The sequence below is a fragment of the Homo sapiens genome, chromosome 16 (genome assembly GCF_000001405.40).
Source record: "Homo sapiens chromosome 16, GRCh38.p14 Primary Assembly".
NCBI lineage: Eukaryota > Metazoa > Chordata > Mammalia > Primates > Hominidae > Homo > Homo sapiens.
The window spans coordinates 58,975,214-59,047,302 of NC_000016.10; the positions used below are offsets into that span (position 1 = coordinate 58,975,214).

General features: G+C 38.8%; 3 annotated features.

Annotated features, from left to right (window-relative positions):
- Window positions 17,257–17,757: an enhancer, noted in NCBI's record as "H3K4me1 hESC enhancer chr16:59026374-59026874 (GRCh37/hg19 assembly coordinates)". NCBI's record gives its function as "activates a minimal SCP1, AML or CMV promoter by ChIP-STARR-seq in primed H9 embryonic stem cells {active_cell/tissue: H9 hESC(primed)}" and the evidence as "EXISTENCE:reporter gene assay evidence [ECO:0000049][PMID:30033119]".
- Window positions 17,758–18,258: an enhancer, noted in NCBI's record as "H3K4me1 hESC enhancer chr16:59026875-59027375 (GRCh37/hg19 assembly coordinates)". NCBI's record gives its function as "activates a minimal SCP1, AML or CMV promoter by ChIP-STARR-seq in primed H9 embryonic stem cells {active_cell/tissue: H9 hESC(primed)}" and the evidence as "EXISTENCE:reporter gene assay evidence [ECO:0000049][PMID:30033119]".
- Window positions 37,239–37,439: a silencer, noted in NCBI's record as "peak2609 fragment used in MPRA reporter construct". NCBI's record gives its function as "represses an SCP1 promoter by STARR-seq MPRAs in K562 erythroleukemia cells {active_cell/tissue: K562}" and the evidence as "EXISTENCE:reporter gene assay evidence [ECO:0000049][PMID:32103011]".

The window sequence follows — 72,089 nt, forward strand, 5'->3', positions numbered from 1 at the left end:
AGTTGGGAGCAGTCACTCTGCTCAGATTCTTCTACAATCTCCCTATACCAGGACTTACTGACTGAGTGAAAGATGCGGCGATGGAGCACAGACATGCCCACCTTAGAGGAAATATATATTTTTCCTCAAAGGAAAAGAAGCATCTTAAATCTAGGGAGCATTAATGCACTTATTTTTTAAATCTAGGAGGAATCTTTATAATCATCTACCCAGATATATATCAGAGCCATCTTGAGGATCTGGTTAAAACACACATAAAATGTCTGATGCAGTAAATCTGGGTTGGGCTTTTCTCTTTAAAAAATGTTCACCACTGTGATATATCCACACAATGGAACATTGTTCAGTGTAAAAAAGAAACAAGTTACCAAGACATGAAGCAGACCTGGAGGAACTTTAAGTGCATTTTGCCAACTGAAAGAAGTCAATCTGAAAAGACTACATACTGTACATTTTCAACTATGTGACATTCAACTATGTGACATTCAACAATGGAGACAATAAAAAGATCAGTGGTTTCCAGGGGTTTGGGTGGAGGCAGGAATGAATAGGTGGAGCACAGAGGATTTTTAGGACAGTGAAAATACTCTGTATGTTACCATAATGATAGATTTGTGCCATTGTACATTTCCCAAAACCCACAGAATGTACAACAGAAAGAGTGAACTCTAATATTAACTATGGACTTAGGTTGATAGAAATACGTCAGTGTTGGTTCATCGGTGGTAACAAATGTACCACATTAGTGCAGCGTGTTGATGGTAGGGGAGTGTCTGCAGGAGCTATGTGGGAACTCTCTGTACTTTCCACTAAACCTGACTGTGAACCTAAAATTGCTTTAAAAGATAAAAATCTATTCATCAGCAAGATGACAGAATAGAATAGGTGTTCTCTAGCTTCACTCTCCACAACATAAATTCCACTAGCAACTATCCACTGGCAAGAATATCATTGCGAATACCCTAGAACTCGAGAGTGAGGCTGAGACAGCCTCTTGAACTATAAATCTGAGAGAAGCCATGTTAAATGGTAAGAGGAATGGCTCTCTTTGACTGCATTGCCCCTGCTTCAAGCTGGCACAGGGCCACACACAGAGAATTCCTCCAGACCCAAGGTTTTTACAGTGGGAGTAGTGAGCTGGAGGTAGACATTCAGCTTTCCACTATTCTGAGACCTTTTTTTTAGTGGAGGCTCAGTCTTGTCTTATCCTACAGGAAACATTGGGAGTACCAGCCAGGCTGGACCACCTATGGTCAGTGAGAAACAAAGAACAAGGGTGGGCTTCACAGTGGTCAGTGCAGATCTTGGCAGTTGCTTTGCATTTTGGCAGCTGAAGGTACCACACCAGACAAACTAGCCAACAAAATCAGGCTGTAGGAAACACGGTCCTTTGGTCTTCTGGCCTTGAATACCTAGCCAGCTTCCCCATACAGCTCAGGTGCTCTTGTTAAGGCTTCCCCAGGTCAAGAGGCAACTGCAGGTTAGAGATTACCCTCAGAGGGAGCACTTCGCCCTGCCCAGCCCTGGTAGCATAGAGGTAATCCAAATAAGTCCTGGTGCTCTCATTAAGTCTTCCCTAGACTGGGAGGCAACTTCAGGTCTGCAGAGGGAACATCTGGCCCTATCCAACCTCAGCTGATGAGTGGCAACTCCATCAAACTTGGTGCTCTACTTAAGCTTATCCTAGGCTGGGATATAAGCCCAAGTCCACACGTATTTGTGGAGCATAGCCTCTGGCCTGCCCTCCCATGTCTCTGAGCAGCAATTTCAGAAACCTCACTCAGTCTCAAAGCCCAGGACATAGCCAACTATGGATTCCAAACAATAGTACTGTCTAGACGGAGAAGACAGCCTGCCTGATTTGAGATGTTCACAGAGTCCAGTTATCAGCTTCACGTAATGGCAGAGTCAAGTCAGTGGTTCCACCAAACCATGGAGCACAACTAGTTTATTCAAGCTCAGAATATAGAAACTGACCCAGTCCAACTAGAGAACCTGACATCAAAGTCTGACTGTTCAGGATTGCTACCAGTGGCTTATTTAGAATGTCAGGGCAGACTAAATACTAAAGGTATGTCACCACTAAAGCACACTTGCAAAGGCCAAGAGGTGGTCATATCCTCAAATGTGCAGGCATTAATGTAAAGATACAGGGATTATGAAAAATCAGGGAAATATGACATTACCAAAAGAAACTAATAAGGCTCCAATGAAAGACCCAGAATAAATGGAGATCTATGAAATTACTGACAAAGAATTCAGAATAACCGTCTTTTTTTTTCCTGTGATAAATAATCTTTTTTTTTATTATTATACTTTAAGTTTTAGGGTACATGGGCACAATGTGCAGGTTAGTTACATATGTATACATGTGCCATGCTGGTGCACTGCACCCACTAACTCGTCATATAGCATTAGGTATATCTCCCAATGCTATCCCTCCCCACTCCCCCCAACCCACAACAGTCCCCAGAGAGTGATGTTCCCCTTCCTGTGTCCATGTGTTCTCATTGTTCAGTTCCCACCTATGAGTGAGAATATAAGGTGTTTGGTTTTTTGTTCTTGTGATAGTTTACTGAGAATGATGATTTCCAATTTCATCCATGTCCCTACAAAGGACATGACCTCATCCTTTTTTATGGCTGCATAGTATTCCATGGTGTATATGTGCCACATTTTCTTAATCCAGTCTATCATTGTTGGACATTTGGGTTGGTTGCAAGTCTTTGCTATTGTGAATAATGCTGCAATAAACATACCTGTGCATGTGTCTTTACAGCAGCATGATTTATAATCCTTTGGGTATATACCCAGTAATGGGATGGCTGGGTCAAATGGTATTTCTAGCTCTAGATCCCTGAGGAATTGCCACACCGACTTCCACAATGGTTGAACTAGTTTACAGTCCCACCAACAGTCTGAAAGTGTTCCTATTTCTCCACATCCTCTCCAGCACCTATTGTTTCCTGACTTTTTAATGATTGCCATTCTAACTGGTGTGAGATGGTATCTCATTGTGGTTTTGATTTGCATTTCTCTGATGGCCAGTGATGGTGAGCATTTTTTCATGTGTTTTTTGGCTGCATAAATGTCTTCTTTTGAGAAGTGTCTGTTCATGTCCTTTGCCCACTTTTTGATGGGGTTGTTTGTTTTTTTCTTGTAAATCTGTTTGAGTTCATTGTAGACTCTGGATATTAGCCCTTTGTCAGATGAGTAGGTTGTGAAAATTTTCTCCCATTTTGTAGGTTGCCTGTTCACTCTGATGGTAGTTTCTTTTGCTGTGCAGAAGCTCTTTAGTTTAATTAGATCCCATTTGTCAATTTTGGCTTTTGTTGCCATTGCTTTTGGTGTTTTAGACATGAAGTCCTTGCCCATGCCTATGTCCTGAATGGTAATGCCTGGGTTTTCTTCTAGGGTTTTTATGGTTTCAGGTCTAACATTTAAGTCTTTAATCCATCTTGAATTGATTTTTGTATAAGGTGTAAGGAAGGGATCCAGTTTCAGCTTTCTACATATGGCTAGCCAGTTTTCCCAGCACCATTTATTAAATAGGGAATCCTTTCTCCATTGCTTGTTTTTCTCAGGTTTGTCAAAGATCAGATAGTTGTAGATATGCAGTGTTATTTCTGAGGGCTCTGTTCTGTTCCATTGATCTATATCTCTGTTTTGGTACCAGTACCATGCTGTTTTGGTTACTGTAGCCTTGTAGTATAGTTTGAAGTCAGGTAGTGTGATGCCTCCAGCTTTGTTCTTTTGGCTTAGGATTGACTTGGCGATGCGGGCTCTTTTTTGGTTCCATATGAACTTTAAAGTAGTTTTTCCAATTCTGTGAAGAAAGTCATTGGTAGCTTGATGGGGATGGCGTTGAATCTGTAAATTACCTTGGGCAGTAAGGCCATTTTCACGATATTGAGTCTTCCTACCCATGAGCATGGAATGTTCTTCCATTTGTTTGTATCCTCTTTTATTTCATTGAGCAGTGGTTTGTAGTTCTCCTTGAAGAGGTCCTTCACATCCCTTGTAAGTTGGATTCCTAGGTATTTTATTTTCTTTGAAGCAACTGTGAATGGGAGTTCACTCATGATTTGGCTCTCTGTCTGTTGTTGGTGTATAAGAATGCTTGTGATTTTTGTACGTTGATTTTGTATCCTCAGACTTTGCTGAAGTTGCTTATGAGCTTAAGGAGATTTTGGGCTGAGACAATGGGGTTTTCTAGATATACAATCATGTCGTCTGCAAACAGGGACAATTTGACTTCCTCTTTTCCAAGTTGAATACCCTTTATTTCCTTCTCCTGCCTAATTACCCTGGCCAGAACTTCCAACACTATGTTGAATAGGAGTGGTGAGAGAGGGCATCCCTGTCTTGTGCCAGTTTTCAAAGGGAATGCTTCCAGTTTTTGCCCATTCAGTATGATATTGGCTGTGGGTTTGTCATAGATAGCTCTTATTATTTTCAGATACGTCCCATCAATACCTAATTTATTGAGAGTTTTTAGCATGAAGGGTTGTTGAATTTTGTCAAAGGCCTTTTCTGCATCTATTGAGATAATCATGTGGTTTTTGTCTTTGGTTCTGTTTATATGCTGGATTACATTGATTGATTTTTGTATATTGAACCAGCGTTGCATCCCAGGGATGAAGCCTACTTGATCATGGTGGATAAGTTTTTGCTGTGCTGCTGGTTTCGGTTTGCCAGTATTTTATTGAGGATTTTTGCCTCAATGTTCATCAAGGATATTGGTCTAAAATTCTCTTTTTTGGTTGTGTCTCTGCCAGGATTTGGTATCAGGATGATGCTGGCCTCATAAAATGAGTTAGGGAGGATTCCCTCTTTTTCTGTTGATTGGAATAGTTTCATAAGGAATAGTACCAGTTCCTCCGTGTACCTCTGGTAGAATTCGGCTGTGAATCCATCTGGTCCTGGACTCTTTTTGGTTGGTAAGCTATTGATTATTGCCACAATTTCAGCTCCTGTTATTGGTCTATTCAGAGATTCAACTTCTTCCTGGTTTAGTCTTGGGAGAGTGTATGTGTCGAGGAATTTATCCATTTCTTCTAGATTTTCTAGTTTATTTGCATAGAGGTGTTTGTAGTATTCTCTGATGGTAGTTTGTATTTCTGTAGGATCGGTGGTGATATCCCCTGTATCATTTTTATTGCGTCTATTTGATTCTTCTCTCTTTTCTTCTTTATTAGTCTTGCTAGCGGTCTATTAATTTTGTTGATTCTTTCAAAAAACCAGCTCCTAGATTCGTTAATTTTTTGAAGGGTGTTTTGTGTCTCTATTTCCTTCAGTTCTGCTCTGATTTTAGTTATTTCTTGCCTTCTGCTAGCTTTTGAATGTGTTTGCTCTTGGTTCTCTAGCTCTTTTAATTGTGATGTTAGGGTGTCAATTTTGGATCTTTCCTGCTTTCTCTTGTGGGCATTTAGTGCTATAAATTTCCCTCTACACACGCTTTGAATGTGTCCCAGAGATTCTGGTATGTTGTGTCTTTGTTCTCGTTGGTTTCAAAGAGCATCTTTATTTCTGCTTTCATTTCGTTATGTACCCAGTAGTCATTCAGGAGCAGGTTGTTCAGTTTCCATGTATTTGAGCGGTTTTGAGTGAGATTCTTAATCCTGAGTTCTAGTTTGATTGCACTGTGGTCTGAGAGATAGTTTGTTATAATTTCTGTTCTTTTACATTTGCTGAAGAGAGCTTTACTTCCAAGTATGTGGTCAATTTTGGAATAGGTGTGGTGTGGTGGTGAAAAAAATGTATATTCTGTTGATTTGGGGTGGAGAGTTCTGTAGATGTCTATTAGGTCGGCTTGGTGCAGAGCTGAGCTCAATTCCTGGATATGCTTGTTAACTTTCTGTCTCGTGGATCTGTCTAATGTTGACAGTGGGGTGTTAAAGTCTCCCATTATTAATGTGTGGGAGTCTAAGTGTCTTTGTAGGTCACTCAGGACTTGCTTTATGAATCTGGGTGCCCCTGTATCGGGTGCATGTATATTTAGGATAGTTAGCTGTTCTTGTAGAATTGATCCCTTTACCATTACGTAATGGCCTTCTTTGTCTCTTTTGATCTTTGTTGGTTTAAAGTCTGTTTTATCAGAGACTAGGATTGCAATCCCTGCCTTTTTTTGTTTTCCATTTGCTTGGTAGGTCTTCTTCCATCCTTTTATTTTGAGCCTATGTGTGTCTCTGCACATGAGATGGGTTTCCTGAATACAGCACACTGATGGGTCTTGACTCTTTATCCAATTTGCCAGTCTGTGTCTTTTAATTGGAGCATTTAGTCCATTTACATTTAAAGTTAATATTGTTATGTGTGAATTTCATCCTGTCATTATGATGTTAGCTGGTTATTTTCCTTGTTAGCTGATGCAGTTTCTTCCTAGTCTCGATGGTCTTTACATTTTGGCATGATTTTGCAGCGGCTGGTACCGGTTGTTCCTTTCCATGTTTAGTGCTTCCTTCAGGAGCTCTTTTAGGGCAGGCCTGGTGGTGACAAAATCTCTCAGCATTTGCTTGTCTGTAAAGGATTTTATTTCTCCTTCACTTATGAAGCTTAGTTTGGCTGGATATGAAATTCTGGGTTGAAAATTCTTTTCCTTAAGAATGTTGAATATTGGCACCCAATCTCTTCTGGCTTGTGGAGTTTATGCCGAGAGATCAGCTGTTATTCTGATGGGCTTCCCCTTGTGGGTAACCCGACCTTTCTCTCTGGCTGCCCTTAACATTTTTTCCTTCATTTCAACTTTGGTGAAGCTGACAATTATGTGTCTTGGAGTTGCTCTTCTTGAGGAGTATCTTTGTGGCGTTCTCTGTATTTCCTGAATCTGAATGTTGGCCTGCCTTGCTAGATTGGGGAAGTTCTCCTGGATAATATCCTGCAGAGTGTTTTCCAACTTGGTTCCATTCTCCCCATCACTTTCAGGTACACCAAGCAGACATAGATTTGGTCTTTTCACATAGTCCCATATTTCTTGGAGGCTTTGCTCATTTCTTTTTATTCTTTTTTCCTCTAAACTTCCCTTCTCGCTTCATTTCATTCATTTCATCTTCCATCGCTGATACCCTTTCTTCCAGTTGATTGCATTGGCTCCTGAGGCTTCTGCATTCTTCACGTAGTTCTCGAGGCTTGGTTTTCAGCTCCATCAGCATCTTTAAGCACTTCTCTGTATTGGTTATTCTAGTTATACATTCTTCTAAATTTTTTCAAAGTTTTCAACTTCTTTGCCTTTGGTTTGAATTTCCTCCCATAGCTCGGAGTAATTTGATCGTCTGAAGCCTTCTTCTCTCAGCTCGTCAAAGTCATTCTCCGTCCAGCTTTGTTCCGTTGCTGGTGAGGAACTGCGTTCCTTTGGAGGAGGAGAGGCGCTCTGCTTTTTAGAATTTCCAGTTTTTCTGCCTTTTTTTTTCCCCATCTTTGTGGTTTTATCTACTTTTGGTCTTTGATGATGGTGATGTACAGATGGGTTTTTGGTGTGGATGTCCTTTCTGTTTGTTAGTTTTCCTTCTAACAGACAGAACCCTCAGCTGCAGGTCTGTTGGAATACCCTGCCGTGTGAGGTGTCAGTGTGCCCCTGCTGGGGGGTGCCTCCCAGTTAGGCTACTCGGGGCTCAGGGGTCAGGGACCCACTTGAGGAGGCAGTCTGCCTGTTCTCAGATCTCCAGCTGTGTGCTGGGAGAACCACTGCTCTCTTCAAAGCTGTCAGACAGGGACATTTAAGTCTGCAGAGGTTACTGCTGTCTTTTTGTTTGTCTGTGCCCTGCCCCCAGAGGTGGAGCCTACAGAGGCAGGCAGGCCTCCTTGAGCTGTGGTGGGCTCCACCCATGGAGCTTCCTGGCTGCTTTGTTTACCTAAGCAAGCCTGGGCAATGGCGGGCGCCCCTCCCCCAGCCTCGCTGCCGCCTTGCAGTTTGATCTCAGACTGCTGTGCTAGCAATCAGCGAGACTCCGTGGGCGTAGGACCCTCCAAGCCACGTGCAGGATATAATGTCCTGGTGCACCGTTTTTTAAGCCCGTCGGAAAAGTGCAGTATTCAGGTGGGAGTGACCCGATTTTCCAGGTGCCATCTGTCACCACTTTCTTTGACTAGGAAAGGGAACTCCCTGACCCCTTGCACTTCCCAAGCGAGGCAATGCCTCGCCCTGCTTCGGCTCGTGCACGGTGCGCTCACCCACTGACCTGCGCCCACTGTCTGGCACTCCCTAGTGAGATGAACCCGGTACTTCAGACGGAAATGCAGAAATCACCCGTCTTCTGTGTCGCTCACACTGGGAGCTGTAGACCGGAGCTGTTCCTCTTCGGCCGTCTTGGCTCCTCCCCAGAATAACCCTCTTAAAGAAGTTTCAGGACCTCCAAGAAAATATAAATTGAAAATTAAATAAAAATTGAAAAACAATTCATGAACAAAATGAGAAGTTTGATGAAGAAATAGAAACAGAAAACTCCTAACCATATAAACATCCTAGACATAAAGAATACAATAAATGAACTGAAAAACTCAATAGAAAGCATCAACTGCAGACTTGATTGGGCAGAAGAATCAGTTAGCTCTAAAATAAGACACTTAAAATTAGCCAATCAGAGGAGCAAAAAGAGAAAAAAAATAAAACAAAGGCTTGTAGTAATTATGGGACACCATCAAGTGGACTCACCTTTATGTAATAGAAATTCCTGAAGGAGAATAGAGAGAAAAAGCCCTAGAAAGCAGATTTAAGGAAATGCATATGCATGTATAAGGAAAACATATTTAAGCACATCTAAGAAAAACGTTTCAAATCTGGGGAAAGATGACAACATTCAGGTACAAGAAGCTCATAGGTCATCAGTGAAATTCAACCCAAAGAGGAGTTCAACAAGACACATTTTTGATAATCAAATTGTCAAAAATCAAAGACAAAAAAAGAATACTGAAGCAGTGAGATATAAGAAACATGTCAAATTCAAGGGACCCCCCATTTGGCTTTCAGTAAACTCTTCAGCAGCAACTGCAGGCCAGGAGAGAGTGGGATGATAGATTCAAAGTACTGAAGGAAAAAAAAACAAAAAACCTGCTAACCAAGAATGCTTTACCTGGCAAAGCTGTCCTTCAGAAATGAGGGAGAAATGAAAGCTTTCTCAGACAAACAAAAACAAAGGAAACATGTAAAAGTGAAAAAATAAATGGTATAAGTAATATATAGTCCCACTCAGAATTCTCTAATACTGTTAAGGTGGTGTGTGAAGCAATCTTATTACTACTAGGAGGGTTAAGAGACAAAACTATTAAAAACAACTGCAGCTACAGTATATTGTTAAAGGACACAAATTTTAAGTTTACATCAAAATCAGAAAACATGGGAAGGAAGGAATGAAAGTGCAGAGTTTTTGTATGTGATTAAAGGCAAATTGTTATCAGTTTAAAGCCTGTTTTAAGGATAAAATATTTTATGTAAGCCTCATGGTAACCACAAAGCAAAAACCTATAGAAGTTAAAGAAAACATGAAAAGGAAGGATTCAAAACATACCACCACAGAAAACCATCAAACCACAAAGGAAGACAAAAAAAGAGAAAAAGAAGCAAAGGGCCTACAAAATGATCAGAAACCAAATTATAAAATGTCAATAATAAATCTTTACCTATCAGTAATTACCTTGGATGCAAATGGATTAAATTATCCAATAAAAAGACAAAGTAGCTGAATGGATAAAAAAAAAAACAAAATCCAGTTCATATGCTACCTACAAGAGATTCATTTTACTAGTGAGGAGACACAGACTGAAAGTGAAGGGATGGCAAAAGATGTTCCATGCAAATGGAAACCAAAAGAGAGTGGGTTTAGCTGTACTTATATTTCACAAAATGGACTTTAAGTAAAAAACTCTAAAAAGAGACAAAGAAGGTCATTACATAATGATAAAGGGGTTAATTTACCAATTTATAATTGTTATTGTTACAGTTGTTACAATTGTAAATGTATATGAACCTGATATTGAAGCATCTAAATACATAAAGTAATTATTAAGTGATCTGAAGGGAGAGGTAGACTGCAATACTATAGTAGTAGGGATTACAGTACCCCACTTTCACCAATGGACAGATCATCTAGACATAAAGTCAATAAGGAAACATTGAACTTGAATTACACTTCAGACCAAATGGACCTGAAAGACATACACAGAACATTCTATCCAACAGCAGCAGAATACACATTCTTCTTAAGCGTACACAGAACATCCTCCAGGATAGATCATATTTTAGGCCACAAAACAAATCTTAACAAATTTAAGAGGACTGAAATCATATCAAGCATATTTTCAAATCACAATAACATAAAACTGGAAATCAATAACAGGAGAAATCTTGGAATATACACACATGTGGAAATTAAATAACATACTTCTACAGAATCAATGGATCACAGAAGATATCAAAAATGAAATAAAAAATACTTGAGATAAACAAAAATGAAAATACAGTACACCAAAACTTATGGGATGCAACAAAAGTAGTCCTAAGAGGGAAACTGATAGCAATAAATGCCCTTATAAAAAATAAGATCTCAAATAAACATGTGAAATACAGCTTCTAAGAGAGAACACTGGAATTCAGCAGGGAAGTGACAGGGAATATCTTAGGCAGGGAACAAAATGGAGGCAAAGCAGCTGACCCTGCCAGGATTGGCTCAGAGCCAGGAGGTACTCTCCATTGTTGGGGAAAAGGTAAGTGAGAGATCCCAGCAGTCTATATTGCCATTGCAAACTCCTGCAATCCTAGCCATGAGAGAGCCCCTTGGCCCTTGCAGGCCCTGAGACTAGTACAGGGAGCTCCCTGGAGTCCATGAACCGATATTGTTCCATAGAGCAAGTTAGTGCTGGGTCCCACACACACCCCAAGACCCAAGCAGTTGCAGCAAAGTGCCATTTTGACATTCTAGTCCCCAAGAGACTACATCCTGCATTTTACAGCCCCATTCATCTCCACATCCCTGGAGTCCCATTGAGACCCCCTCATGTCCACACAGAAGTTTGCAGCATCTTGATGCCACCTGAACCCAGTGATGCAGCCTGATACCTAGCAATTTAGCCCATATGTTCTCCCATACCCTGGAGAATAAGCGGTGCAGTGCAGCAGTGAGGCTGCCCCCGAGACAAAAGAAGTCAAGCCATGTGCTCTCCAGAGCCTGAGGGCTATTGCCATAGACAGGAATCCTGCTCCTTCCAGTGGCAGAGCCAATGTATACCTGCACTCAACTTCAAGGGGCATGGGAACCAGCCTGTCTCACCCATTGCCACCCCTGCAAGCATCCACGCATGTCATCTGGGTACCTGAGGAATGACACATCCTGCCCGCAGCCACCGACAACTGCCTGCACCATTGAGGGGCCTGAGAACCGGCCTACTCTGCCTGGCTCCCTCATTACCAGTGCTTGTGCATGTCATCTGGGGCCTGAGGACAGGCTTGCTCCACTCAGTGCCACCACTGCTGACATCTGTACATGTTGTTTGGGGGGCTGGAGATGTATCTGCCTTGCCTGTTGCTGCTGGAGCCCACCTGCACCATCCAGGAGCCAGAGGACAGGTTCACTCTGACCATGGCCACCAATGTCAGCACCTGCATGTGACGTCCAGGGGTCTGGGATCAACCCACCCTGCCCATCACCACCAGTGCCCATGTACATCTTCAGAGATCTGGGGACAGGCCTGTTCTACTGCTGCTACTAGTGCCCATTTGTAACATCCAGGGGCATAAAAGTGGGTCTGCCTGGCCCACTGCCAGTGCCCACATGTGCCTCCTGAAGTCCTGAGGACCAACCCATGCAATCTACCGCCACTGCTGCGGGCATCTACCTGTGTGAGCCAGCCATGGGCCTGAGTATTGCTCTGCCCAGCCCTCCACAAACACCACTGATGCCTGCATATGCTGCTCAGGGGCCTGAGGGTTGGCCTGTTGCTGCTACTGCCACTGTCACCAGCAATCCTGAGCACACTACGGTAAGCACACCACCCAAGGGCCCAAGGACCTGCCCATCTGGCTTGCTGCTGACACCACTGGCACCTATGCACACCTCCTGGAGGCCTAAGGACTGGCCCACCCAGAACTACCACTGGTGCCCACTTATGCCATCTGGGAGCCTGTGGACCAGCATGCCTGGCCTCCTGCTGCCACCACTGGTTCCTGAGGACTAGCCCACCTGGCATTCCTGTCCCCAGCAAAACCTCACCAAAGTCTTTACTAACAACCACAACCCAAGCCACTGAGGAACTCACAGATATCATTGATGCTGATAACAGCCAAAAAAATCATATGGAGATTATACTACTGCACCCACCCGGAGGCAAAGCCAAAACACTCTCCCCAGCCAACACTATAGACATATCTACAGAAAAAATATTTTTCTATAAAAGCTAATCCATACAAATTGGAAGAGCAATTGTAATACTAGATGTGCAGCTATCAAAGTAAATACACAGGAAATATGAAAAAGCAAGGAAACATGACACCTCCAAAGGAACACGATTTTCCAATAACAGAGTCTAAAGAAAAATAATTCTATGAAATGCATGAAAAATAATTCAAAATAATGTTATTGAAGAAACTTAGTGAGATACAAGTGAATAAGATAAGCAATACAAAGAATAAAGCAATTCATGATTTGAATGAGAAATTCAACAAAGAGATAGATATCATAAAAGAGAACCAAACAGAAATCCTGGAACTGAATAATTCAGTGAATTAAATAAAAAATAAAATTGCCTTTCAGCAATAGACTAGATCAAACAGAAGAAAAAATTTATTCCTTTACACCTAGGCTACAGTGAAGTGGCATGATCATAGCACACTGCAGCCTCGAATTCCTGGGTTCAAGTGATCCTCCTGCCTCAGCCTCTCAAGTAGTGGGTACTACAGGCTGGCTAATTTCTTTTTATTGTTTGTGGAGATGGGATTTTGCTTTGTTGTCCAGGATCTTCTCAAGCTCCTGGCTTCAAGCAATTCTACCATCTTGGCCTTTCAAAGTGCTGGGATTATAGGCATGAGCCACTGTACCCAGCCAGAAAAAATTTCTGAACTTGAAGACAGGTCTTTTGAAATAACTTGGTCATCCAAAGATAAAAAAGAATGAAGAAAGCCTATGTGACATATGAAACACCAGAAAGTAACCAAATATTTGAATCTGGGGGTTTTCAGAAGAGAAGAGATGGGCAAAGGCATAGAAAACATATTTAATGAAATAATAGTTGAAAAATTCTCAAGTCTTGAAAGAAATATAGGCATGCAGATACAGGAAGCTTAAATATTTCCACATAGATGCAATCCAAAAAGATCTCCTCTCAGGCATATTGTAGTAAAAACTCAAAAGTTAAGCTGTCAAAAGTCAAACTAACAAACAAAAAAGGAATTCTAAAAACAGGAAGAAAACTGTCCAGTCACATATAAGGGTATCCTCATCAAGATAATAGTGGATTTCTTGGCAGAAACCTTACAGGCCAGGGGAGAATTGGATAATATATTCAAAGTGCTGAAAGAAAAAAAATGTCTGGCAAGAATACTAACAAGCAAAGCCCTTTTTAAAAAGCAAAGAGAAATAAAGTTTTTCTCAGATAAGCAAAAACTAAGGGAATTCATCACCACTAGACTGACCTTATCAGAAATGCTTAAGAGAGTCCTATATCTGGAATTGCATGATATTCACCATCATAAAACACAAACATATAAAACTCACTGGTAGAGCAGAGACACAAATGAGAAAGAGAAAGGAGTCAAATGTTATCACTATGAAACCCACCAAATCATAAAGGAGAAAGAAAGAAATGAAGCATATATAAAATAATCAGAAAGCAATTAACAAAATAACAGGAGTAAATCATCACGTATCAGTAATAACTAAATATAAATGGTTTAAATTCCCTAATTAAAAGATGAATTAAGAAACAAGACCCAACTATATGCTGCCCACCAGAAACCCACCTCACCTGTAAAGACACACATAGGCTGAAAGTAAAGGAATGAAAAAAAAAATGCCATGCAAATGGAACCAAAAGCATGCAGGAGTAGGTATACTTATGTCAGACAACATAGCCTTTAAGTCAAAAACCAAAAAGAGACAAAGAAGGTAATTATGTAACAATAAAGAGATCAATTCAGCAAGAGGATATTACAATTTGTAAATATATATACAACTAACAACAGAGCACCCAGATATATAAAGCAAATATTATTCAAGATAAAGAGAGAAATAGACCCAAAACAATAATAGTTGGGAACTTCAGCACTCCACTTTCAACACTGGACATTGAACTTAATCTGCACTATAGACCAAAGGGACATAACAGACATTTACAGAATATTTTATCTAACAGCTGCAGAAAACACATTATTCTCATCAGCACATGAAATACTCTCCAGGATGGACTATATGTTAGGCCACAAAACAAGTTGAACAAATTAAAAAAAATCAAAATCATACCCAATATCTTCTCAGACCACAGTAGAAAAAAACCTAGAAATCAATAACAAGAGAACTTTGGACACTTACAAATACATGGAAATTAAGCAACCTGATCCTGAATGACCATTGGATCAATGAAAGAATTAAGAGGGAAAATTCTTGAGACAAATGAAATGGAAACAACATATCAAAACCTAGTGGGTACAGCAAAAGCAGTGCTAAGAGGCAAGTTTATAGTAATAAATGCCTACATCAGAAAAGTAGAAAAATTTCAAATAAACAACCTAATGATGAACATCAAGGAACTCGAAAAGTAAGAACAAACCAAACCCAAAATTAGTAGAAGGAACAAAGTAATAAAGATCAGAGCAGAACTAAATGGAATAGAAAAAAAATTTACAAAGGATCATCAAAATGCAAAGTTGTTTTTTGAAAGTATAAACAAAATTCATAAAGTGTTAGACTAAACAAGAAAAAAGAGATGACACAAAATCAGAAATGAGACATTACAACTGATACCACAGAAATACCCACAATCAGTAGAGACTATTATAAACAACTATATGATAACAAATTGGAAAACCTAGAGTAAATGGACAAATTCCTAGACATGTACAGCCTGAATAGACTAATAATGAACAACAAGATTGAATCATAATAAAAAGTCTCCCCACAAAGAAAAGCCCACAACCAGATGGCTTTACTGCTGAATTCTACCAAACTTATAAAGAAAACATAACACCAATTCTCAAACTATTTCAAAAAATTGAAAAATAGAGAATTCTTTCTATATCATTATATAAGGTCAGCATTACCCTGATACCAAAATCAGACAATGACAAAAGAAATAAGGAAATTTACAGGCCAGTATTCCTGATGAACATCGATGTAAAAACCTTAACAAAATATAAGCAATCCAAATCCAACAACACATCAAAAAGATAATACATGATGATCATGTGGGATCAAGAGAAAGAAATAAAAGGCATCCAAATTGGAAAAGAGAAAGTCAATTGTCCCTCTTTGCAGATAACATAATTTTATGTATGGAAAATCCTTAAGACTCCAACAAAGAACTCTTAGAACTGATAAATGAATTCAGTAAAGTTGCAGGATACAAAATTAATATAAAAATCAGTAGTATTTCTACATATGAACAACAAAATAGCTGAAGAAGAAATCAAGAAGGCAATCTCATTTACAATAACTATGAAAAAAGAAAAACATCTAGGAAAAAATTTAACGAAAGAAAAGAGATGAAAGACCTCTACAAAAAACCTGTGAAACATTACTGAAAGAAATTGAAGAAGACAAATGAAAATGCATCCTATGCTCATGTATTAAAATAATATTGTCAAAATGACTATACTATCCGAAGCAATCTACATAATCAATGCAATCCATATCAGAATACCAATGACATTCTTCACAGAAATAGAAAAAAAAATTCTTGTGGAACCACAAAAGAGCCTGAATAGCCAAAGCAATCCTGAGCAAAAACAAACAAACAGAAACAAAAACAAAACGAAGCTGGAGGCATCACACTCTCTGACTTCAAAACATATTCTAAAGTGATTGTCATCAACACAGTATGTCACTGGTGTAAAAGCAGACACATCAACCAATGGACCAAGATGGAAAACCCAGAAATAAAGCAATGAATTTACAGTCAATTGATTTCTGACAAAGGTGCCAAGGACACACAGTGAAGAAAGGACAGACTCTTTAATTAAAGGTATTGGAAAATCTAAATATCCACATGCAAAAGAGTGAAATTAGATTCTTATCTTACACCATGTAAAAACATGAACTCAAAATGGATTGAAAAGACTTCCTTCACTTAGGAAGCTTAGTTTGACTGGATATGAAATTCTGGGCTGAAAATCCTTTTCTTTAAGAATGTTGAATATTGGCCCCCACTCTCTTCTGGCTTGTAGAGTTTCTGCGGAGAGATCCACTGTTAGTCTGTTGGGCTTCCTTTTGTGGGTAGCCCGACCTTTCTCTCTGTCTGCCCTTAACATTTTTTCCTTCATTTCAACCTTGGTGAATCTGACAATTATGTGTCTTGGAGTTGCTCTTCCTGAGGAGTATCTTTGTGGTGTTCTCTGTATTTTCTGAATCTGAATGTTGGCCTGCCTTGCTAGATTGGGGAAGTTCTCCTGGAAAATATCCAGAAGAGTGTTTTCCAACTTGGTTCCATTTTCCCCGTCACTTTCAGGTACACCAATCAGATGTAGATTTGGTCTTTTCACATAGTCCCATATTGGAGGCTTTGTGAGTTTCTTTTAACTCTTTTTTCTCTAAACTTCTCTTCTCACTTCATTTCATTCATTTGATCTTCAATCACTGATACCCTTTCTTCACATGATTGTATTGGCTACTGAAGCTTGTGCATGCATCACGTAGTTCTCATGCCGTGTTTTTCAGCTGCATCAGGTCATTTAAGGTCTTCTCTATGCTGTTTATTTTAGTTAGCCATTCATCTAATCTTTTCTCAAGGTTTTTAGCTTCTTTGCAATGGGTTCGAACATCCTCCTTTAGCTTGGAGAAATTTGTTATTACTGATCTTTTGAAGCCTACTTCTGTCAACTCGTCAAAGTCATTCTCTGTCCAGCTTTATTCCATTGCTGGCAAGGAGCTGTGTTCCTTTGGAGGAGAAGAGATGCTCTGATTTTTAGAATTTTCAGCTTTTCTGCTCTGGTTTCTCCCCATCTTTGTGGTGTTATCTACCTTTGGTCTTTGATGATGGTGACCTACAGATGGGGTTTTGGTGTGGATGTCCTTTTTGTTGATGCTGATGCTATTCCTTTCTGTTTGTTAGTTTTCCTTCTAACAGTCAGGACCCTCAGCTGCAGGTCTGTTGGAGTTTGCTGGAGGTCCACTCCAGATGCTCTTTGCCTGGGTATCACCAGCGGAGGCTGCAGAACAGCAAATATTGCAGAATAGCAAATGTTGCTGCCTGATCCTTCCTCTGGAAGCTTCATCTCAGAGGGGCACCCAGCTGTATGAGGTGTCAGTCGGCCCCTACTGGGAGGTGTCTCCCAGTTAGGCTACTCGAGGGTCAGGGACCCACTTGAGGAGGCAGTCTGTCCGTTCTCAGATCTCAAACTCCGTGCTGGGAGAACCACTACTCTCTTCAAAACTGTCAGACAGGGACGTTTAAGGCTGCAGAAGTTTCTGCTGCCTTTTGTTCAGCTATGCCCTGCCCCCAGAGGTGGAGTCTACAGAGGCAGGCAGGCCTCACTGAGCTGCGGTGGGCTCCACCCAGTTCGAGCTTCCCAGCTGCTTTGTTTACCTAGTCAAGCCTCAGCAATGGCAGACGCCCCTCCCCCAGCCTCGCTGCCACCTTGCAGTTTGATCTCAGACTGCTGTGCTAGCAGTGAGCAAGGCTCCGTGGGCATGGGACCCTCTGAGCCAGGCGTGGGATATCATCTCCTGGTGTGCCGTTTGCTAAGACTGTTGGAAAAGTGCAGTATTAGGGTGGAAGTGTCCTGATTTTCCAGGTACCATCTCTCACGGCTTCCCTTAGCTCAGAAAGGGAATTCCCCGACCCCTTGCACTTCCCAGGTGAGATGATGCCCCGCCCTGCTTTGGCTCACACTCCGTGGGCTGTCCAGCAAGTCCCAGTGAGATGAACCTGGTACCTCAGTTGGAAATGCAGAAATCACCTGTCTTCTGCGTTGCTCACGTTGGGAACTGTAGACTGGAGCTGTTCTTTTTATTTTTTTATTTTTTAATTTTTTTAATTTTTTATTTTTATTTCATTATTATTGTACTTTAAGTTTTAGGGTACATGTGCACAATGTGCAGGTTTGTTACATATGTATACATGTGCCATGTTGGTGTGCTGCACCCATTAACTCGTCATTTAGCATTAGATATATCTCCTAATGCTATCCCTCCTCCCTCCCCCGACCCCACAACAGTCCCCGGAGTGTGATGTTCCCCTTCCTGTGTCCATGGGTTTTCATTGTTCAATTCCCACCTATGAGTGAGAACATGCGATGTTAGGTTTTTTGTCCTTGCGATAGTCTGCTGAAAATGATCATTTCCAGTTTCATCCATGTCCCTACAAAGGACATGAACTCATCATTTTTTATGGCTGCATAGTATTCCATGGTGTATATGTGCCACATTTTATTTATTTATTTATTTATTTTTTATTTTTTTTAAATTTTTTTTTTTTATTATACTCTAAGTTTTAGGGTACATGTGCACATTGTGCAGGTTAGTTACATATGTATACATGTGCCATGCTGGTGCGCTGCACCCACTAACGTGTCATCTAGCATTAGGTATATCTCCCAATGCTATCCCTCCCCCCTCCCCCGACCCCACCACAGTCCCCAGAGTGTGATATTCCCCTTCCTGTGTCCAAGTGATCTCATTGTTCAATTCCCACCTATGAGTGAGAATATGCGGTGTTTGGTTTTTTGTTCTTGCGATAGTTTACTGAGAATGATGGTTTCCAATTTCATCCATGTCCCTACAAAGGACATGAACTCATCATTTTTTATGGCTGCATAGTATTCCATGGTGTATATGTGCCACATTTTCTTAATCCAGTCTATCATTGTTGGACATTTGGGTTGGTTCCAAGTCTTTGCTATTGTGAATAGTGCCGCAATAAACATACGTGTGCATGTGTCTTTATAGCAGCATGATTTATAATCCTTTGGGTGTATACCCAGTAGTTGGATGGCTAGGCCAAATGCTGTTCTTATTTGGCCATCTTGGAGGGAACGGGAGAAAGACTTCAATACAAGACCTGGATCTGTAAAGCTACTGGAAGAAAATATAAAAGGAAAAGCTCCATGACATGGGTCTGGGCAATGATTTTTTTGGATATGACTCTGAAATCACAGACTGCAAAAACAAAAATAGATGAATGGGACCATGTTAAACTATAAAAGCTTCTGCACAGCAAAGGAAACAATCAGCAAAGTGAAGAGACAATTCAGAGAATGGAAGAAAATATTTGCAAACCATACATCTGATAAGGGGTTAATATCTAAAATATATAAGAAACAGAACTTAATAGCAAGAAAACAGAAAGAACTGAAGAGACGTTTCTCAAAAGAGGACATACAAATGGCCAATAGGTGCATGAAAAAATGCTCAGCATCACTAATCATCAGAAAAATGCAAACTAAAACCACAATCAGATATCACCTCACACATCTTATGAAAAAGATGAAAGGCAACAACTGTTGGAGAGAATATGGAAAAAAGGGAACACTTACACACTGTTGGTGGGAATGTAAATTAGTATAGCCATTATGGAATATAGTATAGAAGTTCCTCAAATATCTAAAAATAAAACTATAATATGACTTAGTAATTCCGCTTCTGGGTATTTATGCAAAGGAACTGAAATCAGCATGTTGAAGGGATAGGTGCCCTGCAATGTTCATTGCCACATTATTCCCAAAGCCAAGATATGGAATCAACCTAAGTGTTAATCAACAAATGAATGGGTAAAGAAAATGTGGTATATATACACAATGGAATACAATTCAGTCTTAAAAAAGAATTAAGTTCTGTTATTTGTGACAACGTGGATGAATCTAGAGTATATTATCCTAAGTGAAGTAAGCCAGGCCCATATAATCAAAAAGTCAAAAAATAATAGATGTTGTCATGGATGCAGTGAAAAGGGAATGCTTTCACACTGTTGGTGGGAATGTAAACTAGTACACTATGGAAGACAGTGTAGAGATTCCTTAAAGAACTAAAAGTAGATCTACCATTTGATCCAGAAATCCCACTCCTGGGTATCTATCTAGAGGAAAAGAGGTCATTATATGAAAAAGATACTTGCACACACATGTTTATAACAGCACAATTTGCAATTGCAAAAATATGGAACTAGCCCAAATGCCCATCAATCAACGAGTGGATAAAGAAAATGTGGTATAGATATCATGGAATACTACTCAGTCATAAAAAGGAAAGCAATAATGGCATTTGCAGCCGCCTGGATGGAATTGGAGACCATTATTCTAAATGAAGAGACTCAGGAATGAAAAACCAAACATCGTATGTTCTCACTCATAAGTGGGAGCTAAGCTATGAGGACACAAAGTCATAAGGATGCTGCAATGAACTTTGAGGACTGGGGAGAAAGGGTGGGAGGTGGGTTGCGTACAGTGTATACTGCTCTGTTGATGGGTGCACCAAAATCTCAGAAATCACCTACTAAAGAACTTATTCATGTACAAAAAAATAAAAATAAAAAAAGAAATAAGCCAGGAACAGAAAGACAAATGCCACATGATCTCACTTATATCTGGAATCTAAGAAAGTTGAGCTAGTCCAAGTAGAGAGTAGAATAATGGTTACCAGTGGCTGCGGGGGGTGAGGGATGATGAAGGGAGGACTGGGGAGTTGTTGAAGGATACAAAGGGTAAAAAGTTTCAGATAGACAGGAAAAATAGGTTCTAAGATCTATTGCACAACAACAGGGTGCCACAGTTAATAATAATGTGTATTTCAAAATGACTAAGAGAATAAATTTCAAATGTCTCACCATAAAACAGGATAGGTAGGTGAGGTGCTGAATATATTAGTTAGCTTGATTTTGTTCTTCCACGTTGAATACATATATCAAAACATCCCATTGTAGCCCATAAACGTGTACAATTATAGTTTGTCAATCAAAAACAATAATAATCAATAAAAATAAAGTCTTTTAATTAAAAAAATCATATGATTATGATGCAGAGCAAGTTTGAGACCTGCTGCATTATTTTGTAGATGTGAAAGAGAGAAACAGAGGAAGAGAGAAAAGATAGAATGCATGGTGAGTTAGTGGCAGAGGCAGCAACAGAACTCAAGCCTCTTGACTCCTTTTCCAGTGCTCTTTCCCCCGTTTTCCACCTTACGTTGATGGACGCTTGCAACATCCCCCCGTTTCCCCTTGTTCTGGGTAAGCAAAGAATATATCTCAGCTTTATATTTGTTTGATTTCCCTGGGAGCTAGGGAAGGAGTAAAGCTGGTCCCTACCACATATTTCTTCATTTCTAAATTTCATAGTAGGTTAAACATTGCATATATATTTCTGCTCAGCTCTGTAGATATAAAAAGTGAATAAAAACAAACTAATTAAAAAGGAAATAAAATATGTACACACAAAATAAGACAGAACAGAAAGTAAAACAATACAGAAAAAGGGTCATGGGAATATAGCACCATTAATTGCTTCCGAAGCCAGATTAGTGGGAAAAAAAAATCCTGGAGTTGTGGGGGGTATTCAGGTGACCTGGCAAAATTAGAAAGTTTTGCTTCAACTTTCTGAAGGGCAGTTGGCATATTATTTTACCTCCCCATATCTCAATTTCAGCAGCATTTGCAATGTGCTGTGTCCTTTTTACACTCCATGAAGTTGGTAGGAAGATGAAGGTGATACCTCTTTTTAAAGAGGGGCTCAGTAGTTCTTGTACACAGACTGTATTTCCACTACCATGAAGTTGCCTTTAGACATTATTTCACTGAATTATTGCAGTGTTCTTCCACTGTAACTGTTCACTTACCTTATATAGGAAGATCCTGATGGTCAAGGAAAATAAAGCACATTGCATAAGGTTGCAGCTATAGTAGGTAGCAAGCTCAGGCTTCAACTCAGATCTTTCTGACTCCAAAGCCCATGATGTTTTCTTTGAACTAGACTGCAAAAGAGTTTGTAACCGCAGAGGTCTTACCACTGCTCTTTGCCCATGGGCTCTAGGAGATAAATCTTCCAGAAGAGGAAAGCCAGGCTGTTCTTAGCACATCTGAAAGGGCTGTCCTGTGGGTCTATAGGAAGTTCTATATATTTCTTGAAATTTATAACAAGAACAAGGAGTGTTCCTGGAGTCCATTTGGTAATTTATTTTAGGATGTCTGGCACTGGGAGCTCACGAGATGCGTATAAAGCAGGAAGTTAGGCCTTGGACTGAATAAACAGCTGAAGATAGAAGTGGTGGATCAGCTTCAGTCAGGGCAGAGGGGACTTGGTATCAACCCAGCCAATGTAGTTCCTTTCATTTCTGTTCATTTGGATCATTATTAAATGTATTGCCTTTTCTTTTGTTTTTTTTTTTTTTTCTTTTGGTTTAGAAGAGCGATATTTATCTCATGATGGGGTTTTAAAGCAGAGTGTCAGGTCTTGGGTCTCTAAATGCCACTCCACTGTGAACACCACAAAATACATTACCTTTTCATGTATGAGTGATAAAAGCAACACATACCAGACATCCAGACTTGAGAATGCTGGGCTAGGGAGCTACTTGTTTTCCAGTGCAATTCTTTATTTCACTTTGTAGTTATGGTAGGCCAGAACGACACTGACTCCAGAGAAGAAGTGGCCAGGTAAAGGGGACCTGGCAGCTCATTGCAGAGAAATATTAATTAATATTAATACTGCAACATGAAAGTGCAATTCATAAATTAGCATTGTTAGAAATGAAGGTTGGAGTCAGAATGGCCAGTGTGTAAATTCCAGCTCTTTCATCCACTAGTTTCATCACTTTAGGGAGTTTCAGTTTCCCCAACGGTTCAATTGGAACATACTGAGGATTCACTGGGATAAGGCATGCAAAGTACTCAAATGCTAGACAGTGTGACAGTGCTCAGAAAATGTTAGTTCTCTTTCTTATTTCTATTGTTCAGGGCTGATTTATATGGTAAAGGCTAATGAGGAGGAGGAGGAGATTGTTGCTTCTACCTTTATATTTCATTTTAGAACTTTTTTTTTTTTTTTTGAGACGGAATCTCACTCTGTCGCCCAGGCTGGAGTGCAGTGGCATGATCTCGGCTCACTGCAAGCTCCGCCTCCCAGGTTCACGCCATTCTCCTGCCTCATCCTCCCGAGTAGCTGGGACTACAGGTGCCCGCCACCACGCCCAGCTAATTTTTTGTATTTTTAGTAGAGACGGGGTTACACGGTGTTAGCCAGGATGGTCTGGATCTCCTGACCTCGTGATCCGCCCACCTCGGCCTCCCAAAGTGCTGGGATTACAGGCATGAGCCACTGCGCCCAGCCTAGAATTTTAATTAGCAGGGAGATGTATGGGCTATACAGCTGAGGAGGGGATAGATGAAATTTGTAGCCGGGTAGCATGATAAGTAGAGAGTTAAGGAGATGAGAGGGTAGAGTGAAGTGTGAGGGAGAGGACAAAGTGCAGAATATCTACTGGGGCCATCTTTTATGGGCTCTCGTATAATTTTCTTTGATGGGAATAGAAAAGCCACACTCAGAAAGATGAGAAAAAAAAAAAGGACCTGCCTTTATCCACCCTACCTGTATTGAGTAGTTTCAGCTATTTAACCGTCATTCCTCTCTCTCCATTTTACTTATCTATCTATCTATCTATCTATCTATCTATCTATCTATCTATCTATCTATTTATAGACAGAGTCTCTCCTTGTTGCCCAGGCTGCAGTGCAGTAGTGTGATCTTGGCTCACTGCAACCTCTGCCTCCCAGGTTCAAGTGTTTCTCCTGCCTTAGCCTCCTGAGTAGCTGGGATTACAGGCGTCTGCCACCATGCCTGGCATTTTGTTTTTTTTTTTGTATTTTTAGTAGAGATGGGGTTTCACCATATTGGCCAGGCTGGTCTTGAACTGCTTATCTCAGGTGATCCACCCACTTCGGCCTCCCAAAGTGCTGGGATTACAAGCATGAGCCACCGTGCCCGGCCTCATTTATTCTTACGTTTACCTGACTCCAGAGTTTTGGTTTCTTTTCTATTCTCATCCTATGCCTTTCCCTTGAGTGAAGCCACTGCTTGACTTTTCTCTGGTTTGCCATTGTTCTCTCTCCTGGATGTGGTTCAGTCCTATCTTCTCCAGCTGCCTTGTGTAACCCCCCAAATGAAGCAGCCCTGGTTTCTGAAACCAACCAAGCCTTGACTGGCTTGACTGGGATCTGTTGATGAAATTAAGTCAGCACCTTATAGAGGTGAAACTAAAAAACTTCGTTTTTTTCAGCCAAGGAATTTTGAAATGGTCATGGAGCTTTACAGTCAAAACAAATTTTAAGGACCTCAGCTTGTTTCCAGCAGTAATACGTTTGAAAAGGCTTATTAAATTACAAATTTGTTTTCGCCTCTTTATCCAAGTATCAATGCAGAAGAGAAACAACCTAATGTAGAGAAAATAAAATGAAATAATTACAAAGTTGCCGAATGTGAAACGACTAAGATAAAACCAAGCAGGCCTGTTGGAGATAATGGTTATCTGTTTGCAATAAACATGAAGTGAGAACAATTCATGACTTGCGATAACATTCAACTGAAAGGAAGTAAATTAGATGTAGACAAGGCCAGGAGAGCATTACAAAAACATCCGGAGCCAGACAGTACAAAGGGAGAGCAGGGGCTGGATTTTATCTTTATCAGGTAATTGAAATAATGCTTTATATTAACAGGATGAGTTCAAAGTGGAAACTGGAGTCAGGAGGTATGGAGAGCGACAGATAAAATGCAAAGAGCACTGGAAACTCTGTGGGCTGGGAAATGAAATAATCACTGAAGGCCTAATATGTGTCACGTACTTTTACATATACAACCTCATTTAAGCCTACGGCAAACTTGCAAACTGTGATTAGCAGTCAAATTCTTGATGGGGAATGTGAGGGTCAGATACGTAACTCATCTAAGTCTTTATAGCAAGCAGGTGGTGGATTTGGGATAAAAGCTCAGGTTGGCCTGACTTCAAAATCATGTTCTAAATATGCTACACTATCTCACAACTGCCGAGTTATATTGTACTCTTGAATCACTTTATAAAAGTGATTACACAGGCTCCGACAGTTTTAACACTTTCACTAATCAGCTGCCAGAGCATGGATGGGGCAATTACAGAAGTAGCCACTCTAGGTGTTTCTCTCTCTCTCTCTCTCTCTCTCACACACACACACACACACACACACACACACACAATTTAAACTCCGCATCAAGCTGCTAACTTCATATATTTATTTGGGTGTCCCACAAACAGGTCAGATTGAACTTACCTAAAAATCACTGCCTTAAGTGTCATATTTTATGTCTTCTATCCATTTTCTCATCAGAAATTTGAGGTTTCCCTTGATCCCTTTCTCTTTATCAACCCCATGCTCAATGACTCTTCAAGTCTTGTCAATGCTACCTCCAAAATGTCTCCACTTTCCTTCTTCTCTCTATTCATTGTCTGAACTTTGGTTCAGACTAACGTCTTCTGCCAAGAATACTATAGCAGCCTCTTACTAGCCTTCTTGTCTTCTGTTTCCTTCTCCCCAAATCTACTTTCCCTATTGTAGGCCCAGAGATATTTACAAAATACAAATGTATATCACCCTTCCATGCCTCTCCTTTTCTTGAGCATAAAGTTCAATGTCGTTAACATAAGTCTTTTTTTTTTTTTTTTTAAGACAGAGTCTCGCTCTGTCACCCAGGCTGGAGTCCAGTGGTGCGATCTCGGCTCACTGCAAGCTCTGCCTCCCAGGTTCATGCCATTCTTCTGCCTCAGCCTCCTGAGTAGCTGGGACTACAGGTGCCCGCCACCACGCCTGGCTAATTTTTTGTATTTTTAGTAGAGACATAATAAGTCTTTAAAAAAACTATCTTTGCATGGGATTTTACCTCTTTCCTACCTCTACTTTATGAGCAAGTGAAAAAAAATTGCATTATTTATAGTGTCATTGTGTTTTCATAGTCATCCTACTGTTTGAACATGCTGTTCCTTCTTTGTGAAATACCTTTCTGCCTTTCTTTTTCTTTTTATTTCTTTCCAGACTAGTTAGCTCTTACTTGTCCTTTAGAAGCAGTGTAGATATCTCTTCCTTTACAAATACTTTTTTTTTGTATTTCTGCTCTGAATTTTTCTTTTTTTTATTATTATTATACTTTAAGTTTTAGGGTACATGTGCACAACGTGCAGGTTTGTTACATATTTATACATGTGCCATGTTGGTGTGCTACACCCATTAACTTGTCATTTGGCATTAGGTATATCTCCTAATGCTATCCCTCCCCCCTCCCTCCATCCCACAACGGTCCCCGGTGTGTGATGTTCCCCTTCCTGTGTCCATGTGTTCTCATTGTTCAATTCCCACCTGTGGGTGAGAGCGTGTGGTGTTTGGTTTTTTTGTCCTTGCGATAGTTTGCTGAGAATGATAGTTTCCAGCTTCATCCGTGTCCCTACAAAGGACATGAACTCATCATTTTTTATGGCTGCATAGTATTCCGTGGTGTATATGTGCCACATTTTCTTAATCCAGTCTATCATTGTTGGACATCTGGGTTGGTTCCAAGTCTTTGCTATTGTGAATAGTGCCGCAATAAACATACCTGTGCATGTGTCTTTATAGCAGCATGATTTATAATCCTTTGGGTATATACCCAGTAATGGGATGGCTGGGTCAAATGGTATTTCTAGTTCTAGATCCCTGAGGAATCGCCACACCGACTTCCACAATGGTTGAACTAGTTTCCAGTCCCACCAACAGTGTAAAAGTGTTCCTGTTTCTCCACATCCTCTCCAGCACCTATTGTTTCCTGACTTTTTAATGATTGCCATTCTAACGGGGGTGAGATGGTATCTCATTGTGGTTTTGATTTGCATTTCTCTGATGGCCAGTGATGATGAGCATTTTTTCATGTGATTTTTGGCTGCATAAATGTCTTCTTTTGAGAAGTGTCTGTTCATATCCTTCACCACTTTTTGATGGGGTTGTTTTTTTCTTGTAAATTTGTTTGAGTTCATTGTAGATTCTGGATATTAGCCCTTTGTTAGATGAGTGGTTGGAAAAATTTTCTCCCATTCTGTAGGTTTCCTGTTCACTCTGATGGTAGTTTCTTTTGCTGTGCAGAAGCTCTTCAGTTGAATTAGATCCCATTTGTCAATTTTGGCTTTTGTTGCCATTGATTTTGGTGTTTTAGACATGAAGTCGTTGCCCATGCCTATGTCCTGAATGGTATTGCCTAGGTTTTCTTCTAGCGTTTTTATGGTTTTAGGTCTAACATTTAAGTCTTTAATCCATCTTGAATTAATTTTTGTATAAGATGTAAGGAAGGGATCCAGTTTCAGCTTTATGTTTTTAACTCTCCAAAGATTCAGCTAGGAATACCTCATATGGCCTTCATAATGTTTACCCATCATAGCTGTTATTACTTTGCATTCTAATAGATACATTTCTGTTTTCCCAAATTGTAATCTTCTTGTGAACAAAGACCATGTCTTACTAATCAGTGATGATTCTGGTGCCTGAAACATAATAGATGCCTAATAAACATTTTTGGTTGGGTGTTGTCACAGATGGAGAATGATGTGCAAGGCAGTTATCAGGGAGCCCTCCTGAAGTGGGGATTGTGCAGAAGAAGAAGTTGAGCCTTGGAACAGCCTTGTGAAAGCTTCAGCTGACCTATGGGGATCTCTGAAGCTTAGCTAATCCTTCAAAGTGATCTCACATGGGGCAAAGAGACCAGACATTTATCACTTGTGTTGATTAGTAATTGGCCTTGAATGTGACCTTGAGTGAGGGTGCTCTTTCCCACCAGGGCACTCTCCAAAGGGAGCTAATGGCTGAGGACTGCCTACCATTAGCATGTCCACCAGCTGGGGAATGAATTTTTCATTTCTGAGGGTGTATGTTTTTGAGTATTTATAATCTTTGTTTTAATATAACTTATTTAATTGTGACTTTATATGCTTCAAATTTTAATCACAGTTGTGTTTAACAGTCTGCTCCCCAAATTCCTGAAAATTTAACAATTGGCTCTTGCAAGTTAGTAATGAACCAGCTCCAGCACACAAGGGAACACGTCTGTCAAATTACATTTGTACTCCAACCAGTTCTATTTCATTTATGACCCATAGGTTTCTTAATTTAGCAAGAAAATCACTCTGACAATGATAATGTATTAGATCAAAATCTCTATTTGCAGTACTACTGCAAAAAAAAACCTTCTTCTTTAATACTGAACTTATACATTTACTATAAAATATCATCTTTCACCCCCAAAGAATGATTTGAGTCCATCGTGGGTGTCACTCAGCAAGCACTCACCCCAGTCCACCCACTCCAGGCTTGGCTAAAATAAAGAATGTAGTTGTGGAAGCTACAGTAATATTCCTTCAGGGAGCTCTTGAGGAGTCATGCTTATGTGTTTTCTGGTGAAGAAATAATTGAGGAAATGGTTTCAACTCTTCTAAAATTGGCTATCCTCTTCATACTTTCTGCAACTCCTAGTATAGGGTCTCCTTAACAAGACATTCAGACACACAAGACCTGAATAGGTAACACCTGGTACCAGTTTAATCAGATGGCTATTGGACCAGAAACATAGCACCTCACTCGGGCTGTGTCAGGCAATTCTTTTCAAAGGGAATAATCCTTATAGCAGAACACCTTCTGTTCTCCCTTGCACTGCCCCTGCCTCGTCCCTGCATGGCTGTTGGACCAGAAACATAGCACCTCACTTGGGCTGTGTCAGGCATTTCTTTTCAAAGGGAATAATCCTTATAGCAGAACACCTTCTGTTCTCCCTTGCACTGCCCCTGCCTCGTCCCCGCATGAGAGCTTAGGTGTGAGAAAATAAGACTCAGGTTAGGCCGGGCATGGTGGCTCATGCCTATAGTCCCAGCACTTTGGGAGGCTGAGTTGGGTGGATCACTTGAGCCTAGGAGTTCAAGACCAGCCTGGGCAACATGGTGAAGCCCCATGTCTACAAAAAACACAGAAACTAGCTGGGTGTGGTGGCGCATGCCTGTACTCCCAGCTACTCTGGAGGCTGAGGTGGGAGGATCACTTGAGCCTAGGAGGTCAAAGCTGCAGTGAACCAAGATCATGTCACTGCACTCCAGCCTAGGCAATAGAGTGAGACCCTACCTCAATAAAAAAAGACTCATATTAGACAGGTGCAGTAGTTGCCCTGGCATAGAAATATTATGCCACATAGAGACCAATATCTCTTGTAATAGGCCTAGGTATAGCTTCTAGATCCCCACAGGGATATGACCTGTTATGAGCCTCCATATTCAGGGAATCCTAGAGCCATGGCTTCCCACCAGGCATTTATGCTTCATTCACACTTTTCCAGGTCAGGTGCAATTTCTCCACCATGGGCCTTTCTATCCATAAATAATGTTGCCTAGCAATACAGGTGAGATCCTACCTTTATCAAGTTTTCAGGGTAAAGAGCAAGAAAGTTAACCTAAGCTCAGATTTGTCTTTAGAGAAGGAGAAAGGGTTTGTTCACCCTTCCCAAGCCCCATCTGAACTTCATAGTATCACAGAGTACAGTCAGAATACCAATTGATATGAATGTCAGGGTAGATAAGCCTCTAGTAAGTTGTTTTCTGCCTGGTTCACCTCTTCTTTTCATGGTTCTGAATATGAAGGAAATTCATTAATCTTTCTCACCCTGGCGACTAGTATAGTGCCTTTAACTCAGTAGAAAAATTCATTCAGTTAACAAAAAAATTAAATTGAGAAAAATCAGAAGAAACACTCCTGTATTTCCACTACTAGACATAACAATGGTGAATATTTCAGTAAATATCTTTCTAGTCTTTGTTATATGCACTGCTATATGTTATATGCGCTTTGTTATACTGCACTGCAAATTTCTTGCCTTTTTTATAGAGGGACTTTTTTAAGAATAAGAAGATTAGGCTGGGCGTGGTGGGTCATGCCTGTAATCTCAGCACTCTGGGAGGCCCAGGCGGGGCGGATCACGAGGTCAGGAGTTTGAGCCCAGCCTGGCCAATATGGTGAAACCCTCACTCAACTAAAAATACAAAAATTACCCGGGTGTGGTGACACGCACCTGTAATCCAGCTACTTGGGAGGCTGAGGCAGGAGGATTGCTTGAACCCGGGAGGCAGAGGTTGCAGTGAGCTGAGATCCCGTCATGGCACTCCAGCTCTGGGTGACAGAACAGACTCCGGCTTGGGGAAAAAAAAAATAAGATTATTACATTACTAGGAGGTTGATTCTGCCTCAACCTAACCTTAACATACCATCTCTAAATGTAACCCATTTCTAAACACAATCATGTTTGGAGATGCTTGGATGATGGGCATAACATTTATTGAAGGTACACCACTGCTGGACTATGTAGTAATAGGTACATGAGGAGGGAAAGAAAAAAAGTTTTATTCTGCCTTCAAAGCAACTAAATGTCCTCCATGGGGAAAGAAATTTCCAATTCATATTTTATTTCCCATAACGTGACTGTCTAATGTTGTCTTAAGCTTGTTCTGTTTAGTTGGGATTATGCTTTGAAAGGACCAGGAGAAAGAAAGACCCATTTAACAAGTTTCTGCCAATAAGCCAGTTTCTGAAAAATAAATGGTTAAATAATCCCAGAAGATTATCCGGTCTTGGTAAAATAATTTTAACACAATATCCAGCTCATCAATTGGGATGGAAGCACATCAGCTGGTGAGGAGTGAACATTAGTGACTTGATTGTCATGAAAACATTTCTTCCAGACCAGGAAAAAGACAGTCATGGGGAAACATGCCATGTGGAAAAATAACCCATTTCTTCGTGATCTATTCTCTCTGTTGGTCACAGGTTGACATTTTACTGGCCCTGGGAGTGGAGAGAAATGCAGGCTTCCTAGTCACACAGAGAAAAGAAATGTTTTCCTCTGTGCAAAGAGAGACCCAAGAGACACGGTTTGAACAAGAAGTGTGCAGATAAAAGTTGGAAAGCCAAGGTCATGAATTTATTTTATTTTTAGTCTTTTTTACTTTTTTAAAAAAATGATTCCTTGCAAGTTGTTAAAAAGGCTCATTCTCTGTCACCCACAGATACAAAGTGGGGAGGGCTATTGTTGATATGAAACCTTGACTAGCATTTGAAGTGCTGATTCAAGACACAGCACAGCATGTCTTGCCCAGAAATGAAGTCTGTGATTTGTTTAACCCCATTAGAAAAAGTCAGAATCAAGAAATGATGGAGAAGACGATCAGTATTATAGGGAATCCTTAAACTGGACAGAAGTGTGAAAATTACTTTTAAAACTTAGTCTAACTTGATTATTATATTGTTTATAAGTGTTTACCATTCTTGCCAATATCTCTCTGTATTTGTCCCAATTAATCTGAATTTACATAATCTTAATAATCAAAATAATTTTAAAAAGATAGTTATATATCCCCACCTATGCATCCTTCTTCTGAATGCATCCTAGCTATTTGTTTATATTTGCAACTCGCTTTTCTAAATTGAGAGGTCTTTAATGCTTTGGATGGTACCTTGTTCATCTTTGTAAACAATACTAGCATGATGCTCAGTTGGCAAGTGTTTGATTTATAGTCACTTTTTAAAAAATTTTTTGAGACAGAGTCTCACTCTGTCACCCAGGCTGGAGTGCAGTAGCGCAGTCTCGGCTCACTGCAAGCTCCGCCTCCTGGGTTCACGCCATTCTCCTGCCTCAGCCTCCTGAGTAGCTGGGACTACAGGCATCCACCACCATGCCCGGCTAATTTTTTTTTTTTTTTTTGTATTTTTAGTATAGACGGGATTTCACCGTGTTGGGCAGGATGGTCTCGATCTCCTGACCTCACGATCCACCCGCCTCGGCCTCCCAAAGTGCTGGGATTACAGGCGTGAGCCACCGCACCCAACCTGTTTATAGTCACTTCTGTGTACAAGACTCTGGTATATGTTGGTAAACAATGCATGTTCAAAGTGTAGCTGGTCAAATGACAGAACGGAGGATGAATGGATGGATGGATTGATAGATGGGTGGATGGATGGATTGATAGATGGGTAGATGGATGGTTGGCCATATCTGGATTTTCTTGGTTTTCTGTGTTTTGGAGAGCTAATTACTTATTTCACAAAAGCAAAATCCATCACACAGTTATTTCCCTGGTAGCAGCTTTGCAAACTGAAGAAAATAATTAAGATGAGACTTCAGTAGGAATTACTTGGTAAATCATCATAGGGTGGGAAAGTCTTACCTCTGTTCCTATTCTTGGTTTTTTCATTTGAAGTCATTGTAAGTTAAATGAAATCGATCGATCTATTCATTCTATAGAAAGACTCTATAATAGTTTAATCAGTATACATTTCTATTTATGTACAAAGACTCTACTCACTACACAAAACTTACTTGTCTTACTGACAGTCAAGTGACAATAATTCAAAGTACCTTTAGTGGCAGAGGTTGCTTTCTCTGACCATTATATTCCCCAGTCTTTTCCACTATTACACTGACCTAGTTTATAATCTCCTCAGAACATAAATCTTTTACTTTGCATCATTTATCTGCCTTTTCACACAACCAAAACCACTTCATCTCAACACATCCTCATCCCTTTGTTTATTCATGACTCCGGCTCTGCCAAACCTCAGTTTTTGTCTGATTCGTTCAGTTCTTTTTCCAAGTTGAAAAACATTTCTTCGATATGTATATCAATACTGTTCTTTGAATAGTTCTTATGTATCTGGAAACTGTGCATCAGAGACAGGATTTCATGTATTTATTTATTTATTTGTTTTTCAGACAGGGTCTCGCTCTGTCAGACAGGGTCTCGCTCTGTCACCCAGGCTGTAATGCAGTGGTGTGACCGTGGCTCACTGCAACCTCTGCCTCCGGGCTCAAACGATCCTCCCACCTCAGCCTCCAGAGTAGCTGGGACTACAGGCATGCGCCACCACACCCAGCTAATTTTTGTATTTTTTGTAGAGATGGGGCTTCGCCATGTTGCCCAGGCTGGTCTTGAACTCCTGGGCTCAAGTGATCCACCCACCTCAGCCTCCCGAAGTGCTGGGATTACAGCCATGAGCCACTGCACTAGGCCTAGAGATAGAGAGTTTTATATGATTTGAGCCTTTCTCTCCTCAAGAGGCTCACAGTCAAATGCAGAGATCGTAATCTGGGGGTAAATGAATCCTTGAAAGCATATGAAAATATTAGATAGTTGAGCACCTATTATTTTCTGGACAAAAGGTCCATATGTTTTTAAAAAAATGTCTAGTGAATAATATAGACTAGAAAACAATCAAATTTTCATATAATAAATGCTATTTTTGAAAGAGGTAAGAATAGGAAGCCAGTGAGGAGTGCCTTGGTAGAATCAGAAAAGGCAAATGCTCGGGACTATGCCAGAATTTTCACCAGAATTCACCTGCAAGCAGGTCCCAGCTGGGGCCTCAGTGCCTCTCAGTAATCCTGTTTCTCCACTGATCCTTGGTCACACTGCTCCTAGGTTTCTGCTCAAACCTTCTCAACGTGTTCTTCTCAAACCATATCTTCCAAACTATTGTTACTTCTCATTCACCTTCTTTAAAATGTTATCACCAGCTTCAGATATTTCGTTGAAAAATTAAAAGGACATGTTTTTCAGAGTCTTGTATGTTCTTAAAAGTAAGTAAACCTGGAACTAATATCATCCGCAAAGTATTTTAGGTAGGAATGTGTAATTCTAAAGGGGGAAAATCCTGCAAAATAAGCAAGTAAACTTCTGGGACAAAAGAGGAAACATTGTGTACAGAAGAATATTTTGTTTAACTTGTATGCTTTCATTTCTACTATGTTGAATTTCTGCTTCATTATCTCTAGGGAGTCTACAACCTGCTGAAAATGAATGTTTTTGAGTGTGGGAGGGTGGGTATGGAATTTTAGAAGCTAACAAATCTGTTACCTTATGTAATCTTCACACTTCTTTAAGAGGGCCTCGATTATGAACCTTGTGCAAAGTCATGCCGCTAACAAATTGTAAACTAAGGTTGGAACCCAGGTCTTGCTTGATGGTGTTGCCTATGTTCTCCCTACATCAAATTCTTTTAAGACATTGGAGAAATTACCATACCTCCCAATTGGAGCCCCAACTCTAAGGCTTATTTTCAGGTTGTTAATGTGGGAATGTGATCCCAGAGGGAAGGAGTGAAGGACCCAGGTAGTGGAACAGGAAATGAGCAGTCGATATAAGAATGTGTAACCATTTGACCAAGGATATGGATGTCTGGTTTGATGGGATCTTCTGAAAATCTTAATGAGTGCCTCAAAACTCAGCACTGTCTGAGGTAGTGGGGAGTAGGGAGGACCATTCACCCATAAGCTCATATCCCCCACTGATCCAGTTCAAAGGTTTCCCCACAGGCCTTTAGTTCATGCGTTCCAGGTTGCTCCCACACAAGGGTCAAGCACTGCATCAGAGATCCTTGGAAAAGGATGAGTGTATTAGTCCATTCTTATGCTGCTAATAAAGACATACCCAAGACTGGGTCATTTATAAAGGAAAGAGGTTTGGTTTAATTGCTCACCATGGCTGGGGAGGCCTCAGGAAACTTACAATCATGGTGGAAGGGGAAGCAAACACGTCCTTCTTAACATGGTGGCAACAAGAAGTGACCAGTGAAGGGTGGGGGGATGCCCCTTATAAAAACATCAGATCTTGTGAGAACTCACTCACTATCATGAGAACATCAGCATGGGGGTAAGAACCACCCCATGATTCAATTACATCCCACTGGGTCCCTCCCATGATGAATGGGGATTATGGGAACTACAATTCAAGATGAGATTTGGGTGGGGGCACAGCCAAACCATGTCAATGAAAAATGTGCTGTCGGGTTGTACCTGCATGAATCTGCTTGCAGTGTTACTGATTGGAAAAAGAGTTGAAGTGGGTATGATCTGAAGCAATGCATAAGAGATGTTCCATACAGAGATAAAATAAATAATAATAATAATAATAATGATAGCAAGCTTCTGTGCATCATAGGATCAGTGAGTGGAATTCAAGGAGTCCTTTTGTGTGGATTAAAGTGGGCCATCTTCATGCATGCGCTAAGTGTCTGGGCACTCTGCTGAGGTATGTTAGACATTGACTCTCTGCAATCCAGTTCTTACTCAGTCTGTGCAGTTGTAGGGCTATATCCTCCAAGGGGCTCTGCAGTTTAGAAAACACTTATACTCTGTGGCCTGAGTGACAGCTGAGTCTTTGAACGTCCATTATGAAATCTTTGTCATTGGAGTCTTAGCTCTTTCCCTGTACACATCCTGCATTTTTCCCTTTTGTGGAAGGCAATGGGTAAATGAAATCTAATAAACTCTAATATGTTGAACCCTAAGTAAAGCTTCTCTGTTTGAAGCAGGTAATTTCTTAGAGAATTGATTGCTGCAGAATAGAAAGTAGAGGATATGGAGACCGTTATCTTTTGGATACCATTGATACATCATAAAAATCCACTGAGAATCAATTGAACAGCTAGAAAATCCTTGCCTTGGGGCTTGAGTTAAGGATTCTGACAACTGGAGCTTTTACAACATATAAAACCAATTCCAAAATGTGAGCTCCATGAAGGCAGTGACATTGTTATGTTCACTTGTGTATTTCTAGAAATTCTAAGAGTCTGTGGCACATGCTAGGTCTCAGTATTTGTTGAATGAATGCATGACTGCTATATTCAAGGTGCTATTCTACTATTGGTAAGTTTGGAAAAGCTACTTGTGATTCATCTATACTTTTAGTTCCTTGGTCACCATCGTTATTTGTGAAATAGATGGCCATGATTAGAAGGCCAGTCAACTAACCTTAAATAAAGCAGTACTAACTGGCTTTGGGAACTCAAATCCATGACCTTAGTCTATTGAAAAGTATCTTCTAATGAGACTTAATCAAATACAGACATCAAAATGAACTGGGAGGGAACTGGATCCATAAAACGCGGAGTTTGGAAAAAACAGACATATGTGGAGAGGACAAATCTGTGAGGTTCTGTGAGGAAAAATTATTTTTTTCTAGCTTTATTGAGACAAATAAAAATCGTATATATTCAAGATGTACAACATGATGATTTGATATATATGCACATTATATAATAGTTATAATGAAATTAATTAACATATCCTATACACATAGTTGTCGTTTATGATATGTGTGTATGTGTGTGGGAGTGAGGACACTTCAGATCTGTTCTCTTAGAAAATTTCAAGTATGCAATACAGTATTATTAACTATAGTCACCATGCTGTACCTTAGATCCTCAGGACGTATTTAAAAATGTAGATGTATTTAGTGCAGATACAATGCTGGAATTTTTTGATGCCTATATAAAGGAAATAAGTGAATAAGTAAAACCGTTTATTTAAACCATGGTAAGGAACTGGAAGTTCTAGAAAGCACATTTAGTAGAAAGCTCTGGTCTTATGACACTAAAAGTGCTCTTGTAGCTATCAACAAATATTACTTTCTTGCTTATTAAATGCTTAATTATTTTCTTGCTTATAACTTTCACATTGTATGTTGCCACATAGGAAATGTATTCCGTATTGATGTTAACAACAATATAGTTCGATATACTGACAATATTTGAATTCCCACCAAGCTTCTGGTTTTCTAGAGAGAATGGTTTATCCAATGAGGATGGCAAATGGCAATTTCTGGCAGCAATGCTAGTGATAGTAGATTTACTGGAACACAGCTTGGAAGTATTTTTCATATCCAAAAAGGAAAATTGTCTTTGTATATTATGAAGTCCATAATGACCAATTTGTAATTGGAAATCCTTGCCACCGAACAAGCTTATGTTGTAGCATATTGGGGGAGAAAATTATTTCTACAGTGGTATGTTTTAGCAACAAAATGGTTCATGCAAGATCTAGCAAAAGCGGTTTATATTCCTGATGAAGTCCCTTGTGGAATCATACTTATTCTTTCATTTTACATTATACCAACACTGTTTTAAAAAATACAATTTATTTTTCAATTATAAAAGTAATACTTGCTCATTATAGAGAAGTAAGTGTAAAACATAATCTCAAACACCTAGGGACAATCACTGCTTTCATATTTTTAAACTTTAATTTGTTTTGATTATACAAGTTAAACATGTTTAGGGAAGAAATTTAGAAAATTCAGACATGCAAAACATAAAAAAAATGAAATCACTTGCAAGTTCACCACTAAGAGATGACTACTTCTAACATGTTGGTCTCAATTCCTATCTAGCTTATACATACACGTATTTAAGATAAGCATTTTAATTTTTAACAAAAAGGAACCCCATGTATTCGGTTAATTTTTTTTTTTTTTTTTGAGACTGAGTCTCGCTCTGTCGCCCAGGCTGGAGTGCAGTGGCGCGATATTGGCTCACTGCAAGCTCCGCCTCCCAGGTTGACGCCATTCTCCTGCCTCAGCCTCCCGAGTAGCTGGGACTACAGGCGCCTGCCGCCACGCCCGGCTAATTCTTTTTTTTTTTTTTTTTTTTTTTTTTTTTTTTTGGTAGAGACGGGGTTTCACTGTGTTAGCCGGGATGGTCTGGATCTCCTGACCTCGTGATCTGCCCGCCTTGGCCTCCCAAAGTGCTGGGATTATAGGCGTGAGCCTCCGTGCCTGGCCTGGGTTATAATTTTTATTATCACTTAACATTTCATTTTTCATATTCCTAGGCCAATAACATGTTTTTATAATACCACTTTTACTGAATATATAGAATTCCATTATACTACAATTTATTTTACTAATCTTCTATTATTGGCATTTTATAGACAAACCTTCTAAACTAAATCTTTACACCTACACCTAAAATTAGTTATAATTTTTGGATTAATGTTTAGAAATGAAATTTCTGTGAAGGAAACATAATTTTCATTTTCACTGAGAGCATATGAATTTTCATATACACTGTATATCAGCATGCTTGGGCATTGCATATAAGTGTATAAATATTTGTTAATGTTCTGGTCAAAAAAGGCAGTCTTATGATGTTACAGTTTGATGACTTATAAAGTCTGGTGCTTGTAAAGAGAGAATTATTGAGCATTTGAGAGATATATTATTGCGCATATAATTATTGAGCATTTGAGAGATATATCCAATGGCCAGATAACATTATAAGACTGGAAAGAACTGATGTTCACTTACATTGCTTCATGGAATGAGGGTTTTGTGAGGAAGCTTATGTTAACTGCACCTCTAGAGTAATAAAGCCAGACGCCAAAGAGTCTGGTACTGAATTGGAGAGAGGAAAGTTTTTCAAGATGAAGTACAACTCTGGTTATCAGATCTTCTCATCTTCTCCCTTCAGTAAGAAGTTTTTTAGTTAATTCTTTTTCTCCCTTTAGTTTTAATTTTCTTTAGAGATGGTGTTTCACTGTATTGCCCAGGCTGGGTTTGAACTCCTGGGTTCAAGTGATCCTCCTATCTCAGCCTCTCAAGTAGCTGGGACTACAGGTTTTACCAATTCTTCAACACTTTTCTGTTCTGGTGCCCCACAGGCTATTTCTTATTGCTTTCTGCCCTTTTTTAAAAATTAAAAAAGTGTTTTTTATAGATGGAAGTCTTGTTATGTTGCCCAGGCTCGACTCAAACTCCTGGGCTGAAGCAATCTTCCCGCCACAGCCTCCAAAGTAGCTGGAGCTACCAGTGTGTGCCACCACACCCGTCTTGCTTTCTGCTCTTATTAGCAAGTGTGTACTTTCTGTTTCTCACATTTAAACTTAATAGATAAATAATACTATCGGTTCAGAGCATCATGATTGTTCCTTTTGGGTCATCCCTTCATACCATCTCAATTGTCAGCTGGACGTCCAAGCCTTATCATTTGCCACCAGAGAAGCAGAGTCAGGGATGGTAAACTGTGTGATAACCCCATCCACAGAAGGACCTTTTATTCTTTTCTGGCTAAAACTGAGAGCAAAATCGGCTTCTCTCTGACATTGTCCTTTTAATTTTTAAATTATATTTCACTGAATAAATTTCATATATCCACTGGTCATTTGTATTTCCTTTTTGTAAATTAAGCATTAATGTGTTATATTCCAAGATTAAAGTAAAAAATGCAAACCTATTACTGTTTAACAGAAAAATAATTAACATGATATTTTTGCTTCCTGTTTGTTTTAATCAAGCAGTTTTGAAGTTGGAGAGTATTGGAATTTCTTAAATCACTTAAAATAATTTAGACCTGCTATTAATTTTATATCACAAGTGAGTAGTTAATGCAGACTTAGCAAGTTCATTACTGTTTTTTAATTAAACATAAGTTGATTGTAAAGAGAGAATTATTGAGCATTTGAGAGATATATCTAATGGCCATATAATTAGATTAAAATTACATAAGCAAGAAATGCCCAATTTAATTCTTGGTATATTAACTGTATATGAAATGTACACATACTTGCTTCACATTTATATGTGAAGAATAGGCTACAGCAAGATAATTAGGGATTACTTTTGAAAATGAAGGTATTTAATAGACATATTAATTGATATCAATCTTCCTACAAATAGCCCATTAAGTCAAAAACTGTTACATAGAAAATAGTTTATCAATAAAAATCAAAATGTACATTTTTATATGCAAAGTTAATTGCCTGCCGCTCATATATTTTCATTTATTAAAATTAAGTAATGATTTTCTTTGCTTTGCTGATAATTAAATAATTGTAACAGTCAATGAATCTCAATTAAATGTTGATGGTAGCTTACAATCAATTTACAAAAATTATAACAATAATATACCAAGCAATCAGAAACAATACAATCTATATGTATTATACTAAGATAAGAAAACTATATGGCTAAGTTTTATTTGCATATACTTAACATTAGATAAACTTCTAATAATTAAAAAATAGCCTCTTTAAGGGGAATATGCAATCAATTGACGGAATATCATATCAGAACTTTTATAAAGATGCTGGTGACTGAGGACTATTCTTAGGGAAAGTGAACATTTCAAGTCAATTCACAACATCTATTAGATGCCAGTTTGTAAAAAAAAATTATAAAGCTTAAAAGTAAATAATAATAGTAATACTACGAATAAAACATCAAGGCTTGGGACAAATATAACTGACTCATAATTAGTCGTTGGATCTACCTGATTACTGCAAAATTGCAATCAAATATAATCAAAAGAAAAGCCAGAAAAAATGATAGCAGTCTTAGAGGAGAGTGTTAGAATAAATGGATCCAAATGAACATTACATCATTTTGTTTTTCTAATAGAAAATCATACCTATTAATGGATCATAAAATTTATTTGAGTCACATAAGCATTAACAATAAAATAGGAAAAAATTGAGATAAAGTAGGTATTATTACCCATAATAACGATAAATGTTTTGCTATGAAGCTTTGGTTTTAGTTTAGTTATATATTTAGGGGTATGTATGTGTATTGGGTGGTGACATAAACTATATTTCTATTGTAGGTCACAGCCAAAGATGAAAAAATAGATATATGTTATAAATGTCTTGTATAATGATCAAAATTTTATAGTTTGTGGTTTGTCTTGTAATGTGTGGTGATATACAGCTATGAATATCAACTTGAATCAAACTGTCCAGAGTTGAAACATGGCTGTAGCATTTAATAGTTCGGTGACAAAGGATAATTTTCTTGAACTCTTTGTGTTTCCCCATTTGTAAAATATATACAATAATAGTATCTAACTGACTGGGTTGCTGCAAATTTAAACAGAATAAATGGAAATGAACATGTCAAAAGTTAGGCCATAGTGAACTCAAAATAGTAATATTAAGGTTCTCATAAATGATTCAAATAAGGTTATTTAGAGAGACTTCCACTCCTGACCAAGATGGAGTAAGAGGTGATAAATTTATCATCCCACCTGTAAAAAACACAAAGACTGGACAAAATATATGAAACAATGGTTTTCAAGACACTAGCCCTGAGGCAGTGGAGCACAGGCATCCCTGAGAGATGGGAAAGAAATGAGATGACCCCAGTGATTGCCCAAGTTTACTGCCTAGAGACAACCTCAGGTGGAGCCAGAAGACCCCCCTGATGCAAGACGGAGGTGAGTGTCTAGAGAGATGAAGGCAGCAAGAGTTTATAGGAGAGAGTACTGAAGATGTGAGAGCTTCACACACAGAGAAATCCAGAGATTGCAGAGTACTTCTTGAGTATTTAGCTGAGTACTAATCAACTGTGTGTGTGTGTGTGTGTGTGTGTGTGTGTGTGTGTGTGTGTAAAATCTACCCAAGGCTACAAAAAGGGCCACCTGAAAGGATTAAAAGGAACAGTACTCAGATCTCACACAGGGCCAGTTCCCACAAACCAGAGTGAAAAAATTCATAATTCACGGGGCATTGGGTAGAGTACTCACAAGTTTCTTGCCTTAGTGTTGGGAAATAATTAGCATTAAACTAAACATGGCTGTGGTTCTGCCTAATAAGTGTTAAAAGCAGAACCCGAAAGTATCAAACTGTTTACAGGTGACTAAACTATATCCCAGAACAAAGCTCAAGAATATTTGTGGTACTACAGAAATACCCAGTCCGTAGCCACTTATGCCTAGTGTTCCATTATTGGAACGCTAAGCATGTGGGAGTTATTTATATCCTACTGCTCAAGGTCACCGCCATGGTCTGATTGCAAAAATTCAAAAAATTGTGACCCCCAGGCATAAATGAATTAAGAAGGTAAAAATCCCAATGTCTGGCATCCACTAAGCAATTATGGGGGAGGTAAAGAAGCTGGAAAACATAACCTATATTGAAGAGAAAAAGGAATCATTTGAAATCAACCCAGAACTGACAAGTATTAGAATTAGCAGAAAAGAACAAAAAAAGTCCTAATAACTGTATTCTATATACTCCAAAAGTTAAATAGAAACATGGAAGATACAAAAAGGACCTAAATGAAACTTGGAGATGCAAACTGCAATGTTTGAAATGGCAAACATAGTGAATGGGATGAATGGCAGATTAGACATTGCAGAATAAATGATTAGTGAACTTGAAGGTATAGCAATAAGAAGTATCCAAAATGGAAGACAATGACAAAATGAATCAGTGATCTGTGGCTCAACCTCAAGTGATATAATATATATGCAATGTAGTCCACATAGGAGGAGGCACAGAAAAAATAGTTGATGAAATCATAATTAAAAATTTCCAGGGTCAGGCACAGTGGCTTACGCCTGTAATCCCAGCACTTTGGGAAGCTGAGGCGGGCGGATCACAAGGTCAGGAGTTCGAGACCAGCCTGGCCAATATGGTGAAACCCCGTCTCTACTAAAAGTACAAAAATTAGCTGAGTGTGGTGGCAGGTGCCTGTAGTCGCAGCTAGTCGGTAGGCTGAGGCAGGAGAATTGCTTGAAACCAGAAGGCGGAGGTTGCAGTGAGCCAAGATCGTGCCACTGAACTCCAGCATAGGCGACAGAGGGAGACTCTGTCTCAAAGAAGAAAAACAAAAATTCCAAATTGAGGAAAACTATAAACTCACAAATGCAAGAAACTCAAATAACCCAAGCACAAGGAAAATAAAGAAAATGACACCAAGGCACATCATGATCAAATTGCTCAAAACCACTGTGCTCTGCTTGGCCAAACCCATGGCTGGAGTCACCCTAAAAGTGTTGGCAGGGGAGTTCCCTCAAGGACCACCCCAAACCATCATGAGTTAGGGCCAGCTGGAATTCTAAAAAATGAAGTACTAAATGCCAAAGGGTGAACAGTCCAAGTATTGATTAGGGGAACTTTTGGGAGGCTGCAGCATCCTTGCATTGGACAGCAAGAAATATGTTCTACCCAGGTATATTTGTAATGAGGGGGTCGGGTTATGGAGTTTATATGGGGATTTAAGACATTTGGCTCAGGGTTGGGGCTAGTTTCTATGTGTTTAGCAACACCTTTAATCTTTCACTGTTTTGGGCAACAACCAGAACAACTTTATCGGTGCCTAGGAATGTTCAAGGCCCCTGATTTGGTCCAAGCCTGCAGGAAAAAAACATTCAGCTGAATAGGTCACAGGGTGGTCAAGACATTAAGTGTTTTTTTGGTCAGATTAATGAAAGAAAGTGGGGGTGGGGGGACCCTATACACAGTTAAGAGGAAATAATTGAAAGGAGTCAAGAAAAAAGCTACATTACCTACAGAGGAACAAAGATAAAGATGCCTGCAGATTTCTCGCTGGAGAATGAAATTGAGAAGATAGAGGAAAAACATCTTTAAAGCAATGGAAAGAAAAAGACAAACCCAAACCTGTCAACCTAGAATCTTATCCCCTGTGAAAATATTTTTCAAAAATAAAGACGAAATAAAGACTTTTTTAGAAAAAAAAAAAAAAAAAAAAAAACACCAGAAAGAATGGCACATGCCTGTAGTCCCAACTACTCAGAAGGCCAAGACAGGAGAATTGCTTGATCCCGGGAGGTGGAGGCTGCAGTGAGCTGAGATCACACCACTGCACTCCAACCTGGGTGAGACAGAGAGAGACATCATCTCGGGAAAAAAAAAAAAAAAAAAGTGCACAGCATTCCTGTGTTCTAAGAAATGCTAAAGGAAGTCCTTTAAGGAGAAATAAAACCATACCAGAGAGAAATATGAATCTATATAAAGAAATGAGCACTGGAAATGATAGTTACGTTGGCAAATATACAAGATTATTTTTAAAAATCTCCTTAAAAGATTATTGGCTATTTAAACAAAAATAAAACAATTTATTGTAAGATTTTGACATATGTAAAAATAAAATGGCTAAGTGGAGAGAAATGGAAGTATACTGTTGTGAGGTTTTGATATTTCACGTGAAGTGGTAAAATATACCTTGAAGGTTAACTACGATAAGTTAAAGATCTATATAGTGAACCCTAAGGCAACCACTAAAATAAAAAAGACCCTAAATTAAAAGGTAAAGATTATCATATTGAATTTAAAAGCATGACCCAACTACATGCTGTCTACAGAAAACAAAATTTAAATATTGAAACACAAATACATTTAAACTAAAAGAATAGAAAAAGACATACCATGCTAACATAATACTACTCAAAAGAAAGTTGGAGTGTCTATATTAATTTCAGATAAAGTAGGATTCGGAGCAAAGAATATTACCAGGGTAAATGAAGGTCATTTTATAATGATAAAGGGGTCAATTCATCAGGAGAACATATCAGTTTTAAACGTTTAAGCATCTAATAACAAAGCTTAAAATACATAAAGCAAACATGAAACTGCAAGGAGAAATGGTCAAATTCACAACTGTAGTTGGATTATTTCAATGTCCCTCTCAATAACTGACTGAAAAGGTAGACTGAAAAATCAGTTAGGATATGGAAGACTTAAATAGCAGGATCGCCATCTTAATCTAATTGACTTTTATACAATACTCCACCCAACAACAGCAGAATTCTTTTCTAGGAGTCATGGACCATTTACGAGGTCACACAGTATTTTGTACCATGAAACTAATCTCAAAAAGGACGTAAGACATACAGTGTATGTTCTCTGAAATGACCAATCAATGACAAAAAGGTATCTGGAAAATCCCCCAATACTTGAAAACTACGTAAGACACCTCTAAATTAACCTTAGGTGAAATAAAAAATAAAAGGATATTAAAAATTATTTTTAATTGAAAGAAAATAAAAATATACAACAAACAAAATTTGTGGCATGCCATTTAAGCATGAGTAGGGGAAATGAATAGCATTAAACACCTAGACATTATAAAGCTGCAATAATTAAGACAGTAAGTTATTGGCATAAGGACAAATAGATCAGTGGAACAGAGAGTCTGGAAATAGAGCTATACATGTATGGGTATACATGATTATAAAAATGATAATTAAAAATGACTATAGTTTATGATATTTGTGCATTTTTTATGGAGATATAAACCTGGAAATGTAGGAAGGGATCTTGCATATCTTTTTGGGGAGTTTGAACATATTATGAAGATAATATATAGCTACTGAAGAATTATAAAGGAAGAGTAACAGGATAAAATTTATTTTGGAAACATCAGAGGGAAAGTGGTATGGAAGATGGATTATAGAAGCATGAGACATGACAGGCAGTATAATCAGGAGGCAGTGAGGTTGAATAAAATAGGGGAATATTTGAGATATATTTAAGAGGACAGAACCTGTGGTCTTTTCTGGGTGATTTAATAAGGTGAAGGACTATGGAGTAGAAGGTATCAAGAAACAGATCGCAGATTTCTAAGCAGAGATCAATACCATTCACTGGGATAGAGAACAAGAGAAGGAGTAAGTTTTAAAGGGCTCGTGATGATTCAGTTTTGAATTTGTTGAGTTTGAGATTCTTTCGGGACTCCTTTGGGCAGTTGTCCAGTAGTCGGAAGGATACTTGGGACTAAAGATGTCAAATGAGAGGACTGGTTTCATGGTAAGAATTTGGAAGCTGTCAGTATTTGTATGGAAATGAAAGCCATTGACTTGAAATTTCACAGAAAAGAATGTATAAAATATAAAGCGAAAAGTATGGAAAATGTAATTAAGTCTGGAAAGTAACAACATTTAAGGAATAAGCAGAGGAAGAAGAGTTACTGGGTGAATCCAGAGTTTATTTTTTGGGGATGTGGGGGCAGAAAACAGATTAGAAGTGTGTGTGTGTGTTGTGTGTGTGTGTGTGTGTGTGTGTGTGTGTGTGCGCGCGCGCACGCATGCACGTGTTGCTGGCAGTAAAAGTGCTGCATAGGGAACTTGTCTTGAAACTGTGTTTCCATCAAAACTTACAGGTTTTACTCAGACTACGTGTTTATGAGAGAGGACTGTTGGAGATGAATATTGTCACCTTTTCTTCACCATACAAAGACAGACTCACTAAGGAGACTAAGCAGGTAGAGTCAGAGATAAGAAGGGAGGGGACATTGTTATCCAATATTGGAAAGCAGGCAAATAAGATAAGGAATGTAGTTTGTCAGGTTATCAGCAGGCAACATTGAACTCTCAAATTGGGTAAGATGAGGCAAAGAGGCTTGATAAGGACACTGTTTACCAAGGTGTGGGCAGAATGTAAGGAGACTCCATGCGATTGTGCCTTTCACCAGGGCAGGAAGATGGTGATGCTGTGACTGCCTAAAAGGGCAAGAGGAGGAGCAGTTACCCAGAACCTGGCATGAGAGAGCTTTGTGGAGACTGTTGCTGAAGGAGTTGTGGACCTCCCCAGCAGGGAGGGGCTGGAGGGTAATTCCCCTGACCCTCTGTTGACTCCTCCCCTCACTTCTCTGGTCTGTGCTCTCCATTGGCCAAGTCCAATTGGAAGCAAGGGAATCAGTTACTGTAGTCCATGTACAGCAGCCTCTGGGTGCAGAGCAGGTTGGAAGAGAGATGGGCGTGGATCTGAAGGGGGCAAACAAAATACACGGAGCATAGACTGAGGGATATTGTTACTAGAATTCATCCCAAAAGGTCACTGGGGACTCTAGTTGAATAGAGCTTTCAGGGCAGCAGTGGGGCAGGGGGTCGATTACAGAGAGTAAATTAAGGATGAACCAGGAGTGAGGAGGAAGAGCTACTGTTGAGGGAGGGAGTTTGGGGAGTCACTGGAAGTAAATTTGCTGTCATGGGTGGCAGGCACGAGTTAAGATGGTAGATTCCTATTTATGACTATATGGTGAGTCATACAAAATCACGGACTCAAAACGGTGTCTGTTTCCCAAGATTTCCCTGTAATTTTTAATTTTCCAGAACTGTGAGAATGATAAGGCTGGTTTGATATAAACAGACATATATTAGGACTAATCTGTAATAGAATGTGTCTTCCTTTCTCTGTGTTCATTGAACCTCGTATACGCGTGTAAGTTCTGCACACACTGTATTGTGACTTGTTTTATGTGTCTACCTCCCCTACAAGACAGAAGATATACCACTTTTAAAATTTAAAAATTTTAATTTTTATGTGAAGCAAAACAAATTATTTAAACAGTTGACACAGTATATTATATTTAAAGGAAAGTAATTTTTTTTTTGAGACGGAGTCTCTCTCTGTCTGTTGCCCAAGCTGGAGTGCAATGGTGCGATCTTGGCTCACTGCAACCTCTGCCTCCCATGTTCAAGCGATTCTCCTGCCTCAGCCTCCTGAGTAGCTGAGATTACAGGCGTGTGCCACCACATCGCAAAGGCATAGTGTAACTCATTAATGCAATTTTTCTATATTTAGGATAGCAAAATAAGCTATTTAGTTGTGAAGTATAGACCCATCCCTCTTTACTATATACCACATACCTTGCTTTTATCATCTACTTTCTCCTCAAGAAATAGTTTTCCTTAAATAAGTTTTAACCCCTTATTTCAGGGGAGAGTTTGATTCTTGTGTGACAAGTCATATCAGCTTTGCACAAATATTGGAACATCTCTTATGTGAATTTAAGTCTAATTGTTAAGCCATTTCTCTCCATGAAGGATCTTTAGAAGACTTTGTAGGAGTTTCCCTCCTGTCTTAACTAGTTCCATTTCCAGCCTGGCATTATAGTGCCTGAGTTCTAAGACTGAGAAATATTCCCTGTCTAACTGACTGTAAGAGGGTAGAAAGTTGCTTTTAGCTACTCTGTGACATAAATATGGTTCTCTTGTTTAAGAAATACTTTGACATATTTAGAAATTCTCAGTAATAATTTTTGAAAGAAAAGTATGAAAACAATCCTAACTCTTCCAATCATTTGATTTTTGACAATTCCCATTTCTGTCTTCAAAGTTACATTATTTAAAACCAAATTCCATTTCTTATTTTATTCATAAAACATAAATATCAGGATGTACCATAATAGCACATCAGCCAAAACAACAGAATATTAAAACATAATCAAACTAAGAAATTCTAATTCTAAAACAAAAGGTGAAATTAATATCTCTCTTAGGAAAAGGAATCTGGAAAATTTCAGTCTGGTTGCTGGGGTCCTTCCTACAATAGGCAGAAATATACATATATAAAAGAAGGTAAATCAAGTTGAGCTTAGTGCTTCTTTGATTTTAATGCTTTGTGTTTAACCCTTAAGACCAAATTCTCCAAATGGTTGTTTAAATTAGTGTAGTAGAGCCAGGTGTGATGGCTCATGCCTGTAATCCCAGCACTTTTGGAGGCTGAGGCAGGTGGATCACCTGAGGCCAGAAGTTCGAGACCAGCCTGGCCAACACGGTGAAACCCCGTCTCTACTTAAAAATACAAAAATTAGCTGGGCGTGGTAGTGTGCGCCTGTAATCCCAGATTCTTGGGAGGCTGAGGCACGAGGATCGCTTGAACCTGGGAGGCGGAGGTTGCAGTGAGCTGAGATTGTGCCACTGCACTCCAGCCTGGGGGACAGAGTGAGACTCTGTCTCAAATAAATAAATAATAAATAAATTAGTGTAGTAGGTTTAGTAAGCATAATTGTGCAGCAAAAGCAGAATTGTCTGCTTCTGAAATGTATATACCTCACAAAGTATGTACTTTCACATACATTGAAGTTTCATTTGTTTAGCGACAGCTTCATTTTTAAGCTTACAAAATACATTAGCTAAACTGATTTATATTTTAACATAAATATTGGAGAGGTTGAAGTTGCCAAGGTGGATCTGTTGTGGAGATTAGACACAGCGGAATTATATGTTGTACATATTCCTAAGACTTTGTGATTCTAAACTGTGTCCTGCTTATAGAATATGTTATAAATAGGTTGCTCCTCAAATACTCATTTACCATTTTATTTTTACTAAAATACTGAAAATAATCGATTTGGCTATTTGGATTATTTAGTTTTGAACATATTATTTTTTTTGTTGTGTATAAAAAACTATTTAAGTAACTGAATGTCATTTTCCTACTATTTTGAGTGCTAGAATTTTAATCTTCTGTAATTAAAAATAAATCTTCAGACTGAACATAACAGTTATTTTCCCATATACTTCATTGCAAGTGATAAAAATGGATAACATTTAGCCATGAACTGTGCCTATTTCCTATGAAATGTCAAGCTTCCATTTCATTAAATTTGGAGAGTTTTTTTGAGGAAATAATATGATGATACTGAAAGAAAGGAAATAAAATTCTTAGAAAACTCTCAAATGAGTATTAATAGATGAAATTTGAATAAGACTGATCAGATGCTGGAATAGATGCTTTTTTTTGATTGCTTACATTGTCTGAAAACTGTTCAGCAGAACAAAGGGTTTTATGGATGAAAGACTGGTATGAAGAAACATGAATGTCAACCCAGGCTCTGAAAGACAGTCTGCTAATGAAATATTCTAAAAGTCATTTTCAAGGTGGTTGAAAGTTCTCACTGATGTGCACCAATGCTTTTGATAAAAAAATTATATATATCAAATAATTATGCAAGTGTTAGCTCTGGGTACAGAGAAAATAAGATTAGCTCACATGCACCCAAATATTATGGGAATGTTTATGTGTCATTCTTTCTATGATTGAAAATGATCAGATGCCAGATAACATTATTTTGGTAGTAAATTTCTTACTTCTGACTTGTGAAAAATGCCTTTTTCTGCTATCTAGGTTATGCTAACTAACTTTGGTCTATGATTTACTACCTTAATGGTTAGCTCTTTATGTGCAAAGTGTAGAAAGGAGATGATTATCATTCAAAATTGAACTTTTTCAAAACATCCTTGAGTGAACTTTCCTGATAAATGCAAGAAGTAATGGCTTTTCCCTGAAGGTCCACTGATCCACTCTGTTCTGCCAATGACACGTGCCTATCCTCTATTCTACAGTATGCATTCTTTCTTAAGGCATGTATGTGTAACACACATATACATATGAGACACATATCATTATGTGAGTTTATAATTTGATGGAACTTTGTGTTCAGATGTCTTTGGGATCTGGCTGCATCAGTTTTCTGTGAGTTTGATTTTAATCATACAAGGATGATGGGGATGCTCTTTCAGCAGTGTCTATGATGGTACCCCATGCTGAGAGGCCTTTAATGAAGGGTAGCAATGGTTCTATGACATGACCAAATTAGTGAAAGCATGATTTATAAGGTTTTTTAAACATTCTATATCACACGGACAGTGGGACGTTAACCTTCTTTCCCTGTCCCAGTCCCAGATGACTGACTGAATTGCAGTGGTCTGATGACAATGTCAAGCTTTGTATGTCTGGGTCTGGCTTGAGCTTGTTTTACAAAAGGCAACTGATCTCTGGTAGGTAGATTCTATCTCCATTCTGTTTTATACTTTCATAAATAAAATTTTAATTACCCGTATCATTGATACAAACATAAAGAAGAATTTTGCATGAGTTTTAATGCCCTTTGGGACTGACCTGGTCCCAGTCTCTCAAGCTGTATTTGCCTGAGTATATAATATGCTGTTGCCAGTTTGTTATGCACTTTCCCCATGCTCTATCTTTCCAACTTGAAACTGCTCATCAGCCTAGATTCAAACATAATGATATCTTTTCTGCAAAACTTCAACGGACATTTTTCCAGTAAAGGTAATCTCTTTGCACATGTTTTTATAGTGTTTTTACATATGTATATGATGACAATTTTATATCACATAGTAATTTACAAGTATCTTTATGTGTACTAGGGAGATCTAAAGGAGAGGGGCTAGAACTTACTCATATTAAAAAAAAATCAGGATCAAAAGTAGGTACTCAGTAAATATTAGTTTTAAAAATTTTTTCAATAGTAACTAAGAGTACGTAAACAGGATCTTTACAAGTAGTAAGGAAGTTTAAAAGAAAATAGAGTCCAAGATGCTGTGACATTCAGAAATAATGTAAAAAATGGGACCATCTTCATGAAGAAGTCGGGACCCTTGTGCACTGATGGTGGGTATGCAAAATGGGGCAGCTGTTATGGAAAACACTATGATGCTTCCTCAAAAAATTAAACATGGCATTACTCTATGTTCCAGCAATTCCACCCCTGGGTATCTACACAAAATAAATGAAAGCAGGGCCTGAAAGGGATACTTGTCTACCCATTTTCACAGCAGCATTACTTACAATAGCCAAAGGTGGAAGCAACCCAAGTGTCCATCAAATGATGAATGGGTAAACAAAATGTGATAGGTACATATAATGGAATATCACCACCCTTAAAAAGGAAGGAAATTCTGACATATTCTACATGGATGAAACTTGAAGACATTATGCTAAGTGAAATAGGCCAATCAAAACAGACAAATGCTATATTATTCCACTTACATGAGTTACTGGGAGCAGTCAAATTCATATAGACAGAAATTAGAAGGGTGTTTGGCAGGAACTCAGGGGAGAGGGAAATGGGAGATTGTTCAATTGGTATAGAGTCTCAGTTTTGTGAGATGAAAAGAGTTCTGGATACTGTACAAGGTGAATGTACTTAATGCTACTGAGCTGTACACTTAAAATGGTTAAGATGGTAACTTTTATGTTAGATGTATTTTACCACAATTAAAAAAACTGAAAAGAAAATGAAATCATCCTCATGATCACATTACTGATTATATCAGACTGAGCCATCCTGAAGGTGCTTTAACATCTATAACTGTAGTTACAGTCTTTGGGCAGGTAGTCTGCATAGGGATCATCTTTTTTTTTTTTTTTTAGGGATATTCACATGAGAAAGAGAAGTTATTGTTATATAATTTTAATACCAATCCATCAAGATTTGTTTATTGCATACTCAAATATGGTGGTTTTGAGAAAGGATAACAATGAATATCAAGGCGGTGGTTATCCAACTATATTCTGAGGGCTTTTATATAGCAAAGCCATTGCTCATAAAACATTAAGAGAATTGACACAGCTCCTTTGTCAAATCTGACATTCTGGAATTGTTCTAGAATTAATCTTAGTTGAAAATTAACTTAAGAAATTCAGAGGGCTGATACTGTTAAAAAAGGAGAATGAACTTTCCAGTAACATGGGTACATGCTCAGATGGATCCTACTATCATTGGCTTTAAATGCTCACCTAGGAATTGCTTTTGTAATATACATCTCTGAAGGAAAAGAGGTGAAACTGGAAAATCCATGTCTTTCCAACCATGTTTCAGCAATAACACAAGTCTTTTTAGTTAGATTTGTCCAATTTCACTTTCCTACCTCTGAAGCTGTTAGAAATGGCCCAGGTTGGTTCATTCCAGTGAAGGACAAGTTGAAAGACAAATACCAAAAGTGAGTTCAACAGGAGGTGGGGAACTCAGTCTAGAAATTTCAAAGCGTGTCATTGATTGAGTGGAGATGGAGACAAATATCAAGCGGAAAAGTGTGAACCTAAATAGAGAACCAGGATTGGCAAAATCCAGGGGCAGTAGGTCAGAGGAGATAAATAATACTGGATCTAGCACTAATAGACTTAGCTAACAATAATCATAGCTAACATTTGTGGACCAGAGACTATATCCTGAGCCCTCTTTTAAGTGCTTTTACTTGTATTAATGCCATGAATCTTTTCAATGTTTTATCTGATAGATACTGTTATTATTTCCCAATGTCTTAATTTGTATTACTCCAAGAGGAGACCCTGGGACAAGAATTCAGGTGCAAATATTTTGTGTGAGAAATGATTCCAGGTTTTCTATTCCGTGTGTGAGTGAGGAAGTGAGACAGGGAAAGAAAGAAAATCAAATAAAGTTAATTAGTGGGTTTGTGCTATGGGCAATAAAGGTTCAGGTACCTCTGGAGACTTCATGGAACATGCTTCAGTGTTCCACCGAAGGATGAGGGAGCTGGGAATGATACCAACTCCTACACCTCAATGATTGGGGGTTGCTTCTGGGAAATTAATTCTTAGGCACTATCATATTACCTTATTCTAAAAACATCCTAAGGCAGAGAGACACAGGAAACAGTTCATGGTATGTAAGGAGCTGCAGCAATGGTATTAATAGCACGTGCTTCATTGAGTCTGCATATGAGGAACATGAGACACAAACTTAACATTCATGTAATTTGTATTTATTCTAGAAATATAGACCATTGACTGAAGGTAGGTTTCTACATTCTGCTTGTGTTTACAAGGGTAACTCCAGTACAGCTAAAGCAGATAAAACAAACAAGAGTAGAAAGACATCTGACACATTAAATCCATAGGCACCACTGATACATAGTTCATTTGTTCATTCATTCATTCATTCACTTCTTTGTTCTTCGATTCAAACATTTGTTAAGTGTCAGCTTGGAGTCTGGTAAGGTTTTATGCACAGGAGATGAGGTGGGGAAGAGATATGATAAAGAGCACTTATGACAAAATTTCTGCATCACAGAGATGACATGTTAATGGAAAGAGACAAAGAAATACAATTTCAAAGAATAATGAATATATTGAAGAAAATAAAATCATATTGAAATTAGTCAAAGTACCAGAGACTTGGCCATACTTGCTAAAGGAAAAGGAAACTTCTACTTCTTACCAGAGTTAGACCCCTAGATAGGATATGGAGGAGTTTGGAGTCAGTAAGTGGTAGCACACCAAAGAAGAGATACATAATGAATGGTAAACCTGTTGCCAGCAGGGCTTGGTGCATAGCTGCCCTCATTAGAATGATGATGGATTGTGATGCTTTGTAAAGAAGGAAGTGGTTTCACATATTATCCTATGTTATGCTTTGCATAAAAGGTTACAAGCATTTCATCACAAATTACATGTTGCTCATTTCAGTACATCAAGTATGTGCTCAAACATGCAGTAACTTTAGGTCAGGTATTAAGAAATTCTGAGCCGGGCGCAGTGGCTCATGCCTGTAATCCCAGCACTTTGGGAGGCCGAGGCGGGTGGATCACCTGAGGTTGGGAGTTTGAGACCAGCCTGACCAACATGGTAAAACCTTGTCTCTACTAAAAATACAAACTTAGCCAGGCGTGGTGGCGCATGCCTGTAATCTCAGCTACTTGGGAGGCTAAGGCAGGAGAACTGCTTGAACCCAGGAGGCAGAGGTTGTGGTGAGCCAAGATCGTGCCATTGCACTCCAGCCTGGCAACAAGAGTTGGAGACCATCCTGGCTAACACGGTGAAACTCCATCTCTATTAAAAATACAAAAAATTAGCCGGGCGTGGTGGCAGGTGCCTGTAGTCCCAGCTACTCGAGAGGCTGAGGCAGGAGAATGGCATGAACCCGGGAGGCGGAGCTTACAGTGAGCCGAGATCACGCCACTCCACTTCAGCCTGGGCGACAGAGCGAGACTCCGTCTCAAAAAAAAAAAAAAAAAAAAAAGGAAATTCTGCAGGACATGGTCCTTTCTATGGGATGTTGTTCAAGTTACATGCTGTAGGTCATATTTGGAAACTAGTCTGCTGTGAGTTATCTATAATCTATAAAGGAATGCATCTTTAATAAGCAATGTTTTATAGTGGGGCCTTAAGAACCAGGAATCAGGTGTGTTGAACAGCCAGGGGCAGGCTGTTCAGAGCATGAACGTAGAAAGTAGTCAAACACCAAGATCCTGAGTTTTGAAAGAGCTTGGCTTATCTGAGATTTAATAAGTCAGTGAATGAGGGTGAGGAAAGTCCGGGGAATTGGAAAAGGTAGTCAGGGGCTATACCAGGCAGGGCCTTAGAGGCCTTACTTTGGCTCAGCTAGGCCAGTTTATTTTTCATGTGATAGAATAAATTTAAATTTCCTCTTTTATTCCTTATCCTCAATGCAAACAAACAAAACCAACAAAGCTACATCTCTTGAAAATTAAAGGGAGAAATATCACATTCCTGGAACTATGCGCTAATATGTCTCTCTCCTCTGCACATGGACCCTGTGAACACAGCATTGCTAGTTCCTAATTAAATGCTTGGCCTGTAGTAGGTGTTCAATAAATATGTACACAAATGGTTTGTAACTGACATAAGGTATTTTATGTTTCTTGTTTTATAAGGCATCCTTAACACTGTGGGATCAGCACATAGGATTAAAATGATGTTTAAGACGAGATTTTAAGACAATATGCAGTCTTTGAGTGACCACTGAGCAACTAGAAATCATAAAGAGAAACTCCTGGGGCTCAAGATTGTTGGTAAATTTTGACAATTTACTGACCATTTAAAATTAACTTATTATTTTTCTTTGGCTATGAGTTGGTCCTTATCTCAATTATAATATTGGTTAAGATGTTTTTCATTTATTCATCCATCTAAGGTACATACTGGGCATCTGTTGCATTCTAGGCATTTATGCTAAATGCTGAGAAAACAATACGTGGTCACTGTTCTTACTGTTTAAGGAGTAAATTTAATATAAAAAAGGAAATGTGATAAAATATCTGTCACACAATTTTAGAATCTCTGGAATGCGAGGTGTTATCATGTACCATGGTACAGGCAGGATCTTATCCTCCCTGAGCTCAGAGTCTGGAAAGGAACCTATGCAAAGTAACATGCAAATCGCGGCATGCTGACATTTATCAGCAACCACTGTTGGATAATGTCAAATGATAGGCCTGATTGTACATGCAAACAACAGAAGTATTAATATATATACATAGCAGATTCTTGAAAGTGCACTTGTTTGCAGAGAGTCTGAATATTTCACTAAAGTAATGAGGTAAAACATTGAAGGTTTTAAAAAATCAACAGATTTTATTCAAAAATTATGAGAAAAAAATTGTGCAGATCTTGGACCTCACACATATATTCCTGAAAATGCTTTCCAAAGATATTAGGATACAAGTAAAGATTTTACCACACAGATTTTTTTAAGCTTTTTTCTCATTTTTATTAATTCACGTGCCAAGCATGCTTCCTCTTCTGTCTTTTATATTACTGAGTCTGGAAGGCTTGTCACTCAGAGTTCCGGATGGCCCATGCCATATAACCTCATTCAGATCCCTGTTTGAATGTCATCTTATCATAGAGATATCTATCACTTCCTGTCACTCTGTCTTCTTTCTCTGCTTTAGTACGATTATTATAGTTTCATTATAGGACTTAACCACTGACTGCCATATTTAATGGCGTGCATTGTTCTTCTCGTCTATCTCTATCACTCAGTCCCCAGAACAGAAGCTCCATGAGAAAAGGGAAAAGTATTCCCAGTTTGGGAAAAGGTAGATATTGCACAGTGAGAAAATATTTCATAAATATTTGTTGAATGAATAAGTTACAAAAACAAAACAAACTAGATGTCCATCAGTAGGTTATTGGCCAAATATTTTAGGTAAGCATATAATAAAATTCTATACGGCCTTTAAAATGGCATTTTTAGAAATAAGTATATATAGTTTTTTAACATGGCAACACGTTCATAGTAAAAAAAAAAAAAAAGTACAATTTAGAAAACAGGCTTTTTACTGTTCAATATTATTGTTTCTCTGTTGCTCTCTTTGTATGCATATATATTTCTGTGTGTGTGTATGAAAAAGAAATAAAGATGTTAATGGTAATTATTTTTCATATAAAAAATAAAATGATAAAGACATTTTTAGTCCCCAGATAAATTAAGCAGTTGTGTTGAGGTTTAAGAATTTTGTGGGTTTTGCTTGTTTGTTTCTCCAGAGTGACCCATATTGACTACATTTCAAAGTACTGTCACATCTAATATCTTTATATAGGCAGCCAGTTATTTAATACTTAATTCAAGAATTTCATAGAGATTGTATGTGCAAAAGTACTTGCGAAATAATATTACTGTAATATGCAATATTTTAGCATCCTAAACACACAGTTTTAAAATTTACCCCTAATATATGTTTTCAAATAAATAATATATATATTTTTTGAGACAGAGTCCTGCTCTGTTGCCCAGGCTGGAGTGCAGTGGCATAATCTTGGCTCACTGCAACCTCTGCCTCCTGGGTTCAAGTGATTCTTTTGCCTCAGCCTCCCAAGTAGCTGGGATTACAGGCGCACCACCATGCCCGGCTAATTTTTTTTGTATTTTTAGTAGAGATGGGGTTTCGCCATGCTGGTCTAGGCTGGTCTCGAACTCCTGACCTCAGGTGATCTGCCTGCCTAGGGCCTCCCAAAGTGCTGGGATTACAGGTGTGAGCCACCGCACATGGCCTCAAATAATAAAAATTTAATGTAAGTAGCAAACTTTGTCTTCTGATTTCAATGTGGCTTTTGAGTTTTGCTTGCTTACTTTTGTCTTCTCTCTACCAAATTTGGCATTAGTTTCTTTACTTATGAAAAACAACCTGTTTGTCTCCTCAGTTCCTGGATAAGTCTGAACTCTTCAAATATATTTACAAGAAAATTCTGGTCCTACTGCTTTGAAAATCTAGAAGGATAATTTTTATGAATATAATACCCCATCTAAATGGTATTCCTTAGGCAATCTTTCAGTATTTCTCCCAATACGGATCAGTTTGTGAATTCCCAAGAAAGACCAAAAATACATTTTAAACTTCTTGAAACTTTTTAAATCTTAAATTAAATGCTTAACTCTCTTTAAATGTGTGACACCATCCATCACAATTTTATATTTAGACACATAATAATGTATAATCTCAGCTTTCTGTCCACTTGTAAAAATGGGAATAGACTTGGAGAAATAAGCAATTTCCCAACAGAAAATTGGAAATTCTGCCAACCAATTCCAGGTGACCTGCCATCAATCAGTGTTAAATTCTCTGGGGCTATTGTTGAAGGGCATTGCTATTAGTGAACGGCTTTACCTGGTGACTAATGGTATATAACAAATACATTGAAGAACTATGAAAACCCGCCGAATCTGTAATTGTCTGGTAACTTTCAGCAGAGACCTTTCCTGGTAATCGAGAAATAAAGTGAGATTTTATAACCTCCTTGCAGTTCTCTTATTACAATCTCTTTTTAGAGAAATAGGTGAAATAATTATGCCATGCAATTAAATTAAATTAGCTGACAAAATATTTCTTTATGACTAAGCTGTTTAACGTAGGCATTTGGAAATATGTGGTATCATTTAGAACATGTGCAAATGTGACAGTTATTCTGATTCTAAAGTTAAATAAGAAGTCTAAGTTTGTAACAATCTCCCTGTTTGATATTATTAAGTAATTATGATTAATGTCTGAAATGTAATGTTCCATGGTTATAATTTCCTTGTTTGCTTGAGTGAGTACATTAGGAATTCATTAAAAATGCAAGCTCTTCAGATACCTGAAAACTACAAATATAATGACGACTTTGGTGGAGGTTAGAAAGCATTTTTCAATAAGAAACCATGACTGGGGTGAACCAACAGCTGGCAGATAAACTATGATGGATTTCTAGTACTGAAATGAAGGAGCAGACAAATGGGTTTGTTCATTGATGTCAAAAATCAAATCCATTCTGTTGTAAAGATCTAATCGCCAGGCAAAGCTGCCATTCCTCCAATTCTTACCTACAAAGATTGAAGCAGGTAAGACTTAAAGCTTGCAAAAGTGGCTCATGCTGGAGGGTAAGCCATGGATATATGAAGGCAGCTAAGAATCTGATGTTCTCAAAAAGCAGTTTGCCTTAAAGTAGTGAAAATAGTAAAATCAATCGATTGATCAATCAATCCAGGAGTCACGAAATAGCTGCCTCACCAAGTGGTTGTGCAGATTAGAGGAAATGAAGTACATAAAACACCCAATCTTGTGTTTGTTCTATCTGGAAACTGTCATTTAAAGTGATGCTCTAGAGTTAGTTGTGTGGTGGTCAATCAATTGGCCTTTGTCCACTTAAGATGAAGTGATACAGTGAAGAGCAGGGTCCCTCCACCCTTATATCTCTTGGGAATATTGTCTCCAACTAAAAGAAGGCTGAAATTGCAAAAGGATTATTGACTACAGAAAAGCAAAGCATGGACTAATGAGAAGAGAGCCTTGAAGGATTTCTTCTGAGCAAGCATGAGGCTGTACCATGGGAACCCATCAGAAATACAGTGTTGGGGGTGTATGGTGATGGTTGTGAATGAAAATCAAATACCTGATTCAAGTTGGAGAAGGAATCTGTAAGGACTTACTTAAGAAAATCTCAAGACATAATATTTTTGCCTACTATTATTACCAGCAGTGTACAAAATAGATCGTGCATGGGGTTTATATTTTGAAAGCTGTGCATAAGCCCTGAATACATTATGGGATTGGATAAAATAATCCAGATTTAGGAAAGTGACATTTAACCATGGTCCTTCTGTAACTTGAATATAATTCTGCTTTGTTAACTGCAAGATATAATCAGTAGAATCAAGGAGGTCCTAAAACAGGCAGCTAAAATAATCAATGGAATGATGCATTATTAGGTACACACTGTAAAAATTAGAATTTTATTATAGAGAAATAAGATTATCTTAGTCAGCTTGGGCTGCCATAATAAAATACCACAGACTGGGTGGCTGAAACAACAGGCATTTATTTCTCATGGTTCTGGAGGCTAGGACGTCTGAGATCAGGGTGCAAGCATGGTCGGTTCTACTGAGAGCTCCCTTCCTGGTTTGCAGGTGGCTTTTCTCTTGCTGTATCCTCACATGGTGGAGAGAGGAAGCTCTGGTGTCTCCTCCTCTTTTTATGAGGGCACTAATCCCATGATGGGGGCTCCACCCTTGTGACCCCATCTAAACCTAATCACCTCCTAAAAGCTGCTAATAACATCACATTGGGGATAAGAGCACCAACATATAAATTTTGGGGGGACACAAACATTTCATTTATAAGGGTTATGAAGGCATATCCTTAAAGCCTATGAATTATAAGGTGGGTATACAGAAGAGAATTTCCAGAAAAGTAGGACCAAGATAGCCCTTCCTACTACCATTTCATAGCTTGAGAGAGTTATAAGGCAATAAAAGGGAGTATTGGTACAAGAAGTGATGAAGATAGAACCTGTTATCACAGACAGCGTGCTGTAGTGGAGAGATGGTTGAACAAGAAATCAAATTCGCTTTACAGTCTTACCTCGTTGTTTTCCTTTAAACACATCTATTCAACTCTGTAAAACTCAGTTTTCTTATCTGAAAATTGGGAATCATGAAAGTTTTGCCCAACTCAGAGGAAGATTACAAGAACCAAATTGCATAATGTCTGTGAAAGTGGTACCAAATGATAGGCAAATGGAAGGGATTATTACTGGCTTTAAAAGTTCTCCATTGCTGCTGTAACAAATTACTATGAACTTATTAGCTCAAAACAATACGAATTTATTATCTTGCAGATCTGGAGGTTAGAAGTCCAAAATGAGTCTAATGGGACTAAAATTAAGGTGTTGGCAGGGCCGTGCTCCATCTGGAGGCCCTAGGGGAGAATCTATTCCTTGCCTCTCCCAGCTTCTAGAGGCTGCCCATATTCCTTGGCTCATGGCCCCAAATCACTCCAACTTCTGCTTTCTTTGTCACATTACCTTCTAGGACTGTGACACCCTTGTCTCCCTTCTGTAAGGACCCTGTGATTATATGGATCCCACCTAGATAACCCAGGCTAATCCTCTCACCTCAAGGTTCATAACTTAATCACATCTACAAAGTCTTTTTATATTCATAGGTACCAGATATTAGGATATAGACATCTTTGGGGGGATCATTATCTGACTACCTCAATTATCCCATGATGTAGTTTGGGTGGTTAATATAAGCAATGAAGAAAATCAGAAATAATCAGAAATGTCTAGGAGATGCCAGGCATAGTGGTTCATGCCTCTAATCACAGCACTCTGGGAGGCCAAGGTGGGAGGACTGCTTGAGGCCAGGAGTTCAAGACCAGCCTGGGCAACATAATAAGACCCTGTCTTTACTAAAAATAAAAAGAAAAAAATATTAGCCAGGCATGGTGGCTCACGCCCGTAGTCTCAGATACTTGGGAAGCTAAGGCAGGAGGATCACTTGAGCCCAGGAATTTGAGGCCACAGTGAGCTACAATGGAGTCACTGTACTACAGCCTGGGTGACAGAGTGAGACCCTGTCTCAAAAAACAAAAGACAAAAAAACCCCCAAAAATGCCCAGGAGAATGAAACATCAACTTATTTTGCATAAACATATTTTCTCTTCTAAAACTAACCTGTTTTCTGGGAAAATGGAATTAGATACATTAATGGGTGGCAGTCATATGAATTAAGGATATGGCTTAGGGCTTCTTTTTATTGTCATTAGAAACAAATTAGATTGTTCTTATGTTTGAAGAGTTTCCTAAAAATACTGCCTGAGTATTAACTGTTGTGTGTATGTTCTATAGGCTAGGGCACATTATATTTACTAACTAGATGGGAGTATAAATTAAAAAATAAAGCTAATTATCTTTTCAATACTACTTTCAGTTAATTTTCTCTTTAATATTAATAAGCCATATGCTCAGGTCTATGGCTAAGAGACCAGCCTTCTACAAGTCTTCAGCCTTACATAAAGTCTCTGTGGCATTTTTGGCAGGGAAGAGAAATTTGGGCTTGTCTTGGCTCCTTTAATTTTAAAGCTCTAGAGGGCAACTGTGCAATTTGAGGTGCTTCTGATATTGTCTTTCAGATTTGCCAAGGGACAAGACAGGTGACAAGATATACAATTTTTTCTGGAAATTGAGCAGCAGGAGTATTGCAGGATCTCTTCCAGTGAGAATAGAGACTCCGAAAGAATAGAACAGTAGTCGCCTCTTTGGTGTGGAGGCATAAGCATGCTGAGTCCATATGCCGTGAAGGCATAGACATCTTTGCTTATATTGTTATTCCGCTAGAGACTTTATCAGGTGGCACAGTGTTTTGGGTTATGCCTGAGAAGAGAGGATGAGTGGTCCACACTGAGCCTTCAGAGTGTCCCTTAAACATTAAACTCACTGGAAGCTTAGCAAGAAACAAAGAAATAAGCACAGAGAATTGGCTTCCCAGTATTTCAGTTCTGCTTCGTATTTGGACTAAATTTTAAGTTGGTGTAAAAGTCATCGCGGTTTTTAACCAACCTAGTAGAAAGGAGGCAGCCTTTAAATTTGGGAACCTCCAAAATGAAAAAGGTAAGATTAAACATGCAGGAGCTGGGATGATTGCCCTTGCTGGATTCTTCACAAGTTTTCTGATTGCTTGGTCTTCACATGGGCAGTACATGAAACTCTCCAGTATCTGGACCCTATTTTGAGTCCAGAAGACCATGCCTCCATGGGAATTCTGATCTCTTAGTTGAAACCTGCTCCTCCCATGCTCCCTCTGAGTCCTACACTCAGGACTAGCCTTCTGAATACAACTCCATGACACAATGCTTCTTTGATTACTGCTCATCCACAAACTAGGTCTCTAGCCAGGTCTGCCTAAAATACACTTTCTCCTTTTATTATCTGACACCTTTTTTTATTATACTTTAAGTTTTAGGGTACATGTGCACAACGTGCAGGTTTGTTACATATGTATACATGTGCCATGTTGGTGTGCTGCACCCATTAACTCTTCATTTAACATTAGGTATATCTCCTAATGCTATCCCTCCCCTCTCCCGCTACCCCAGCCCCGGTGTGTAATGTTCCCGTTCCTGTGTCCATGTGTTCTCATTGTTCAATTCCCACCTATGAGTGAGAACATGCGGTGTTTGTTTTTTTTTGTCCTTGAGATAGTTTGCTGAGAATGATGGTTTCCAGCTTCATCCATGTCCCTACAAAGGACATGAACTCATCATTTTTTATGGCTACATAGTATTCCATGGTGTATATGTGCCACATTTTCTTAATCCAGTCTATCATTCTTGGACATCTGGGTTGGTTCCAAGTCTTTGCTATTGTGTATAGTGCCACAATAAACATACATGTGCATGTGTCTTTATAGCAGCATGTTTTATAATCCTTTGGGTATATACCCAGTAATGGGATTGCTGGGTCAAATGGTATTTCTAGTTCTAGATCCCTGAGGAATTGCCACACTGACTTCCACAATGGTTGAACTAGTTTACAGCCCCACCAACAGTCTAAAAGTGTTCCTATTTCTCCACATCCTCTCCAGCACCTGTTGTTTCCTGACTTTTTAACAATCGCCATTCTAACTGGTGTGAGATGATATCTCATTGTGGCTTTGATTTGCATTTCTCTGATGGCCAGTGATGATGAGCATTTTTTCATGTGTCTTTTGGCTGCATAAATGTCTTCTTTTGAGAAATGTCTATTCATATCCTTTGCCCACTTTTTGATGGGGTTGTTTGTTTTTTTCTTGTAAATTTGTTTGAGTTCATTGTAGATTCTGGATATTAGCCCTTTGTCAGATGAGTAGATTGCAAAAATTTTCTCCCATTCTGTAGGTTGCCTGTTCACTCTGATGGTAGTTTCTTTTGCTGTGCAGAAGCTCTTTAGTTTAATTAGATCTCATTTGTCAATTTTGGCCTTTGTTGCCATTGCTTTTGGTGTTTCTGACACATTTTGAATTACTCTTTCAATTTGGTCCCTGTGTGACTTCCTCCAGGAAGCTTTCACAAGGCCTAGTGTGGTATACAACACTGTGACCTCCATCCTCACTTCTAAGATGCTTCTCTTGGCATTCTGTACTTGTTTTTATCGTACTCGATTTAATGGAAGTGTTTATTTACCGTCTCTTAAACCTGCTCAGCTGTTAGTATTTTATCCTTCTCCATATTATACCTAATATAGGTTCTAGCACATAATACACATACTTAATGAATGTGTAAATAAATGAATTAGTGTATGGATGCATGACAGCTGTTCCAGCCTGAGTTTGTGCTGCTGAAACATAACTGCACAACTTTTTAGAACCATGCTTGTTACCATGAGATTTTCTGACAAAAGAGAAACTCATTACTGCTTAAATTTAACTCATGATTTTACTTAATTGGGAGAAGCCATAGGTAAACATGTTGGCCATTACAAACTTATCTTAAAAATAAATACTATTTCTATCTCTTCTGGTTTTGAGAGCAATAGTCAAGTGAGATGTTTATTTTGAAAAGAAAAGTGATAACACATATTAATAATATCAGTAACTGTCTTGCATTAGACTCTTGGGCATCAAGTACTGTGAGAAGTACACTGGTGCAGAATTTCATTCTTAGAGCCATCTGTTTCTATTTACACAAGAAGAGCTAGGATTAGAGAAGTGAAGGAACTTGGGTTTTTTCTTTTTATGTTGTAAAGCCAGCACATGCCTTAGTTGAGGATCTAAACTTGGCTACTTCTACTTTAGAAGCTATGCTTTAAACTGTTATGTTAAGTTATGCAGGATTGAATAATCTGAAAAACCTAAAACGCTTTGGTCATACTTTTTTTTATGATATTTACTTAAGTTACAATCTCTGTAGCAACAACAGGGAGAAAGAAGACCACAGTACCACACAGCCAACAGGGACAGGATCTTCTACAACAACAAGTGAAGCAAGATATATATCATGAAATTGTGAAAAAAAAAAAAAAGCAAAGCCATGTGAATTTAAGGAAATGATTAGTTCCGGAGGTAGGGGGCTGGGAGAAGGGACTGTATTACACTTCCCATAGTCTAGCTTTTGCCTAATTTCAGTGCCATCTCATGCCACTCGCTAGACCCATCACATTGCAACTGTGTTCATCTCTTTCTTGATCCTTGAATTAATCAGATATTTCTGTCTCTGGGCTTTTGCGCCTACTGCTCCGACCTTCTGGAACTCTCTTTTCGTGGCTTTTTAAATGTCTGGATTATTGTCATCTTTTGTGCTTGGAGCATAATAGATAATAAATATTTTTTGAATAAAGGAAAAAAATCAGGGGCAGATGAGTTCCTGGCTTATTTAGCATCATTTTTATACTAATTTGCTTCCAGGGCTCTCTCTCCTACTGCACTTGGAGATATCGTTGCTGTTAAGCATGTGCCTTTTAAAAAAATTATACCCACAGAAGAGCGAGAGGGGAAGTGAACCAATATTAATTATTTGAGCATCTTTGATATACCACATTTTTACATGTAATTGCCCCTTAAATCCTCAAAACATCCCTTTGTAGCAGTTTACAAATGTGAAATTTGAGTTTCAGAGAAGTAAATGGTGCAGTAACAACTGTTAAAATGTAGAGCCAGCATTATAACCTAGGTCTATCTGATTCCAGAGGCCGTCTTCTTTCCACTATACCAGTGATCTGTATTAATGAAAGACTCAGAAAATTTACCTGTGAAAGAAAACAGGTAAAGCAATAGACACTAACATTAGGAACTGTTAAGAAAGATGTTTGCGAAGGGTGGATTTTACTGAATTTCTCTATTTAATTCATCCTCTTCCCTCTCCTGGGATAACTGGATTAGCCATATGGCCATTGTGGACAAAATTTATCTTTGTGGAGTGTTAAGGGAGCAAGAGATTATCTCAGCCAAAGCAAAAACTCAATTTTTCTCTGCTGATAAACTTAGAGAAACAGCAATTAGGACACAGAAGTAGAAGCACTGGTCAACCAGATACATTACATCAGGCCTCAGCCACCAAGGATTGATGGATGAAAGAGAAAACAGAAAACTGAGGGTAAAGAACACAGAATGCAAAGCTGTTCTATCAGCAAATGCCGTCTTGGGGTAGTACGTACAGAGAAACACCTCTTTACTATATTAAGCATGTTATCCTTGAATCCTGTAACTAGTGGACATGTGGGACAAGCCAAAAGCATGGGTTTTGGAGTCAGGCAAACATGCAGTGGATTCCCAGGTAATTAATTAATTAGATTCCCAATTATTTCTATTAATTAGTAGAAATTGACACTTAGGTCTTCAAGCTAAGCTCTCTTGGTTTCAATTTCTTCAGCAAGAAATGAAGAGTAACTCTAAAGTGATGTGAATAAACTTCAGTAATGCTGCAAAACACTGCACAGAAAAGGTGCTTCATGAAATGAGCTATTGTTATAGTTAATGCTGTTAATAATCACAATAATAATCTGTTATAAGGATAAATATATTAGAAATATAATGGTACATTATTTTATATATAACATAATCATTAAATAGAATTAATTGTAATTTGTTTTTGATGAAATGGTAAAGTACATAAAGAAAAATGCCGTACTTGCATTTATACCACCTATGTACTTTATCTTAAAATGAGATATTATTTCTTTAATATATATTTATGTGCAGTTACGGATTGTGCTGTCTTCCTTCATTTGTTTGAATAATTACTTCATGACTGAAACTTATAGAAACCTGATTAAAAATCACCAATAATGCTGTTTCTTTCCTGCTCTTCATGTTATTTAATAAGGTGTAAAAAACAATTATATCTCTTAATAAAAAGCTATCTAAGCAACTGAGTAGTCAGTATCATTACCTTTTTTTTTCCTTGCCTGGATTTTCAAGATAATCAATGATCATTTTGTAACACTGAATAATTGAGCTCTCTTTGGGAACCTGAAAATAGAAAAATAGAAAAAAAAAAAAAGGAAAACTGACTTTTAAGAAGTCATGAATTAGGTTCTGCATACTAATCTCTATCTCTGCCTGAGGGTTCTGCCACCCTCCCGGATTCTGGTTCCTACCGTCAGGGCTCTCAGGGGAGCAGAAGTTTGGAATCAAACAAGCATCTATGCTAATAATACTTAAAAAGCATTTAAGGAAACCATTAATCAGAATCAGGATGTTTCTAAAGTGGTGTTTGTCAGCTGAGACATTTAGACTTGTTCTAGAGACAAAGAAGAATGAGGTTAAATTAATCAAGTAATAACCAAACTTTTGCTTTGGTAAGGAAATTAAACACTCAATCTGCAAATCAGATGAAGGGTCCTTGTAGAGCTGGATCTATATGGCACTGGAAAAGTATTTCAGAGAGGAATAACAACATGTGGCTTCATAGAATATTGAATCCTATTGAAGACTTTCCTCTTTTTTGGTAAGAGCAAGGCGGTGAGTTTTTCTCAAAACAAATTTTGCTCAATTTAAAAGGCATGCTATTCTGAGATTATATCATATTGTATCTCTATCTATACAATCTATTATCCGTGAATCATCTGTCTATCCCAAAATGTGGAGGGAAGTCTAGATCATTCTCATCTGACTTTGCAACTTAACTGGTCTTTGAAATTCCCATTCTGGGTACCAGTGATGTAGAGCAAAGACTTCAAGGATGACCTTGTAGCTCTGACTGTTAATTGGTTAGATAAGCTTCTTAGTCTCTTTTGAGAAATACAAATACAATTCTAAATGCCCCCCTCCCCAACTGACTGAATGGATCATCTCTTGGCCAAGGGGACTGTGAGAGAAACCCTGGAAGCTGAGTTCTCAGCCATAATGGGGTGAGAGGTCGGACTTGCCTGGTTATACCCTCTCCCTCATTACACCACCATTAGGCTTTCTTTTTAAAGCCTAAACAGAAACCATCCCTTTCAAAGCACTCCACTGCTGATTTCAGCCAACCGCCTGATTGCTGCCCTTCCCTTTTGTGGCTTTGGCATAACCACTGACCAGCTTTTCTTCCTGATAAGACTGAGTGGTTCTTGCCAGTTTGCAAAGGATGCATATTGAGAGTTTTGGTGTCCTCTGCTTCACCTTTTGACATGAGAGGGCTGAAAACTCCACCCTTGGATTATACTAATATGGCCATTCTTTGAACATGGGTCCCATGGAGAGGCATGAAGCTCAACTGTGCATGTGTGTGTTTCTCCTTTCATAAATATTCATGCTCTTCCAATAGCTGTTAGATATGTATATTTGGCCACCTCGTTCAGCATAAATTCCTGTCTTATTCTTCCTACCTTAAAAGTGTCTGTTTTCATCTTCTGTCCAGAGGCTACACTCCCCAACCTGTTGGAAGGGCCACCCTGCAGGCTGCAACACTTTATGAGAAATAAAGCTCTGCTTTCCAAATTCATGAACCTCATCATTCTTCAGTCAACACTTTCTCTAACTAAAACTCAGTTTCTCATCAGAGATTTATTTCAGTGATGAAGATGATCTGGTCCAGTGCTAAACACAGTGTGGTCTGAGGACCTGAAGCATCAACATCACTTGGGAGTTTGTTAAAGATGCAAAATCTCAAGGTCTATCCCAGACCTGAGTTAAAAATGTGTATTTTAACAAGCTCTCTGGGTGATTTTGATGCGTTCTAAAGATGTGAATTACTAATCTCGCCCACAGATATGATGTTCTTGATTTGTAGCCACAGGATTATTTAATTGCAAATTTTATTCTTGTTAGAGAGATTGGCTGTCCTGCTGAGATATCTATACCCTTTCACTTCCTAACCACAGTAGGTGGATAAATGACACTTTGTGGGTCAGGTTCCTGTAGACATTGGTGCCTTCTGGTTTGGAGGCTCTAAGAGATGAAACATTTCCACTTGGTTGAGAAGGCCTTCACTGTTTTACCCCAAAGACTCAGTAGTTCTTCTTGATGAGAAGAAAAAACTTTACGTGGGCCAGGTGCAGTGGCTCCTGCCTGTAATCCTAGTACTTTGGGAGACCAAGATGGGAAGATTGCTTGAGCTCAGGAGTTCAAGACCAGGCTGGGCAACATAGGGAGACCTGGTCTCTACAAAAAAAATTGAAAATTAGCTGGGTATGGTGGCATGCAGCCATGGTTCCAAATACTCAGGAGGCTCAGGTGGGAGGATTGTTTGAGCTTGGGAGGTGGAGGCTGCAGTGAGCTTTAATTGTACTACTTCACTCCAGCTTGGGTGACAGAGTAAGGCCCTGTCTCAAAAATAAAATAAAATAAATAATAAAAATAAAAAACAAAAGACTTTGTGAAAGAAAGGAAATAATACGGGTAAACTAGGTAAGAATGCAGGTTGTGGAATTATTTTCTGTATTTCTATTACACAAGGTCAATAGCAGCTTCCCTTATTAACCTCCTTGAGCCTTTGTAAATGGTGATAATTATAGGTTTTGTTAATATTAAATGAGATAATTCATGTATAAAACTTATCCTTAGTCTTGGTACACAGTAAGCACTAAATACATGTTATTTGTTCTTAGAGATTAATAGAAACTTTCCTGTAATGGGAATGGGGGCCAGAAGAGGAAAAATGTTGTGTGATTTTCACTCTTACGAATAAAATTGAAAAAAATACATAGGGACATACATTTACCCTATGACCCAGCAATTCCACCTTCTGGTTATTTACCAAAGAGAAACACAACATATGTCCCCAAAGGGCAAGGCTGTTCATAAGAGCTTTATTTTTAAAATTCTAAAACTGAAACAACCAAAATGTTCATCAACAGGTGAATGGACCTACAAATTGTGATATTTTCATACAATAGAATACTAGTCGACCACAAAAATAAATGAACTCCTGATATACACAACAACAGGGATAACTCTCAAAACATGTTGAGCAGAATAAGCTAGACATGAAAGTGTGCATAGTGTATATTCCATGTATATAAAGTTCCAGAACAGGTAAAGCTAAGCTAATGTGATAAAAATCAGAGCAGTGGCTGCCTTGTGGGGAGGGTGGACTATAGAGGGGGCACTGGGAACTTTCTGGAGTGAAGGGAAATATTCCATATATTGATTGGGGTGGTAGTTACAAGGGTATATATGTTGTCTAGATGCATCAAGATGTGTACTTAGAATATGAGCATTGAATTCAATGTAAATATAAGCTCAATAGAAAACAACCCCCAAGAAAATGCACCAGGCCTCCTAGTTCCCATCTCAGAAGTTAATGTGAGATCACAGTCTACAAGAATTTTTTAAGATTTCACAATTTGTAGGAATTCACCATTGTGTCCTCCCAAGTGTAATTCTCCATGATGAATATCAATCCAACCCACAAATGAGAAATAGATCAACAATTCATCACTGGGAGCAAAAAGAATCTGGAGAAACTGGGCCATCTCCAAACCATCTTTAGAAGGAAATTGAGTCTTAGGCATCATTTACTATCTCCAATTTCCAAGGGGAAATTTTGTTATGTTTTATTTTCAAATTCCCTTAGAAATATTTGATTAAAATTAAGAGTGGGTTGCTTTGGATCTATTCCTGTTACAATCCAGTAACTATTGCAATTACACCTATCTTACTGAACACCTTCATCCAGCAAACAGTCAGCAAGCACTAACTGAACGCCTACCACTTGCTCAGTAGAGTCTTTAAAGGGGTAAAAAAAATTGGTGTTAATATGACATTTTATAGCTGGGCAATCCAGGTGGTTAAATAACCTCTCATAACTGAAAATTGCAACACAGAGAGGGCAATTGACTTAATCAAGGTCACTTTTCATGCCTGGGCTTAAATATCCTGAATGCCAATCAAAGAATCTTCTCATGGAATTACACTGGTGTAGTCCTTGCTTTTAGATGATTTATAATCTATTTGCAAGCCAGAGATTAATTAGAACATAAACAAGGAGAAAGGAGAATAGGGAGAAGAGATTGAATGTTTGAGCATCTATTATGTGCCAGACAATTTTCTGTGTTTTAATTCTCTTCACTATCTAAGAAACGAATGCTGCTATTCCCATAATATAGTTGATAAATTTGAGTCTCACAGAGTTTCTATGACTTACCCAAGTTTCCATCAATGGAAAGTGGCAGAACCCAGGAATATCAGGCTCAAATTCTTTACATGATATAACTCCGAATCATTATAAAGCAATCATTTAAGGAAGTGATGTCAGCAAGAAAACACTTAACAGCCCAAACAAATCAGTTACATTTCCTTGTTTTCCGCAAGGAAAACAGGATTTCAAAGCCACTTTGGGATTTCCAGTGTAGAATAGGAATTTGCATGTTCCCAGGGAAGAGAAAGGCAAACTGGGAAGATAGGACGTGAGAGGGGAGCATTCACTATTAGTGACATAGAACTTCTAATCAAGCATTTAATACTTCTGTTTGCCACTCGGTAAAAGGCTTTTCATTTCAATTCACCTTTTAGGTGTTCTATGTCAGGCAATTACTCTACCAGAAAGTTTTCAGGCTAAGAAATTAAATGGGTGGTTCTTAAAGCAACATTCTCTTGAAAGCATAGTTGCAGTGAAGTAGTAACAAACCCGACTAACAAATCAGGTTTTTTTCTTCCCTTGGTACCCAGGGCTTCTTCATTATGGTGAGTGTGCGTTCCTAGTATTTAGGAAAGAAAACCAGAACCTCATACCTATGATCAAGAAAGAACAATCGCCTTGTGATCGAGAAATGAGAAGGTGCTACCTAACTATATCATATTAGATTTGTAGAAGATTAAACCCCCTTTTTGCTGGGTTATTTGCTTAGTTTATGGCATTTGTATAGCTGGTAGATAGGTTACTTGAAGCTCCAGTGGGACCAAAGGACGGAGATTGGGCCCTGGAAGTGCTTAGCAGGAACCTTTGGGGCAGTAGATGGAGTACTCAGCATTAATTGTCTTGGATTGTCTTTGTGGTTGGTCAGATCCACCAGCCTGACCAACCACAAGACAGCACAGCCTCTGGTCATGCAGAGAATCTTCGCATGGTGCTGTTTATGAAGCCTCCGTAACAGTCATTTTATAACATTGTGGTAGGCAGAATTCTAAACACAGCTCTAAGATTCCTGCTCTCTGGTTATGCAATCAAACAAGAATCTGGGTACTGCTGTGAAGGGATTTTGCAGATGGAATTAAGACTTTGTAATCTTAGGTAATCTTAAAATCAGTTGACTTTAAAATAGACTACCCAGGAGTGTCAGGGTGGGCCCGAGGTAATCACATGAGCCCTTGAAAGTCAGTAGGGGCTAGGCGTGGAGGCCCATGCCTGTGATCCCAGTGCTGTGGGAGGCCAAGGTGGGAAGATCATTTGAGCCCAGGAGTTCAAGATCAGCCTGAGCAGCATAGTGGGGCCTTAGCTCTACAAAATAGATTAGCTGGTGTGGTCGCACAAACCTGCAGTCCCAGCTACTTGGGAGGCTGAGGCGGGAGGATTGCTTCAGCCTGGGAGGGTGAGGCTGCAGTGAACCATGATTGCACCACTGCACTCCTTTCTGGGTAACAGAGTGGGACCCTGTCTCAAAAAAAAAAAAAACAAACCAATAAAATTAAAAAATACGAAAATAAAGTGACTTTACGTAGAATTAAAAAAAAAAATGGAAAAAAAGAAGGTAGAAGAGGAGGCAGAGGAGATGGGCACGGATCTGTCTCCCCGTTGCTGGTTCTGAGGTGTAGGGGGTGCTATGTGCGACTGGAGAAAGGCCTCTAGAAGCTCAGGTTGGTCCCCAGTTGACAACCACCAAGAAAACAGGACCTCAATCCTACAACCGTATGGAACTGAATTCTGCCAACAAT